Source organism: Eucalyptus grandis, chromosome 7 (assembly GCF_016545825.1).
Source record: "Eucalyptus grandis isolate ANBG69807.140 chromosome 7, ASM1654582v1, whole genome shotgun sequence".
Taxonomy (NCBI): Eukaryota; Viridiplantae; Streptophyta; class Magnoliopsida; order Myrtales; family Myrtaceae; genus Eucalyptus; species Eucalyptus grandis.
Window position 1 is genome coordinate 21,819,320 of NC_052618.1, and position 60,113 is coordinate 21,879,432.

General features: G+C 38.2%; 4 protein-coding genes across 5 annotated transcripts; 3 read left to right on the forward strand and 1 right to left on the reverse strand.

The window, feature by feature from the left end:
• Window positions 1-2,545: 2,545 nt before the first annotated feature.
• On the reverse strand, window positions 2,546-9,360 carry LOC104453007 (general transcription and DNA repair factor IIH subunit TFB4). 2 transcript variants are annotated; one of them, XM_018859621.2, is made up of 12 exons: window positions 9,248-9,360; window positions 9,078-9,166; window positions 8,715-8,985; window positions 8,377-8,423; window positions 6,973-7,010; window positions 6,843-6,888; window positions 6,202-6,255; window positions 5,981-6,049; window positions 4,799-4,875; window positions 3,870-3,965; window positions 3,260-3,380; window positions 2,546-2,996 (listed from the first exon to the last, which is right to left on the reverse strand). In XM_018859621.2, the coding sequence occupies exons 1-11, from the start codon at window positions 9,276-9,278 to the stop codon at window positions 3,308-3,310; spliced, it is 891 nt and encodes a 296-aa protein (XP_018715166.2). In that variant the 5' UTR covers window positions 9,279-9,360; the 3' UTR covers window positions 2,546-2,996; window positions 3,260-3,307. The 2 variants fall into 2 exon arrangements, with proteins under 2 accessions (XP_018715166.2, XP_010065813.2); XM_010067511.3 differs by having other exon boundaries at window positions 2,546-3,000.
• Window positions 9,361-21,489: 12,129 nt separating this feature from the next.
• On the forward strand, window positions 21,490-25,788 carry LOC104453008 (serine carboxypeptidase-like 18). The gene is made up of 14 exons (XM_010067512.3): window positions 21,490-21,772; window positions 23,038-23,174; window positions 23,284-23,360; window positions 23,488-23,610; window positions 23,690-23,792; window positions 23,910-23,947; window positions 24,052-24,153; window positions 24,249-24,329; window positions 24,468-24,647; window positions 24,745-24,816; window positions 24,912-25,030; window positions 25,139-25,252; window positions 25,368-25,422; window positions 25,518-25,788. The coding sequence occupies exons 1-14, from the start codon at window positions 21,609-21,611 to the stop codon at window positions 25,599-25,601; spliced, it is 1,449 nt and encodes a 482-aa protein (XP_010065814.2). The 5' UTR covers window positions 21,490-21,608; the 3' UTR covers window positions 25,602-25,788.
• Window positions 25,789-32,828: 7,040 nt separating this feature from the next.
• LOC104453015 (serine carboxypeptidase-like 18) lies at window positions 32,829-38,622 on the forward strand. The gene is made up of 14 exons (XM_039316514.1): window positions 32,829-33,039; window positions 34,874-35,010; window positions 35,100-35,176; window positions 35,304-35,426; window positions 35,513-35,615; window positions 35,740-35,777; window positions 35,882-35,983; window positions 36,082-36,162; window positions 36,301-36,480; window positions 36,637-36,708; window positions 36,804-36,922; window positions 37,040-37,153; window positions 38,157-38,211; window positions 38,306-38,622. The coding sequence occupies exons 1-14, from the start codon at window positions 32,876-32,878 to the stop codon at window positions 38,387-38,389; spliced, it is 1,449 nt and encodes a 482-aa protein (XP_039172448.1). The 5' UTR covers window positions 32,829-32,875; the 3' UTR covers window positions 38,390-38,622.
• Window positions 38,623-40,688: 2,066 nt separating this feature from the next.
• LOC104453014 (serine carboxypeptidase-like 18) lies at window positions 40,689-45,219 on the forward strand. Its single transcript, XM_010067516.3, is given in 16 exon segments — window positions 40,689-40,843; window positions 42,426-42,487; window positions 42,490-42,561; window positions 42,680-42,756; window positions 42,885-43,007; window positions 43,108-43,210; window positions 43,342-43,379; window positions 43,485-43,586; window positions 43,684-43,764; window positions 43,902-44,009; window positions 44,012-44,080; window positions 44,179-44,250; window positions 44,347-44,465; window positions 44,583-44,696; window positions 44,815-44,869; window positions 44,965-45,219. Coding segments are annotated over 16 exon segments (1,392 nt in total). The 5' UTR covers window positions 40,689-40,730; the 3' UTR covers window positions 45,049-45,219.
• Window positions 45,220-60,113: the final 14,894 nt, after the last annotated feature.

A 60,113-nucleotide genomic window follows, 5' to 3' on the forward strand; every position in this document is an offset into this window, starting at 1 on the left:
CAAATAGATCAGAAAAATTGTCCGAAATGTCTTGAACTTATTGCATTTTTACCAATTCAATAATATATATTTCAATTTTCTAATTGAGTATTATACTTTTGACAATTTATCAATAAAGTTAATTCTATCAATTTCAGTTGGCAATCGCTAACATGGATATTGCTCGTGCTACATAGGTCGACCAGCGGTCACATGGATAATTTTTATAATTTTCTTAAAAATTTCTAAATTTTTATTATTCTCTCTCTTTTTTTTTCTTTTCTTTCCCTTCCTTCCAATCTAGAGCTGACAAGAGTTGGTCAATGACCCTTGTCAGGCTTGGAAGAAAAAAAACAAAAAAAAAAAAAAAAAGTTACAAAAATTATCGACATCAGTGTTGACTATATGATGTGACATTATTGACTGGTTAAAATTAGTTGAATGTTTACTTGTCGGCTCGATACGGGGTTCCTAGATCACAAAAAAAAAAAAAAAAATGATAAAGCATTATATTGTTTATGACTCAATTGGTACACATTTAGTATACATGCAGCACTATTGGTAAAGGGATTAGGGGTGGGGCTAGAGTATGAAGTTTGGAGTTTAATATTCGAGTATCGCATACACATGTACATAGAAGAGAGGATTGAGACAAAATAAAAAGATAAAACTAAAAATTGAGGACACAATGTAATATATTTAGAATTTTTGGATAATTTTCCCCGAATAACCCTAGGATGTTTTGCCCGGATCTCAATACCAATCATCACCAACCCATCATTTTCTCCCACGCATTACCAGACATGAAAACGCCCACAGTTTCAGGCTTCAGCCTGTTTCCACCAAACCTCTCTCTGTCTCCCAAAATATTCTTCTTGTAACCTACAAAGCTTCTTCTCTCTCTCTCTCTCCCTCCTGTGTGCGTACTTTCTTCTCCATCTAGAAATGGCACCGACTGCTGCAATGCTGATACTCCCCTACCAAGAGAGAACCACTTCGCCATCACCATCCCCTCCACCTCTCTCCCAAACTCCATCGCCACTCCATGTCAAGTTCTCAGCCACGTTGAAACGTTTCTTGCAAGACCATCCCTCCATGAGAGCCAAAGCACCAATGGACCGGACGACGGAGGATGCATGCATGTCTCGCCGGGCTTCTCCTCCGCCGCTGCCGCCGCCGTCGGAAAGGGAGCTCGAAGAAGCTTTCCAGCTCAGCTGCTGCTAGGGTCTCCTCACCCAAGTCTAGTCTTTCCAATGTTTTCCTGCTTGATATGTGAATCTGAATTTTAGCTATGAAGGTGTACATTCATCTACGGTCGATCTCCTATCATTCTTGTTCAAGAAAACCCAAGTCTAGTCTTTCCAATGTTTTGCTGCTTGATATGTGAATCTGAATTTTAGCTATGAAGGTGTACATTCATCTACGGTCAATCTCCTATCATTCTTGTTCAAGAAAACCCAATGATGTCTTCTCTTTTTTACCTCTCTAAAGCTCTTATATATGCACCAGTTGACTTAGAGGTGATCCGTATCTTGTATGGTGGCGTAGGACATTTCTGTAGTTCCTTTTCCCTCCTGTGGAGTCGAATTGGATCTGTGTACAAATTTCCTGATGAGTCACGTCGGCACCATATGTGAACAATCCAGCACCACTTGAATCATATTTTGCTCCTTTGTCTGTCGGTTTAAGAAATATTCATAAGTATTTTTAAAAATTTTATTTTATGTTTCGAAGAATTGATGCTCTGTGCAGACTCTAGGCCAGATGGGTTGTGGTGAATATCTTTTTTAACATCATTATTATTGTGGCTGCTGCTGCTGCTAAAGTGTGAATTCATTCAGCAATGATAAAGGTTCCTCTTGTTAAATCATGCAGCACTTTCATGTCGAGATCAGAAGCCCTTCTACGGCATGTAAATGCACAGGCACCAACTTTGACAAGATTGAAAGGACTGACTCGACATCCTATGACTTAGTTAATCTTTTATTTTTTCTAACTGTGACTTTCTGTTTAGTCTTTATGGACGTCTGGAAATTGAAAATTAGAAAACTATTTTTTGTCACTCAGATTACACGGATAATCACTTTGCCCTATGTACTTTTGGTACTTGCATTTGCCCTTAATCCTTACCTCTAAATTGTTCTTTCTTGGCTAAGAGTACATTCGGTCCTTAAAGCACAAGGCATTGGAAAGGACGGCAAAGATGCTCGAGGAACATATCATTATGATAGTGGCGGATACCGTGACATGCAAAACTCCAAGAGCTAACTCATACAAAAGACAAATTCCAGAGAGTAACATAAGCCTAAAAAAGTACCCATTTGTATGCTGGCTTTACCTTTCAGTTGCATCCAACTGATTTTCGTGTTTTTATCGGCCACATTCTGTTGCTGCTGCCACACAAGGATACGTACTCGTGCCCAAGATGCAGCACCTCAAGAAAGAGGTTGTTCTAGTGTTCATGATGGTACATATAGAGACAGTCATGGCACTACGCACTTTCAATCCCGACATCACCTAAAAGCACGTGGCGGGTGAAAGATGCATATGACTCGAATGCTCCATATGAATAAGCAGCCAGAATTTCACAGAGGTTAAATTTCCAAAAGAACACACGAAGTCTGAGCTTTTTCAGAGACAAACTCCACATGAAGAGGGAGGGTACTTTAGCTTTTTGTCTAATCTCAAATCTCAAGCGTTCAGAGCTAAATACTATTCGGATACAAATAATCCCGAACCTTAGCATTTACTGTTCTATAGTACAGTACAAAACTTCAGTTCCACAAGACTTGAGGGGAGGGACTACAGAACCTCCATTGCTCCAACACTTGTTAAGCGAGAAAGACTTGGAAGGTGCAAAATCCTCCGTTCGCTGAAATTAGTCATTGCTCCATGTAAAAGGTTAGCAGGGGAAGTCCCTAATTACCAGGCATGTCACTGCAGATGAAGCTCACATTGCTCTTTAAGTCATAATCAGACTACTTTTCATCGGCAAGCCTCCAAATGCGAATATGAGCCTAACTGCAGCAAGGACAAAGCAAAATCATAGATTTATAAGCTGGTTTGACAAAAACTTGGTTGGCCTGTTGCGCATGCCTTCTAGTAAGGTCACAAATTGTATGTCCTAGTCCTAGGCAAGTGTGAAACCAATACCCAATATTTCAAATGCTTAACAAGTATGCACCCGCATGTACCATTTTCGTGTGAAAAAAACAAACCATGTGTGTTTTGTGTGTGTGATCCGTGGCAAGTTTATAGTCATGAATTACAGAATTCTCACCAAACAGGGACTTTGTTGAAGAAACCACAAACACAGAGGCTGTGTGGCTTATGTATCTCCCGCCTTTCTTTTCTTGTTAGGTTCTGAGGCAGCCTCTGAGTGGGGCTGACCAAAAACAGATCTACATAAAAAGAAAAAATCAAGTAAATTGACCAAAAAAGACAATCTGCACAGCCAAACTGTGAGAACGTTCATCAACTCTTGCTAGTGCCAGAAAGAAAACACCATGTCCCATCCATGTCCTTTCATGGGAGAACAATGGGTCCATTCATACTGGGGCCATTCATACTCAGGATTTGGTCAATCAGAGTCTTTGCACCACCATAAGTAAATGTTATTATTATCCAAGTTTCAGAAAACTATGTAAAAAATTAATATGTGAGTTCACGTGCCAATATTGATACATGGTGAAAGTTTCAGATGTTTGGGGTCAAAAATGCGTCTGTCACAAAATTTCAGTTAAGAAAAATGTAAAAAGTAAAAGTCTATCCAGACATGCCCTTGTCCATTTTGGTCAACTAGAAATACTTGAGAAACAGAAACAAAGAGCTATAGTATAAAAAAGAGGCAAATTATCATGGAAATGCAATTGACAGATCAAATCACTCACCCACAGGTTGAACATTTCTTGTGGTGCTTGCAGAATATAGACAAGCATACAGAACAGATGTAGCCCATGTCAATAGTTTTTTTGTGACAAAAGCACCTGCACATTTCCAAGTTCCATTAGATGCACCAAGACTTCAAAATAAGAGTTCTATGGCACAACTTGTTCATCCCTCCCAAAAGATGAGTTAATCAGAGATTTTCTAAAGGATAGAAGTTTGTAAGCTGTTTGTCACAGTTCATGGGATTGCATGAGTACAAACAAAAATGTAGGTTAGCAGAATCCGGAGATCAAACTAATATGCCTTATGCTCATTGTCAAGCATTCCCAGGAACCATAATTAGACAGATGATAAATGCCATAAAAGTAGCTGGCACCACCAAAGTCACCCTTGTCCAGACACAATAAACTAGCAACATGATGTCCCTTTGTACAATACAACAAGAAGTTCCAGCAGAACATGAACTAATATTGAGCAAGAGAAAGTGAGAAGAAAAGGTAAACTGTAGAATCTTATCCTCTCTTACTATATGCAGATCAAATTACTGAAAAATTAAGCCCTTTCACTCTTGCGAACCCATTTAAAAATGTGGCACATGCTCAAAGAAAGCAATTCCTTTTTCCCCAGTCCACCTTCCACTGAGAGCAAATGAGAACCATGAAGCTGGAAGTTTAATATGTTTTCTCTATGGTTAATTTTCCATTTTGACCAAACATGGTGGAAGTATGACCACCAAAAGCAATAGATCCAATGCCCACATCATATTCATTTGAGTCAATGAGAGAATTAAACATGAGTTAAGGAACATCTATTCTTAAGGCAGAATCAGAAGAAAAAGGAGATGAAAATTAAAAGGAGATGAAAATTTAGAGGAAGAGAACAAGAAAAAAAAAAGCAGACGGAGCACACAATCCAGAGAAAGCCGACGTACGATGCGCGAAAATCTACACCAACGGACTTAGGCAATTGCAAGAATCCACGAGAATGCAAATCAGTGCCAAAAACTGTCTGCAAGATCCAGTAAGATTGCATTAATGCAGGGAGGGGAGCCTGTTGATGAAGTAAATAGATACCAACAAAAAACCACAATATTGAAATAAAAGAACATGCTAATGTTTTGTGCATCAAAGATTTGTCCCCCTTTTACAGATGAGAGAATGCATTCACTACTGAAATGTTAATGTTCAATTCTTTTTCTGATTTTTGGTTTGATCAGTGCTTTCTCAAACTGTTGGGCTCTTCTTTGACAAATGGCTCGTGCTCGACTTTTTGGGTCACTGAGATTAAATCAGGATGTCATCTAATCTTGAAATTATTAAGCCTCTCTAGTCGATCTTATAAAAACAGGAAGGAGATTGACTAGAACAAAAGAAAAAGATAGGACAGATGAATCTCTAACTCAATTAACTTCCTAATCATAGGCATGGAAGATCAATTTCGTGAAGCCATACACCAGTCGCAATCTCAATCTCGAACATGAAGGAAAAACAGTTGTAGCCAGGGTCCATGTTCAAATTTAATCACGGCGACTTCAGCATAAAAAACACCAATGTCTCAAAATTGGCCTCGCAGAAGTAGAAATTTCAATTGAGACCATGAGAAAGGAAACATAAAATTAACAGATAACTCTTTTTTTAAACCGACAAAAGGAAAACCTATACTAACAACAGTTACTTAAGCATCATATCTTAATTCTGGTCCTGTTGTAACATGAATTTTTTCACCGATTAGAAAGAACAAATTAAGAGCTTTTAATGTCCCACTGCAGATGAACAAGGTGCATATTTAGAACTTCATCGTGCGCCAGTCAGCAGAGCAAAATTAACTCTAAAGTAAATTAAACATAGGAGTACCATATAAAGGCATTAGCTTATAACTTCATTAAAGATTACTTTGAATATGAAATTTCAATATGATCACATGCAAGGGGCGACCAAATAGATGGATTCATAAAAATACAAGCACTTCATTGAAACTTTTTCCTTTTCCAACGAGTTGCTTCAGCTCAATTATTACAAACCTTTACAGCCAACTTAAGTTACAGAGCAAAACGAATACCCCAAACTAACAACTTGATGTTGCTTCCTTGATAAGAAATATACTTATCTCATACCGATAAATACTGAAATGTTCCCTCCAATAGTTGTGGCTTCAGATATACACCACCAGTAATATAGGAAGCCTGATCAAGTGAAACCAACATCAACAGGACATAGTGCAGACAGAAGCCCAACATCAGCAAAACAAACAATATATCACTCTTTGACCTCAAAGTTAAAAGATGCTAGACTGAGCAGAAAAGGATCTGGATTTCATTTTTAAGAAAAAATGTACCTGCTGGAGAAAGGCAGAATTTTGAGCTCCGATGAAACAGGAATCAATAGGGACCTGCAGAAACAAAGTTTCACAAGATTATACCCACCCTATAACCAGACCAACTTGCATATGAAAAATTAAAATTGACATCGACACCAAAGCACGAGGGAGTTAGACATGGAAACAATCGTCAGCAAAAAGAGTTGCCATAAAATTCGTGATGGTGGCTTTAAAGCAGAGTAGAACTAGACGAGAACTATATCAAATTTAGATGGAAAGTAAGAGGAGTATATTTGTACTAAACCCTATGCCTCAAAGGCCAGCTGTAACTCTAATACTACAAAGTTCTGAAATCAGAATCAAGGACAACCCAATATATAGGAAGTTGTCCCTACAAAAATGAATCTTGTACAGTTAAAGTAATATTGAAAATAATTTCAGGGTCATGACCTCAAACTGAGTATCTGCCATTTAAAGGCCGTTTATCTGCTATAGGGACCGATCAAAAAATCGGTAGCAATTATTGGCATTTGCAGAGTGACATGTGGCAAGAAAATAACGACACTGCCATGATGTAGTTTATTTGTTTCCTTTTGTGAAGAGTAGATCAGTCATCATTTAGTTATTTTGCACGAGATAGAAAGTAAATAAATACATACCATCGAACGCTGAGCAGAGAATATTGCATTCATGATGGCAACATATCTGAAAGGTAGAGAAGGTCTTTGAGTAACTTTTCCACAACAAAGATACACAAAAATGAAATGGAAAAGCAAACTGAGCACATACTGTTCAGGCCCATCCTGAGATCCATGCAAGCATAAAATCTGCAACCAGAAAAATCAATATCACTAGAAATAAACCTGGTCAAAGAACATAAAGCCACTAGATGACAGGTGTGGAAAAGAGAAACAATGCAAAATGTGAAGTCCAAAAATTTTAAATGTACCCAGGGAGAAATCCTATACCTCTGTGCCATTGACGTGGTATAAGCGTTTGAATTCAAAATTTACAAGAAAGGCATATTGATATATCCACTTGATGCAATATCTTCTCTGATAATCCATGGCCAATGTGCTCAACAAGTGAGCCTTTAAATATAGCGAAGTCCCCATTTGTATATTAGAAAATTGCACAGACTCAAGTTCAGCAAATTCACTCTATTCCTGAGCACCACAATGATGGGAAATCATAGTGATAGGATGAAGGAACAACTAAATTTGAACCGTCTATAGTTTTGTCTTCTTTTTATGAAGGATTAGTCAGCTCTTTGCTACTAAAAAATTACTTCCCCTTACCCACGTGATGATTATGCATATTAAATTCAGAACATCTCAGTAGGAGAAATAACAAGATCCTTATCTATCAAAAGGATAGCCGTCTCAAACCTATGTCATCATCTTAGTGTCTGTCAAATTAAACCACAAAATAAAGATACTCATAAGGCTGGGTTACTATCATCAGTAATTCTGTTGTAACTTTCTCAATGTCATAAAATGTAATAAGCTCATAGGTTGACATTGCATAATAGAACAGAAAAGGTATTGACAAACCAAAACCAACATCACCTCCGTAAAAGCAGAGAACTTCCCTTTGGTCAGGTATATATTAACATTACAAAATCATCACATGCTACTCCTTTTCTAATGCAAGAAGGACAAATTTACAAAATATCGGGGATCAAGTCGGAACCCCGCAAATAATAGATATCGGCATCTTTTGTATTGGTTCAGGTACTATCTAATTTACATTTAAAGAAAAGATTCAATACTTAAATTCACAATCAAAACTGGACCTCTCAAGGATCTGACTGTGGCAGCATCAGTAAATATCTCCAGAAAACTTTTTGCCACTGTTCAATTTTATTGCTTGCATGGGAATAACTGGACATTTCTATCATCCAAACCTAAGAACAGTTAGCCAACTTATACACCTGCAATATCTGCAACATCTAAAGGAAGTATGAACTCCTAAATTCTATCAAACCAAGCTATCATAAGCAATCTACTTTCAGTTGTAATGATAATACTTATATTGCCTTACCATCACATTCCTAAGATAGATCCACTTCAGGAACTCAATGCATGGAACCACGAGAGCTTAGAATCTTGCTATAATGAAACTTCAAAATCCAGTTATAAACTCAATTGATGCATTGTAGACGAAAGTAACTTCAGGATGTATAATACTTACTCGAGGATGTGGATGTCGCGGTCCTGAACGAAAAACCCTCTGAATGTCTATCGGTCAAATCAAATCAAACACATTTTCCAGAAGTCCCATAAATATTTCACGCTATTTGTTAAACAATTTGCTAATTTGTGAATGATCCCAAAGCCAACTACAGTCCCTATCGGTATAAAAACTACGACATCAATATGAAAAAGTACCATTTTTTCCACCGATTGCAATTTTCAGAAAAGAAAATTCAACCTTTTAGCACTACAAAAGATAACACTCATTTCATTTCCATGACATCGTGAGGATCACACTACCCACGACTCTCAAGCAATCACATTTGCAAAGGATACAGCAAAGCGCCATGGACAGCGACCCGGACAGCAGCGAAGACGCTATCGACCCTTCCGGCTCTTTCTTCAACAACTTCTCATCCCGACCCACGAATTCCTCCAACTTCTCCAGAAGATCCACGGACAGGGCCGACAACTTCCCCGTCCCGGCCGACCGGCTCGCCGGCGAGGAAGAATCATACACGTAGTCGCAGCAGTTGTGCCCGGTAGCTATCACCACGATCTGGTTCAGCTGGTTGAGCAGCAGGACCGAATTCAGGAACGAAATCACCTACACAAAGTTCCCCAAAAGAGACAAATGGGTAAGCTCCAAAAACGAAATCAAAGTCACGGAGAAGGAGGAGGGGATCGAGGGTAGGCTACGTGAGAGATGAACTTGGAGAAGGGGAGGGAGGAAGCGCTCCAGAAGAAAGGGTTCGCGTCCAGCAACACCACGAGGAGGCTGACGTCATCTGCGGCAAACCCAGATGATCAGAGAGAAAAGGGTCCGGAAAACAAGCGTCAGCAGGAGGTATCGGTGGAGAGAGAGGAACCTGCGTATAGCTTGGAAGGAGCAGACGCCATGGGAGTGAGCTTGCTCCGCTCTGTAATTGAACGATGCAGCGGGACGATGGTCGGTGTACATGACCTGGGTTTCGGGTCTTTGGATCTTATTTATAATATTTATCACTTTGCATGATATTAATTACAATTAAAGTAGACCTATCAAATGGATGATAATATAAATTGTCGGACTCAAATTTGACCAATTAATCCGTTTATGACCAATTTGTTAATAATATAAATTTATTGACCCATATAGATCGGACCGAGCCCATATTTCTAGAATATTTTTATATTTAACTAAATCTAGAAAAACTTTGTTTCTTGTGATTTAAAAAAAAATATATATTGTTAAAACACTTTCCATACAAATAAATTTAATGGATAAATTTTATAATTTTTTTAAAATTGAGACTTAATTTATTTCACGAAAAATATGGTATTTTTGAAAATTATAAAGATAAATTAGTAAATATTTTCTGCTTAGCATGGAAAATTTGATTTGATTTTCCAAGCACTCCTTTTAAGTATTTTTATTTTTCTAAAAAATATAATTTTTTTTTCCTCTTTCACCTAATAACCAATCACGACCACAATGATTGGCAATAGGCGAGCTCTAGCCTTTCTATAGGCTGGCAAGGCTTAAGCTTGCCTAATTCTAGCAAGCTAAGCCTCACTAGCCTCAAGCGAGGTTTCATTTCACTAGATCCAATAAAATCAAGCTTACCCTAACATTGGCAAGCTCAGCCTCACCAAATTGGGCAAGCTTGAGCTTGCTCAAGGCTAGCGAGGCAATGGCCTTGTCCTATCAGCAAGATTGAGGCTCGCTAGTGTAATTGGCAACTTAACGAGGGTTGCAAACCTTGCCCACCATTGACTAGGGCTTTGTGACCCTTGCTTGATGGCCGGTGAGGGCCGCTGAATTTCGTAGAGAAAAAAAGAGCAAAACAAAAAAAAAAAATAAAAAGAAAAAAATAAAACATTATTAAAAATCGAAAATTTTAAAAATATAAAAATTATATTGATCAAGAGGATGATATCTCATTAATTGATTAACTCGACTAATAACCTTTATAAATTAAATGGGTTTTAAGATAAACTCATTTACAATCCATGTATTATTAGGCTTACATACAACCCAAAATCCATTAATAATCCATTTATACAAACTTAACTAACCCATATATGAGCCACCTCATCATAAATGGGTTTTCAACCTATTCTGAACCTCTAATTTAAAGTAGAGCGACATGGCGTGCTATCGTTTATCATAATTAGGAGAGAAAGGGTGCTTGTAAATCCATAATAAATTTATTTGAATAAATTGAGTAAAGGAAAAGAAGAAAAATTAAATTTCTTTTAAAAATTTTGACAATTTACTTCATTTTCCTTATTCATCATTCATTTTCCTCTCTTATCCCTTATTTTTTTTAAGGGATAAGTACAATAAAAATCCTAAAACTTGTTATGAAAGTGCAATTAAATTCTAAAATTTGCAAAAAATATAATAAAGTCATAAATTTTGTTAAATTGTTTCATTCGAGTCATAAAATTAACACTATCAAATTTACTATTAGAAAATGCTGACATGGCATGGACATTGCATTTTTTAGTTGTTTCTCTCTCCTATGTGACGAATAGTTAAAAAAAAAAAAAATCCACGCATGCAAAACGACGTCTCCTTTCTTCGTCACCATCATGTTTTTCCCTCCCCCTCCCTCTCTTTCCTTCCCCTTTTTCAAGTGTCCCCTTCCTAGGCGTCTCTTTTCTTTTTCATTCTCTAAATCATGAGCCCCAAAATACCGAGCAATCATATGTCTTCTTCTTCTTCTTCCCAAATTCGTCTGAACCCAAAGCCCAAACTTGTTATTGTCTCATTCCCTTTGAACAAAATTGACGCTTGATCTCCCTTTGAACCCTAAGCCCCAAATCAAATTCGTCTAAACCCTAAGCCCCATATCCTTACAACCACCCACAATTATACTTTTAAAAAAATGGATAAGTGCAATAAAGTTCTAAAACTTGTCACGAAAGTGTAATTGAATCCTAAAACTTGCAAAAAGTACAATCAAGTTGAACTTTAACTTGGGAGAGGACCCAAATTGCAAGAGAACTCCAAATTGTCGAATTTGATTTAGGGCTTATGGTTCAAACGAATTTGATTTGGGGCTTAGGGTTCAAAGGGAGATTGAGCGTCAATTTCATTCAAAGGGAACAAGACGATAACGAGTTTGGGCTTTGGGTTCAAACGAATTTGGGAAGAAGAAGACATGTGATTGTCCAGTATTTTGGGGTTCATGATTCAGAGCATGAAGAAGGAAAAGAGATGCCTGGGAAGGGACACTCGAGAAGAGGGAAAGGAAAGAGAGGGAGGGGGGAAGGAAGAACATGATGGTGAAGAAGAAATGAGGACGCCAACTAACATCAGCATGTGTGGAATTTTATTTTATTTTTTTAACTATTTGCCACGTTGGAGAGAGTAGCGACTAAAAATGCCACATCTCGCACCACATTAGTATTTTCCGTTAATAAATTTGTTTGTGTTAACTTTATGACTCGATTGAAACAATTTGATAAGTTTTAGAACTTGATTGTACTTTTTGCTAAGTTTTAAGATTCAATTTTACTTTCATGATCTTTACCAATTTTTTTTTTTTTTACTTTCATGATAAATTTTAGGATTTTTATTACATTTATCCATTTTTTAAAAAATGTAATTGTGGGCGGCTATAAGGATATGGTCCTCAAAATTTCCTCTTTCAATTTAGTTTTATTATCTACTTTTTCTCCTTCATTTATTATTTTTTCTCAAAATAAAATAAATTGTAAAATGCATATTTACATAAAAAAAAAACCTAACTAATATGATTAGTGATAATTTTTTAGTTAAAGAGACCAATTCAATCAATGCACTTGGAGAATGGAAGAGAAAAACATCTCAGAAGAAAGGTTCGTGTCCGGTAATTTGTGGATGAAATTATCAGATATGAACCCTGGGTGCAAACTAGTAGTAGCAAACTAGCAGTAGCAATTGATTATATCCTTCGCAAATTAATTATAATATTTGTAAGGTCATCTTCTTCTTTTGAAAGTGAGCAACAATTAATTATAGCTGATATTATAATATTTATTGTTTTGTGTGAATTCTCACTCGTTTTGATATGTATTTAAAAGTGTGCAGCCTCATCACTACTCATAATGAATGAGACGAATGGCAACTGATAATTAAATTTATTTGGATATATCGAGAAAAAGGAAAAGACAAATAAAATTCTAAATTTCCCTCCTACTCCTTAAAAAAATTTGACTATTTAGTTCCCTTTCTTTCCCTCCCTTCCCCTCTTTCCGAAACAAAGAATAAATGGACTACTGAAAATGTCAACTTGTCCAATATCTAGAGCACTAAAAGTGATGCCAAGAGATACCAATCGGTCAATCAAAAGTTAACATGTGTAGCATAAAGAAAGCACCACTTGTCATATATGTATGGTTATCCATTCTAAGTTTCAATCAGGATAGATCTTGACAATCGTGCAATCCTTCAAATTACTTTTTCGATGATGTTTAGGGCGCGTTGGATAACGTTTTGTTATAGGAACAATTTTTGAACATAATTAATATTTTTTTTTTTGTTCCAAGGAACAATTTCTAATTATAATAACGCGTTTAATAAAGCGAAAAATTTCTACTCCAACAATAAAACATATTTGATAAAATTGTATAATTTTTTTTTTTTTTTTAATCTTTAAATCTTTATTATTTTTTTCTTTTTTTTTTTCTTTTTTCTTTTTTGTCACCGGAGCCTCACCAGAGGCTTGCTCTCACCAAGCCACCGACGAGGCTTGGCCTCTCCCATTTCTTTGAGACCGAGCCTCAAGGCTCCAATGAGCTTGTCGGAGGCTAGCCTAGCCCCAACGAGATTGCCATTGGCCGGGCGAGCCTCACCAAGCCACCGGCAAGGCTCGGCCTTGCCCGGGTGGCGCGAGGTCGGCCTCGCCTTGGCCTAGTGAGGCCCGGCCTTGTGCTGGCTAGGGAGGCCAAGCCTTGCTGTGGTCGTGTGAGGCTCGGCCTCGGCTGGTGGCCCCGCCCATCAGTCAAGAAGAAGAAGAAGAAGAAGAAGAAAAATGAGAAGAAAAAAAAGTGTTTCTTGGAAGTTTTTTCCACTTCTTATTTCTGTTTCAAATCTGTTCCCGGGAACAAAAGTGTAAACAAACGCATTTGCTGTTCTTTTTTTTAGAGGAACAAAAGAACAAAAATTGTATTCCGGGAAATAGAGACAAAAATTTGCCAAACAAGGCCTTAGTGTCTACTTTTGTTTTTTCTTCATTCATCCCTTGTTTTTAGGAAAGAAAACAACTCATCAAATTGCGTATTTACAAGGAAAAACCCGACCAACATGACTGATGACAAAATGTTTCAATTGAAGAGACCAAAATATAACAACGGCAAGAGCGGATGATCTAGTAACGGGACCAATTGCTTGGTTCTTGTTCTCTATGTTCGTGAAAGTCGCCGTATCCATCATTCGTCGATATGTTCCCTTCACCAAAAAGACAGGCAGCACTAAAGTTTCTTGCTGGGCTAATCGCTGCATTACCATACCAGTGGTCCTAGATAAAACTACAGCAGGAGCATGCCGCTCCCTACTTGCATCATTTGGAATAGCTCAAATACAAAATCAGCATGTCATGCAAAACGAGTAACCACCTATTTCGGTCGCTTATATGGACAATAGGCACCGAGCTACTTTTTATCTAAACACAAATTTAGAGATGAAAGAGCTAATTTGCTGGTTGGCTTAGCATGTGTTTGTTGGGTGGTTTTGGGCCAAGTATAATTACCGACGACAGGTATATCCGGTGTGAGATTATTTCAATTACTCTACAATTGAACGTTTAGATTTCTAATCGGGATAGGCATAATAAAACATGAAATTCAGAGATTTTACTATGTTTTATCAACTATTAGTTAAATCGCAGTAATAAAAATAATATATTCATATTATATTATATTATGTACATTATTTGGTATATAAAGACATGTTAGTGTAAATAAATCTAAAAGTTCATAAATAGAGATGGTAAAATCTCTTATGACAATCTAGCCTACATTATTTTTATTTTCTTTTTTGTTTTTTCTCTTTTTTTAATTATTTTCTTCTTTGGTTCTTTTTTCCCCTTCATCATTCTCCAACAAAATTTTATTGAATAGTATACTATACTAAGATACCTAAAATACTAAAATACCTAAAATATGTAATAATAATAAATATATATTTATATTTATATTTTGAATTTATATTATAAGATATAATTAATTTCGAATATATAATAAAAATAAATTAAATTAAAAACTAAATTGTTACTTTTTGTTATTTTGAATTTATTATATTGGAATTCAAAGGTTATTTATATTGAAATATAATTTTAATTTTATTAATCTAAGAAATTTGTTATTTGAGAAAAATAAATTTTCTTTTGATGAATCTTAAAAATTCTATTTACCTTTATCTCACCTTTCCTATTTGATAATTTTTTTGGGTAAAATATCCCTAAAAGTCACCAAACGTAGAATATGCTAAATTTTATTTTCACTGCCAAATGCAGTCTTATTGTTTAAGGAACATGAAACAATTAAAATTAAGAAATCAACTGCCCAATTTTTATTTAAGAAATTGCACTTGATAAAATTCCCTGGTTGTCATTGAAGTGCAATTACCAACTCCATGTGAGATAAATATTATTCCATAACAATTTGGGCCTCCGGTTCTGGGCTTTTTGTTAAAGCCCAAAGTCCAATTGTGATCCCGAGCCCAATCCGGCCTTACTTTAACGCCGGCTGCCTCGGCCTTGCTCGCAGCTCGCCGACGAGTAAAGCGGTTGAAGATTGGCCCCGGACGACAACGAGCGACGCTCCGACGGAGGAAGACGACGGCGACGACACGTTCTGCGGAATCTGCCTGTGACGGAGAAGGAATGAGCCATCGGAGGCGAAAACTCGGCTCACAAGATGAATGGTTTCTGCTGCTCTGCGATCTCCGCGACCCGGCTGCTCATTGTTGTTGTGTGAGCTTAAGTGTCACTGCATATTCCAAGGGCATTGGTTTTGCCATGACCGTGCTGTTCCGAGGGATGAGCATGCCGAAACTGTCCTAGGAGAGAGAGCCGCAAATCGGGCATGCATCGAAGCCACATCGACCGAGCCGCGAGTTTCCATCCAGGATTGTTGCAAGAGATAGCAGTGCCTCCGACGTCGGGGGCGGCCCGCAACCGGTGTAAATAGAAGTTGCGATGGTGAATGTGCAGCAGCTTTGCAGCACAAGGTCAGTCACGTTGCTGAAAATCGTCTAGGCATGAGTCCCCCAGGCATCGGAAGGCAGAACCTGGAAGACATCCGGGATTACTCAAATAAATCTGCCGGACCGTCGTCGCCGTGCTGCGTTACTCATCGAGAAGACGATTGCTGAGTCCTTCTGCGGCATCTTCTGCCGCTTCGGCGTCGGGATCTCGTAATCCTTCTTCTGCCATACTTGGGGGCAAGCATTGCTTGTCCGATCTCCTCTTGTCGAGCTCAGTTCGAAGCTGCTTAGCCGCCGTAAACAGCTATGCTCGTCAAGCGACCTTCTGCTTATTCATGGATTGCAGTCAGTGAATAGATATGATAACACCGACATCTCTAAGGGCGTAATCTTGATTGAGTTTCTTCGGCATAACATAGTTGCACACAGCTTAATTTTCAGGATGTATTTAGTTTTTACTAGTGATATATTCATTCGTCTCAAGTTTTTTGATTGGCATGTCTCGAGAAAAATTATTTAATCAGTCCTAAATTTTTCAATTTTTATTCAATTTTAATTATAAACTTTTGTGTGTAATTTCAATGTGGTCTTTCCAACTAATTTTTGTTGGAAATGACGGACGTGACAGTCCAATCATTACTGCATAGAAATTTCAAGAGATGATTTAGGATTGAACTTAGCAAATTTGACAAATTTAGGAATAAATTAACATTTATACAATAGGTCTATAACTAATCGGGGCAAATTTCCCCGTGTATCTTGGACTTATGTGCATGTGGACCCTAACAATTCATTGATCATATTTGTGCGTCAACGTTAAATCTGCCAAGAGAAACTTAGGAATAATTTCAAGAGGACATGCCTAACTAAACTGATCCTGAAGCGGACACGAACAGAGTAAAGAAAGGAGGACACCCACTTCCATCGCATGCTATATAGCTGGGTGACTTGACTTTGAGTTGACATTGGACATTGGACATTGGGTTTGTCTTTTTCCTTTTTTTCCTTGGACAGGACGTTCCCAAAAGAAGAAGAAGATGAATGGAGCACATGGTTGTTTATGTGGACAGAAAGTTAGGTGTGGGGTCAGTTGGTCTCTATCTCACCTTCAACGTCAATCATTCCTTTTCAGCGTTCAACTGCTTGTGGGCATATCTGTTTACTTTTCTTTGACATTTTTTTTTTTGGTGCCGGAGGAATCATCTCAACTGGTAGCTGAATTGTAAATCCCCAGGTGTTACGTAAAGGGAGGACCCATCATCCCCGGCAGCACACTTAAGTCACTAAGTAACTCCGCTAGAACTTTCGCTTCGCGAAGGTTTCGAACTCCTCACATTCCTCGCAAAGGTTTATTGAAGCCAACCCAGCGGAGCCACCACAGTCGGTGGTTTTTCTTTGACATTATTTGTTTCCAAACAATGATTGATTTATAAAATATATGTATTTTTAAATAATCACTTTATCAATCCATAAAAATATTTTAGATATAAATTGTTGTCAATAGTGAATGATTTTTATTGACCAATTATTTTAAGTAATACAAGCAATCTTTTTTAGAAAAACGATTTCCAAATCATTCACTTTTTCTGTGAAATAAATAGAGCCTAATTATTTATATTTATAATTTCATGTTCTTTTAATTTCATGCTAAGAACCTCAGTTTTTTTTTTTTTTTTTTTGTTACAGTCGGTAGCCGGCGGATAAATCCTGGAGCGACGCTAGCGGAGGATCCACCACACTGACGTCGTGCTTAAAACCCCGTGCATCCAGCGGGATTCGAACTCCCCACCTCCTCGTAAAGGATCAGTAGAGCCTTATCCAACTGAGCCACCTCAGGCGGTGGTTAAGTCCCTCATTCACAGTTGTTTTGATCACGCCTTTTAATTTCTTGTCCACAAGCTATCTCAATTTTTGCAATCAAGTCCTTCCGTTAGTGTAGAGAAGGGTCCGGACATTTTAGCATTTGAAGGGCCGCCACTGGATTGTGCAGTCACGTCTTATTCACTCAAGTGTCTTAATCTTTATTGCGTGGTTTATTTTTCTCCCACTAGTTTTGAGTGCTTTCCCTTTCCCTGGTGGTCAAACTTGGGTCTGGTTCAAAATCCTAGAGAGAGAGAGAACTCAATTTCAGCACGGCATTCATCCATGTCCTTTTGATTGTCTTATCTTGTCATGGCGATGTGAAATCCTGTGGAGACCGGCTCTTCCACAGGCGAGAAGGCTGGAGGAGTCACCGGCGGTTCAATTCGCCAGCTGAACCTAACCTTCGGATCTTGGACGGGGAGGAGGAGGAGGAGGAGACACGTTTTGTTTGGTGCAGCTATCAAATTTATGATTTTATAATATGGCAGTCGCCTTGTTTTATCACATGGTTCGCATGGCTAATATCATATATACGTGGAAACATTAGCTCTAAACACTTCTAAGAGGTCATTTTCTAACTCGGAATTTCGTACTCAATTGCCCAAATTTCAAAATCTTCAATCACTTATCAACCTACCTAAAGTTTTTTAGCTCAAGTATTGAATTTTCTACGTTGAATCATTGGTTAGCTTAATTTATTTTGTGACCGAGAACTTTAAAGTGCATTGTACTTATCTTGGCTTTTAGGTTTCTTTTCTTCTTCTTCTTCTTTTTTTTTTTTGAAAAATAAATGATTTTGAAAATATTTTTCTAAAATCAATTGTTTGTATCGGTTGACGTAATTAGTTAATGAGAAAACTTTATATTATCTATAACAATTTATGTCTCAAAATTTTATAGATAATGATAATATTTTTTCATTTGTTCATTTGCATACTCAATAAAATGATCGTTTTTAGTTGTTTTTTCTAATTACTCATTTGCCGTGAAACACACGGAGCCTTAATTTTTGCCCATTAGTTAGTATTATTGTTGTTTGAAAATTAACGATTGTCTAACATTATAATTCACGGGTTCTCCTCTTCGTCTCTTCATGTTTTCTCTATATTGGTCATCGCTTCAAGGCTTGAATCGTTGTTCAGTTGGTATTTTGAAACTTTCAAAACATAACATGTATCATAAAAACTACAAAAAAAAAAAAAAAAAAAACTATGTAATGTGAAAAAGTAATGGATCTCGAATCGTGATCAAGAAAGTTATAAAAAAAATCATAAATCTAATGTACTCATGTCAATTCAGTGCTAATTTTTTTAATTTGATCAATTTAATCTTAAACATTTTGTCAATTTGCCAATTAAGTCATTTCAGCCGGTTTTAGTTAGAAATCGCTAACATAGACAATTTTGGTAATCTTTAAATTCTTTTTGAATTTTCCTTTTTCTTTTCTTTTCTCATTGTGCCAGCGAGGGTCACTATCGACCACATTGGCCTTGTACAAGGCCATCAACGTCTCGCCACGAAGGCCTTGAACGAGGCCATCGTAGCACGTGATTCATCCAAGTTCTCTTGATTCTCTTTTATTGTGATGGAGATATGAAATCCTGTGGAAAACACCTCTTCCGCCGGCGGTTCAATCCGCTAGGTGAACCTAACCTTCGGATTCTTGAACGGAGGAGGAGACAAGTTTTGTTTGGTATAACTATAGAAATTATGATTTTATATTAAATTCTATTTTATCGTATGGTTCTCATGGCTAATTCTTTAATGAAGACCAAATCCAAACATACATTCCAAGCATGAGGTGTATTGCTCTAAGAGGTCATATTCAACTTGAAATTTCCTATTAATTGTCCCGATGCAAAACCTTTGAAAAAAATTACCAATTCAGTTCTCGAATGGATGAATGCCATTTCAATTATAAAATTTCCAATTTTGTTAATATAATCCTAAACTTTCATGCAAAATTTCAATAGTCTTTTCAGCCAATTGCCACTGAAAGATCATTGACGTGGCAATATCCTAGTTTTAGGGTGACCGGCAATGACTAGATGTCACATTGGCGATATCCGGCATCAACTGACCGGAAGAATTACATTGGAATTTTGGGGAAAAAATTAGGACTATATTGACAAATTTAAAAAGTTTAAGACTGAATTGACATTCGTATAATAAATTTATGGCTAAATTGTTAATTATCCCATAAATCTTCAATCACTTGTCAACTTAGCTAAACTAAATCACTAACTTTGTAGGGCATTTTTTCTAAAAAGGATGTATTGATTAATTTAATTTTTTTTGGACCGAGAGCTTTAAATTGTCTAGTACTTATCTTGTCCTTTATTCTTATCCATTACTTAGTTTATTGCGGTTTACAGATTTAGCAATCTACATTGGAATTAAAATATTATTACCAAACGGTTGCGTCCATTAGCTTCATTTTCCTAAAGAATGAAAATAAAGAGAGCACCATTAATGTTACTTAATCCTTTTTCTCCTCTTCATCTTCTCCATGCTTTCTCTATATTGGCCATCTCTTCAAGGCTACAGTCATCCTCATCGGAGCTAATCGCATCGAATCACGAAGTCCATCAAGCAAATCATTTGTTTTTAAGACGGTATCATCGATTTGCCTTACTCGGAAATTTAATCTCTTTCCTAAATTCCAATGGCAAACTTAGCTTTGTCGTGGAAAAAATGAAACTCATTCAACCATGTGAAATTGTGATTGTCGAATTGAGATAAGAATATGGTCAAGTCGAAATATCGAGCTTATGGATGAAAAAATTGAAAGTGGATCCGAATTGCATGACTAAATTAGACTGAAAGTCACCCTCACTTTTCCACGTTTAAATTGGCGGTGCACGAGGTGGAACGTTAGGTACGGAGATTGTCGGATTTCCATGGCCTGCACGTGTTATAATATTATATTGTACTCTTCCAATGGGCCCCACATCGTGTTGTTATTACATTCCGAGGGGGGGAAAATAAACAAAAAATTAGAAAAAAATTAATTAAAAGAAGCAAAAAAATTTAAGGAAAAGGACCCCACGCTAGCCGAAGCGGCGGAACGGATGCAACACAAAGTCAAAAGACCGGTAGGAAAGGCAATTGAAATTTTGTTCTCTTGGCTCAAGACCTGAATTCGAAGCATCGCACCTCTTGCTTCTCTTGGAGCACCTCGAGGAGCAGGGAATTAGATCCTCTAGCAAATTAGTCTTATCGGCTTAGGACAGGCCATTGTTGCACCTAGGGGTGTCAGTAACCGAACCGAAAACCGAAAATCGAACCGAAAAATTCGGTTTTTTTTTCGATTTTCATTCGATTTTCATTAAAACCGAAATTTTTTTGGTTTGGTTCGGTTTTATCGGTTAACCGAATCGAACCGAATCAACAAATAAAAGTGGAGAAATAAAATGAGTTCAGTTCAAAAAAAAAAAAGAAAATCAAAAATCAAAAGTTTAAAACTAAAAACCCAAAAAACCGAACCGAACCATTGGAAGACTTTTCTAACGGTTCGGTTCGGTTCGAGTGGGAGATCAATCAATTGATCAGAGAGACCGGACACTCTGTAATTAGTGAAAATGCGCGTAAAATTAACTTGGGCTCACTGTAAACATTGCAAAAACTAAAGTTATTAGATAAATGCGTTGTTTAATATTTAAATATTTTAACACTTCATTCGAAATTGGATTTTAACTTAAGTATAGAGCGTCAAAGATGAGCCTTAAAAATTTGAATTTCAGGATCTTTTGATAGCATGAAAAAAAATTGCCAAAAATTTGATTATTTTAAAATTTTAGTTATTAGATGAAGATACGATTTAATATTTAAATATTTTAACAGTTCTCGTGTACCGTGAGCATGCAAGTAAAGCTCCACATACATTGGATGACATTGTTATAAACTGAACCATAAGCTTTAGATTTTGAACATTCATGCCGGAGAGATATAGAGAGTTGAAAGGGAGTTAGACCAACTCGCCTCACAGGCTAACACCTAACTTTCTCCAGCAAAACCCACGGACAAGCGCATTAATCTCCCTATCCACGCGCTCCATTTAAGATTTCCTCTCTGTCCTACTTCAACACTAGGTTCAACTTCCCCACTCTATCCCCTTCTATTGCGGGGCATGGCAAGAAAGTGAAAGCACAGAGAGAGAGAGAGAGAGAGGAGGAGGAGGGAGGGAGAGAATGGCTGTGCAAAAGGCAATGTTGAATTCAACAAGCAAAGGCATTGAGAAGAAATGGGTGTGCATTTTGCTTGTGCTGGCGTCTGCCTCGGCTGCTTCATCTCAGTACATTGTGGAGACACTCCCCGGGTTTTCTGGAACACTACCTTTCACGCTGGAAACCGGGTCAGTTTGGATTCTTTCACGTCATCTCTCTCTCTCTCTCTCTCTCTCTCTCTCGATCGACAGTGATTTGAACTGGAGTTGCTTCATAAGTTGCGATCCGCGACACTTTGTATTGGACTGCAACAATAATGAGCCGACTTAGGGCAGTCTGTGGCCGGAGGTGTGGTATCACGGTGGCGCCATACATAGAATATGTGATTGCTTTTTCACCAATAGTTTCTTTGATATTAGCATTTGGTGATGCATGATGGTGCTAAGATTGCAGAATTTTTTAAAAAATGAAGACACACCGGCTAAAGGGAACTTTGCAGTTTAGTCCCTACAATTTATGACTTATCTCAACTGGGTCCTAGAGTTTCTGATTGCATCTATATAAGTCCTTCCACAGTCCTGTTCGGCAGAGTCCTTTCTAATCTTGGAATTTAAACTGATAGAAGATTTTGAGAACAATTCTGACCTTGCAGCAAAATAACTGCCAAAATTGCGTACTTTTCTTTTGAAGGGTGATGGTTCGACAGATAAAATCGACAGGATTAAAGTGAGACAAGTAACAATGTCTAAGAACAAAATGTGTAAAATAACTCTGATGATGTTGGGTACCCAGTAAAGTTATTGATAGTTAGCCTGCACAAATAATCACTTATTAGATGAATTGATTCGTTGTTGAATCACAACCCATTCGATTTTCTAGTGCGTATATGCTAACGTTGGAAATGTTTTGCATAAGAGTTCTTCCTTCAAACAAGTAAAATTATGTTCTTTAGAGGATGAGAATGCCCACCTAAATTCCTGGTGTACACGAGCAGATAAGTCTTAACTCACTTTGATGTACTTACTGACATACATCGGCTGCACCAGAATTTTCTCTACCCACTATGCTTTAGCCATCAGGTTCTCCTAACTTTCCATAACAACAACACTCAAAAGTCACTACGAAATGACCAATCTTTCAAAGAATTCTGCTGACCTATGTTTGGCTCCTCCCAACAATATTGGAATGCTAGCATGAACTCTCTAACAATGGCTTGTATCAGTCCAAGCAAACTCGACTCCACTTGCTTTTGCAATCTCTTTCTCTGTTTCTGTACCTTTCCGGCTCTGCATTTGCTAGCTGGATTGCTAAGGAATTACTGGTTTATCCCGGTTTGGTTCTGCTAACTCTTTAAACAGGGTGAACTAGTGTTGCGACTGTACTTCTTATTTCAAAATGCAGGGATGGATTTGACTTCTTCAGCGATCTTAATAGGGTATGTTGGTTGATGCAGGTACATAACCGTTGGCGACGTTGAGTTCTTCTACTACTTCGTGCAGTCTACCGGGAATCCTGGAGTCGATCCTCTTCTGCTTTACATGAATGGAGGTCCTGGGTGTTCGGGTTTGAATGCCTTCTTGTTCCAGCTTGGTCAGTTTCTTATTCAACACAATCCCCCCCTATTATGTTATCACTTTCATTATGATGCTGCAATTGTGTCCAAGTAGGTGTTACCGTGTAGTATCTTGATGTCATGCAGGTCCACTTAAATTCAATATTACTGATTATACTGGGGGTTTGCCGACGTTAATTTACGAGCCAGATGCGTGGACTAAGGTAAATTGAGAAGTAACATATGTGCCCATGATTTTGGATTATTAAACAATATACTGAACCTCAATTTAATCGAAATCTCGTCCTCTTATTGACTTCGTACTGACTTTTCACCCCCCAAATCTATCAGACAGCCAACATTATATTCATAGATGCACCAGTTGGCGCGGGTTTCTCCTATGCAACGACGGCATCGGCATACGATTCGACAGACACATCCAATACTGCACAGATGCAGGCCTTCTTAAGAAATGTGAGTGAAATTCTTCACAGATCATGGTGGTTGTCTCATGCGGGTTTGAAACGAATGCTAATTTGTGTATGCGATGCAGTGGTTGGCAGAACATCCGAGTTTCCAAACCAATCCAGTGTTTGTTGGTAGCGATTCTTATGCCGGTGTATATACTCCCATGCTTGCTACAGCGATTCTACAAGGTATCAAATCTATTCTATTAACCTGATTGAATGGGATAAAAATGCACGTTGACTTCTTTCCACAACTATTGATGGCTATGAAGTTTACATTTTCGCTTCTTGTTCCAAAATCTGCAGGGAATGAAGCTGGATTTGAACCATATGTCCACCTTAAGGTGTGAAAAAGCTTGCTCCTCATCCTAATTTTTCCTTCTTGAGTTTGACATAAGCTGTACCTTGGGTTAATATACTGATCCTCTCTTTGTTGAATCATTTTCAGGGGATGATATTATCATGTCCCCACACGTTCACCGATCTTGAAACGAACTCAAAAATTCCATTTGCTCATAGGTTGGCCCTCGTCTCAGATGCACTTTATGAGGTAAATGAATGAAAAATCATGTGTGGACTTATTGATGCGAGACTAGTTGAGCATTTGTGATTCCTGGGTATGACAAAATCTTATCCCTTTATCAGTCTTTAGAAGAAAATTGCGGTGGGAATTTTGTGGATTCAACGAACACGACCTGCACAGAGGATCTGGCAGCGTACGATGAGGTTAGAAAATGTGCATCCTTGATGGATACTTATGAAGTAGACTTGTTCTTTTTCCTCACCAAAACTCTTGTTTGGTTTGAGATTTATTGGACATAAAGTTTGAGCAGAGATGTTTGGTTCTTTCTGTCTTATTTCCAGCTAATCGAATTGATCAGCAAGCAAAATGTTCTTGAACCTGATTGTGCTTTCCTCTCACCAAAATCGAATAAAGCTTTCAAATCAGCAATATCAAACCAAGAGAAGCACAGGAGGTCCATCCAAGAGTTCACCAAGGATTATCTTGTGTCACTGCCGAGACCTCGCGATCTTTGGTGCAAGGTCTCTCTCTCTCCCTCTCTCTCTCTCTCTCCTCTCTCTGTCTCTGTCTCTGTCTCTCTCTAAATCTGTTTTCTAATTCTTTCATTGAATGTTACAGAATTTCGACTATCTACTTGTCGATATATGGGGTAATTATCCAGGCGTACAAGATGCTCTTGGTGTTCGACAAGTATGTACATGTTTTGCCATGAGTCTCTCATCCAAATTTGTTCGCTCTTGAGAAAACTAGCCAGATAGTCTTATCTTTATCGTGTCAATTTGTAGGGAACCGTCAGCGAATTTTTCAGGTGTAACATTTCCTTATCCTACACCGTAGATGTCGACAATGTGCTTGATTATCATAAGAATCTCACCAGTCTGGGCATGCAAGTTCTAGTTTTCAGGTAAAATCTGATAAAACCCATGTTGACAATATTTTAGGGCAGATGTGAAATTCAGCAAAAAGAAAGAATACTTCGTCCGACCGGTGATGAATAGCTCTTTCTTTGCAGTGGTGATCATGACATGGTTATTCCACATAACGGTATTGAAACCTGGATAAAGTGGCTTGATTTGACGACGGATGTAGATTGGAGACCATGGTTTGTAGATGGCCAAGTTGCAGGGTAAGCTCATGAAGAGTTTGGTCTATCACTAGCTTTCGGTTGAAGTTATTCTTCATTCTCCCTCTCGTTTGACCTTGATGATTTAAGAGCTTCCAAATTCACCATGTTTTAACAGGTACACGGAGAAGTATACAGATGGCGGATATCGATTGACTTATGCGACAATTAAGGTAAGAACTCCGACTTCAGTGCCGTCTCTTCCTTCTCTTCGAGTTGTTTTTGGTGTGGTAATACTTTTGTTCTTCTGTTAACGCCTTTAACACAGGGATCGGGCCACTCGCCTCCAGAGTACAAACGCAGAGAATGTTACAAGATGTTTGAGAGATGGATTCATTACTATCCTTTGTAGATCCACACGTTTAAGAGTGTGTGCTAGGATAAATTCAGTCGCTAAATTATGAAAAAGTGTATTCACGAGTCATTTAGCCTCGTTGTGATTGATGTAATCGGAAGAACATCCATTGAGTTACCAAAATAAGCGACATATATTAGGCCAGGTTTGGAAGGTCCATTGAGCAACGGTTACTACCTTTCAAGCTCGGGTCCTAAGTCCGTGTCGGAAATCGATTACTTCATTTTGCGTTCAAGAGCACTTAGAATGTGACCGATGATATGATGATATGACGATCTACGTAAAATGACCTAGTAGACATGTACTTAAACATAAAATCTGCAGTTTCCGTATCAACTGAAGAAGAAGGAATGCGCAATTATATGTTTGTAGAACTAAGGCCAGGAGTCATCACTTAAAGTCATTTCACATCGATGTCTTTCTTTCAAGATGAAAGAGAGATTTCTTTTTGGTTGCCCTAAAGTTGAAGGCAGAGCCACAATGAGACTGAACCACCCTCCTTGATGAAGTTGTAGCCATTGGACAGTACCCGCTACCTAAAACCAAGAAACCTGCCCAATTAGCGCATAGATTTCCCCGTACCTCAGTCTAAGAAACTGATCTCACATCATCTGCTTCCTAAGGCGTGATTGAGAGAACGCCCTCGCCTGGGGCAAAGCAGGGGAATCGATGAAAGAGAGCAAAGCCAGCAGTACCTCATTAGAAACAAAACATAATACTGTTTGATAAACTACAGATGCACATCACACATGAAAATAGAGCCAAAAGTTGACATGCCTTTTGGGTAACAATTCCCACACTAATCCAGAAAATGCACAGCAAGGCAAAAGGAGGATCGAGAGAGACCCAGCAATAGATTTATCCATCCCTACACACTAATCAAGAACATGCACAACGATTTGCTTACCATCTACACAAACTATTGACAACATAATAGACAATCTTACATGTTTGCCCATCAAAACTGATGGCAGACTGCACTCTGTTTTGCCGCCCAACTTCCCACGCATTGACCACCACCAGTCCTATGCCCTGTCATACTGCAAAGAAAGCATGTGTTCTCCAGGACTTCGAAGTCAATCCTCTGCGTTAAATCCTCGAACCTCACCCCAGAGGCTTTGTGAGGTCAACTTCCATGCACTCTCAAAAAGGGCCTAAAGCACAAAAAAATCTGTTTCTTAATTGTTTATTAAGCCAATCTTATTTGATGCAGGGTGTGTTTCTCGGGTTTATGTATCGTGCCACGTAATTTTTGTGGCTTGTGGTGATGCAACCTTCAGTAGCAGCATGCCTTCAGCTAAAATTGAACCCTCCTATCACCAGCAAGGATGGCCCAGTAGACATGCCCTCATGCATCCAAAAGATCGGGAGGGAGAGCCAGGGGTGAGGTAACTTGCTTCATCTCTACCAGTCACCCATCACCGCCCTATTCCTTCGACATAAGTGCATGAACTGCACTTGCAGATGGAATCTCAGAAATGTAATATTATCATCAAATACAGCTGTAAAAAGCCACAACTGTTGGAGACATTGATCTTGTTGCAAATATGCGAGCAATTCTGTGTTGGTGCAGATTCTTCATCAGCATCGAAAGAACATTCATTCGTCTGTGCGCAACTTTTCGAGCAAAAATCATATTCCCCTTTCCAAATTTGAATGCACCTGTGGATATATATACAGGGGATATTATAAATACATCTGTGATGCAAAACATTCTTTGGGTTTGTGCTCTGCAGGTGAGTGACCAGCAGCCCGCTGTAAAAGGGCAACGGATATTCCTTACCTTAAAAGGAGGAATAAGTCTATTGATATCCGCTACTTGAATACTTCCGTGTGCACTCATTAAAACATGATATATAAGAAGCCTGTAGGAGCTTTGGATTGAAAAAGGAGGAAAAAGGGGAAATTACTAAAGACTTCCCTTAAACTTCGTGGACAATATATTTTTGCCCCTATACTTCGATTGTTACACATTACCCTCTAAAGTTTCATTTTGTTATATATGTTATGTTCCGTTCATTTTATGGAAAATAATTTTCGGAAAAACTTTTTTAAATTTTCCAATATTCATTTCACAAAAAATGATTTGATTGGGTAAAATACTTTCCATCAGTGGGAAAAAAATCTTCTAAAAGGGAAAATGTTTTCCACTTTTTAAATAGGGGAAAACATTTTCCATATCTTCTTTCACCTCAATTTCTTTCATCAAACACATTTTCCTTTAATGCCTTTTCTTTTCTTTTTATATATCTAAAAAAACGAGTTTTAAATTATTTTTTCTTTTTCTTTTTTTCCCTTCTTCTTCCTTGGCCTTGGTCGATTGCTACCCATCATGATGGCCGGTGATCAACCTTAGGCGAGCTCCAACCTTGCCATTGGCTGTTGAAGCTTGGGCTCACTTGACTCTAGTGAAGTCGAGCCTTGCCACTACGGCAAGGCTCGCTTTGTCCATTCTAGTGAAGCCGAGCTTGCCGGCCTTGGGCGAGCTTAGGCCTTGTGCGATCCGGCGAGGCTTAACTTCGCCGAAGTCTAGTGAGCTTGAGCCTCACCGGCTTGTGACGAGATTGCAATTCGCCAAATTGCGATGGTCACCATGGTCGACTAGCTAAGACCAAGGAAGAAGAAGGAAAAAAAGAAAAGAAAAGGAAAAAGTAAAAAAATTTGAAAATCAATTTAAAAAAAAATAATTTTTTTGAAAAGGAATCCATGGAGGAAAAGATGCTCCTTCTTGAACAGCGAAAAATAGTATATTTATTTTTAAATTTCACCCAAACATCGGAAAATATGATTATTTTCCTAAAAATGACTTTTTGGAAAATAATTTTTGGAAATGCCATATTTTTCATGAAACGAATGGATTAGTCTTTCCTTATTCTTTCCAAGCATGGACAATGCACGTGATTTGTAAGGGTTATAATGTATTTTCATATCATTTTTCGAAGGAAATCTCTCTTTTACCTTTAATTTCTATATAAAAACGAAAAAGTTAAGAAAGTAGAGAAAACTAAATTAACACGACATTAATATTAGAAAAATAAATATCAATAATAATATGACCTAATAAATACATGATGAATATATTAATAGAACTAAGCAACATATTGTAATAAAAAGCACAGTTGATTAAAAAGGAAAAACAACCTCAATAAGAGAAATATCAAATTAAAAAAAATCAACAATGATTATGCATATTTAAATAGTCAATTAATGCAAAAATGCTTCATCAATAAAAAATATTTAAAAAGATTGAAAAAATTACCAAAGAAGTCATAAACTCATTGCAATTATGCCAATTCAATCCTAAACTTTTCTTTTGCTAATTGAGTCTTAAATATTTTGTATTTGTTCCAATTCAGTTTATCCGACCAATTTTAATTAGAACATTAACATGGATGTTAGGCATCCTATGTGGCGCGGCCGATCGATATAGATAATTTTTAATAATATTTTAATTTTGTGAGTTTATTTATTTATATATTTTTTTTTTTTTTTTTTTTTTTTGGATAAGTGCATTGAAAATCCTAAAACTTGTCAACAAAGTTCAATTTAGTACAATTAAGTCCTAAAACTTGTTACAAAAGTATAATCGAGTCCTAATTAAGTAAAAAAACTTGTCAAATATATCAAATCAAGTCATTCTTTTGATAGCACTTTTTAAAAATTTTAGGGCTCGATTATACTTTCATGACAAGTTTTAGAATTTGATTGTACTTTTTGAAAGTTTTAAGACTTAATTATGTTTTTGTTACAAGTTTTAGAACTTAATTGCATTTTTTTTTTTAAATTTTAAGACTCGAGTGCACTTTTTGTGACAAGTTTTAAGATATCTAATGCACTTATTCACTTTTTTTTTTTTTCCCTTACCTTCTTCCTCTAGTTGATCGTTGGACTTTGGCAATCAACCAAAGGCAAGGGTTAGCAAGGTTAACCTCATCAGCCTTTAGTGAAGCTTGCTCGCCCTTGACAAGGCAAATTTCACTGTCGTTGGGCGAGGCTAGTCTCGCCATGATTGGGCAAGGCTCAATATCACTAGTGGCCAATGAGGTCAACCTCACCTAGTGATGGTGAGGGCTTGACCTCGCTAAATCCGACAAGGTCGAGTCTCGCCTAGTCATTGGCAAGGGCACTTAGTTATGCTCTACCTTGCCAGATCAAGTGAGTCTTGCTTTACTAGGGTTAGGTAAGGCTTGCCCTGGCTTGTGGCCAATGGGGGTGAGCTTCACTAGTGGCTAGTAAGGTAGACCTTACCAACTCTCGCCTCTGGCCAATCATCGAGGCATAAGGACTAGGAAAAAAAAAAAAGAGAAAGAAAAGAAAAGAAAAGAAAATTTTAAAAAAATAAATAACATTAAAAATTGTTCACATTATCTTTAGTTGTGCCACGTAGGATGATCGACGTCCAAGTCAGCAATTTTTGATTAAAATTGGCCAAATGAATTGAATTAACACAAATGCAAAAGGTTTATAACTCAATTGATCAAGAAAAAATGTTTATGATTGAATTGACACAACATTAGGTTTAAAATTTTTTTGGTAATTTTTCCAAAAAGATCACTCGAGATTCCGATTAATAATTTTTTTTTTTTTGTGAGTTGGGGACATCATCTCTTCTTATAATTTTTCCAAATAATCTAGTTAATCATATCCACTTTTAACATTGATTATCCCTTTAAAAATGCATATCGTAACCAACTATGAAATGAGGAGGCAACTGATCATGAAGCAGATACTACATGTACTAGAGGCACTTATCATATATGCCAAAAGAGACCTTACCCTTTGCGTTATCTCTCTTCATATATCATGTTGTTAGAATTTAATGGTTCTCTAACCTAGAATGCAAAGGTTATCACCGAACGGCTGCTCCATGGTCGTGTGCATTGTTTCCTTTATTAGTTCTCTTACCTTTGTTTTTCTCCTCCTCTTCGTCTTCTTCATGCTTTCTCTATATTGGTTATCCCTTCAAGGCTTGAGTTCATCCTGCATTTGGTATTTTGAAACTATCAAATTATGACAGGGAAGAGTACAAAAAAGTCCTAAACTTATGATATTGATACTAATTTAGTCTTAAACATTTTAATTTGATTCATTTAGTCCTAAATCTTTTTACATTGATATAAATTCAGTCTATTTGACCAATTTTTTAGGTCAACACTGATGTGGACGTCAGTTGGCTAGTGAATGCTGATGTGGCATTTCTTAAATCATTTTATATTTTTTTTTTGAAATCTTTTTATTAATTTTTTTCTTTTTCTTTTTCCTTTTCTTTCTCCTCTTTTTCCTCCTTTGGCTTCTTCTTGTAGTGGCCGATGAGGCTCTAGCGATGGCTGTGGCCCTTGCCTAGCCTTGCCCAGTGGCCAACAAGGCTTTGGCCATTGTGCAAGCCTCTAGCCATTGCTGGGAGAAGAAGGCCAAAAGGAAGAAGAGGGAAAACAAAAGGAAAAGAAAAAATAAAAAGAAAAAGAAAGATATTTAAAAAAAATTCAAAAAATATAGAATTAATTAAAAATTGCCATGTTAGCATTCACCAGTCAGTCGATCAACATCTACGTTAGTACCAAACTGCTAAAATTAATTGGGTGGACTGAATTGATATCGATATGAAAATATTTATGATTAAATTGGTCAAAATGTTTATGAATGAGTTAATACCAACGCCATAGGTTTATAATTTTTTTTTTTTTGGGTACTTTTCTCAATTATGACAAGTAATAGATGTCGAATTGTGACTTGATGCTTTTATTATTGAATTGTTAGCTTTTAGTGGTGAATCCATAAAATCACTTGTTATTCAGCATTACCAACATTAACCAAATGGGTAGTGTTGCTATGGGAAAGAAAAGATGTTGGTATATGTTAGAGTTAAAGCTTAAATTAAATTAATCAAAAATCGATAAGATATAAACTGATCGTGATTTTAAGGGCTTGTTAGTTTTGGCTTTAGCAAAGTAATTTTTGGCCCTGCATGGTAACACTTCTCATTTCTGTTCCTGGAACAGATTTTTTGTTTTTCTGTTCCAGGGAACAAAAAAAGAACATAAACGCGTTTAGTTGCGTTTCTGTTTTTTTTTTTTTGTTCCCGAACAAAATTGGAGCAAAAAAAGAAACACAAAAAGTTGCTTCTCGTTCCAGAAACAATTTTGAAGAAACGCTTCTTCTCTCTCTTCTCTTTTCTTCTTCTTTTCTTCTTCTTTTTTTCTTCTTTTTTTCTTTGGCCGGTCGCCAGCCTCGGCCATGGCCAGCGACCGGCCGTCGATGATGCGGGTGCATCCAACGTAGCTCCATCGACCAACTCAGAACCGTTCTTGAATCACTCACCCCATCACGCATCAGTCGAGGGCCGGCGACGCCGTCGAGGGTTGGCGACCTCGCCGGCCCTTGGTGAGGCCGAGCCTCGCCCAACCACGGCGAGGCTTGGCCTCGCCATGGCTGGGCGAGGCTGCCGGCCCCATCGGCCGGTCGCCGGAGGCCGGTGACCGGCTGAAAAAAGAAAAAATAAAAAGAAAGGAAAAAATGAAAAATAAAATAAAAATGTTTAAAAAATTAAAAGAAACAAAAAAGAATAAAATTTACCAAACGTGTTTCTATTAATTTTTATTCTCGGAACAAACATTACCAAAACGCGTTCTTTTGTTCAAAAATTGTTCCCCGGGAACAGAAACACTTTTTTTATTTACATTCCCCAACAAAAAAGAACGAAACGTTACCATTCGCACCCTTTGTTGCTCCTAGAGAATTTTCAAATGAAAAGTGATACGCTTCAAGGTTGCGAAAAATTGGGAGAAAAAATTCTGGATGACTTTATGTATATTGAATTTGTGTGTTTTATATGATTTCTAGCGCAAAACTCATACCAGAACTCAAATTCCAACTCCTACGAGAAAAGAAGAGATAAAAAAAGATGAAAGTGACTTCAAATATATCCAAATGAGGCGAATATCGGACTCGATATGTGTGTGAGCGTCAAACGATAAGACTCCTTTTAGCATCTGTCAACATGGGAACTGACACTTTGGCAAATTCACTCTCTTATTTCCACGTTTGAGTTTGCAGCGCATCGGATGGAATGTTAGATTTGGAGAGTTGGGTGACAATAGCTGTCATAGCCAGCAGGGTCATATAACTCCTCCAGTGGTCCCCTCAAGTTAGTTGTTACATTTATTATGTGGCTTGGGGAGGATCATCGGCAACAAAGTGAAAGCAGAAACTAGAAGAAAAGAAACTAGAGAGAGAGAGAGAGAGAGAGAGAGAGAGAGAGAGAGAGAGAGAGGATGGCAAGGCAAAAGGCAATGTTGAATTCAAGAAGCCAAGGCATTGAGAAGAAATGGGTGTGCATTCTGCTCGTGCTGGTGTCTGCCTCAGTTGCCTCATCTCAGTACATTGTGGAGACGCTTCCTGGTTTTCCTGGGAGACTTCCTTTTAAGCTCGAAACCGGGTCAGTTCGGATTCTTTCATGTCATTTCTCTCCTCTCTCTCTCTTTGACAGTGATTTGAACTAGATTTCTTCATGCATTGCAATTTCCGACACTTTTTATTGCGATGAAAACAACCTGTGTACAACGGTCCACGAACAGAGGGCATGGTGCCCCAGTGACACCATGGGAGTATGTGATTGATTTCTGATATGTACATACTCATCTTTTCAAAGGTGATGGTTCAATAGTTGCTGTCAGGATTAAATGTTGCATATTCTCACAAGCTCATCTATTTTTGCCATTATATTGGAGTTCTGACTTCCTGGTATTTGGTAGGTAAAGCAATTCTGAGTTCTGATAAGCACTTATCTTTTCTCCTCTTTTTATTTCCATCTTTTTCTTCTATTTTGCCAAAATTCGCTGATAAGAACATACTTACCCCTGACACTTTGGCTTCCATTCATTCGCTTATCCCTCATTAGTTACTTTAACCTAGAGGTGTTAAATGGGTTGTGCAACCCATTTATGGACCCATTTAAGCATAAATGGGTCGTTAATGGGTCAGGCCTTGAGAAATAAGGTACCCTGATGGGTTTTAAAAATAAAAGAACTAAAATAAATGGGTCTTAAATGGGTACCCATTTAAGACCTATTTACAAACCCATTAAAGTCTAAAGATGGGTTGTGCAACTATTTATTTTTCTTTTCTTTTTATATTTTTCTTTCTTCTTTTTTCTTTCCTCTTCCTCCGGTCGCCGGCATGGCAATGGCCGGCGACCGGCCAAGCGAGCCTTGAGGTTGCCGATCGGCGGAGGCCCGCCGCCGGGCGAGCTCGAGGTCGCTAGATCCGGCGAGCTCGAGCTCGCCCGACGCCGGCGAGCTCGAGTCTCGAGATCCTTAGGGCGGATCGCCGCGAGGCGAGGCGCAAGCCTCGCCCGGCGAGACTCGAGCTTGCCGCATCGGGCGAGCTCGAGCTCGCCAGATCTGGCGAGCCTCGAGCTCGCCGCGTCGGCGAGCTAGGCGAGCTCGAGGCTTGCCTGTGGCCGGCCGCCGGCTGTCGTCGTGGCCGTGGCGGCTGGCCAAAGAAAAGAAGAAGAAGAAGAAGAAGAAAGAAGAAAGAAAAAGAAAAAAAAAAAGAAAAAGAAAAGTTATATTTAAAAAATAAAATAATTAAAATTCGATTTTTAAATTAATTATTTTAAAAATTATAAAAATTGCCCATTAAATTTGTGTTGTATAAAATTATTTTAGTAATACCATTTTTTTAAATATATATCTATATATATAATAAATTAAGTTTAATTAAATGGGTCGGGTATGGGTTAGATATGGGTCGGGTTGGGTATGTGTCAAAATTTTTGCATTGCAATAAACGGGTCATAAACGGGTTAAATGGGTCGATTTGGGTCGGACCATTTATGACCCGACCCAAACCCGACCCACCCACCCGTTTAACGGGTCTACTTTAACCAAACTGACAAAGAAATAATATCTTTAGCTAGATTTTTTTTTTTTTTTTTTTTGGAAATACATTATACTCCTATTATCAAATTCTAAAGCTACCTTCATAATTAGTGTCAACAAGCGTGCTTCAAGCTACTAAGTTCATCTATAGTTACATTGTATGGGGAATCAAAGGGATGGATTTGATTTATTACATGGGTGTAATGTGACTGTACTACAAGTAAAATTGGTCCTGAAATGCAGGGATGCATTTGACATTTTATGTGATGTTATGGATTTGATTTATTACATGGGTGTAATGTGACTGTACTACAAGTAAAATTGGTCCTGAAATGCAGGGATGCATTTGACATTTTATGTGATGTTAATTGGGTATTTTGGTAGATGCAGGTACATAAGCGTTGGCGAGGTCGAGTTCTTCTACTACTTTGTGCAGTCTACCGGAAATCCTGGAGCTGATCCTCTTCTTTTTTTCATGAATGGAGGTCCCGGGTGTTCGGGTTTGAATGCCTTCTTGTTCCAGATCGGTCAGTTTCTTCTTCATTTTTCCTCCTATTATGTTACCACTATTCAAGTAGGTGTTAACATGTAGTATTTTGATGTCTGCAATATGCAGGTCCGCTTAAATTCAATATTACCGATTACACTGGGGGTTTGCCGTCGTTAATCTACGAGCCAGATGCGTGGACTAAGGTAATGCGAGAAGTAATATATTTGCCCTTGATTTCTGATTATTTAACAAATTGCTGAACCTCAATTTAATCGAAATATTGTCCTCTTATTGACTTCATACTGACTTTTCAACCCGCAAAATTATTAGACAGCCAACATTATATTCATAGATGCACCAGTCGGCGCGGGTTTCTCTTATGCGACGACAGCGTCGGCGTACAATTCCACAGACACATTGAATACTGCACAGATGCAGACCTTCTTAAGAAATGTGAGTGGAATTCTTCGCAGACCACGGTGGTTATATCAGAAAAAAAAAGGGTGGGAAATGAATGTTTATTTATATATGCAATGCAGTGGTTGGTGGCTCATCCAAATTTCGAAACCAATCCGGTATTTATTGGTAGCGATTCTTATGCTGGTATATACAATCCCATGCTTGCAACGGCAATTCTACAAGGTAAGAAATTCTTTTTTATAAACCTGAATGAATGGGATAAGCATGCATGTTATCGCCCTTCCCCATTTATTGATAAATTATCAAGTACACATTTTTTTTCTCTTTTCTTGTTGTAATTATGTAGGGAATAAAGCTGGACTTAAACCATACGTCCACCTTAAGGTATGCAAAAGCTTGCTCTTCATCTTAATTTTTCCTTCTTAAATTTGACATAAACTGCATCTTATGTTAATGTACTGTTCTTCTCTATGTCGAATCATTTTCAGGGAATGATACTATCATGTCCCAAGACGGACAGCCATCTTGAAGCAAACTCAAAAATTCCATTTGCTTATAGGTTGGCCCTTATTTCAGATGCACTTTATCAGGTGATTGAATAACCAATCATGTGTGAACTCATTGACAGAAGAGTAGTTGAGCATTTGTAAGTACTGGGTATGATCAATTTTTTATCTTTCATTATTAGGCTTTAGAAATGGATTGTGGTGGGGAATTTGTGGATTCGACAAATGCGAACTGCACAGAGGATCTAGCAGCGTATGACGAGGTTAGAGAATGTGCTATTTGAAGGGTTACTTTTGAAGCGGACCTGTTCTTTTTTCTAACCAAGCTCCTTTTTGGTTTGAGATTTTGTTGAACATAAAGTTTGAGTAGAGATGATTGGTTCTTTCTTTCTTATTTCCAGCTAGTTGAATTAATCAACAAAAAAAATGTTCTTGACCCTGATTGTGCTCACCTTTCACCAAAATCGAAAGAAGCTTTCAAATTAGCTATATCAAACCAAGAAAAGCACAGTAGGTCCCTCCAAGAGTTCACCAAGGATTATCTTGTGTCGCTGCCGAGGCCTCACGATCTTTGGTGCAGGGTCTCTCTCTCTCTCTCTCTCTCTCTCTCTCTCTCTCTCTCTCTCTCTCTCTCTCTCTCTCTCTCTCTCTCTCTCTCTCTCTCTCTCTCTCTATCTATCTATCTATCTATCTATCTATCTAAGTATGTTCTCTAATTATTTCATTGAATGTGACAGAATATTGAATATCTACTTGTCGTTATATGGGGCAATTATCCAGGCGTGCAAGATGCTCTTCATGTTCGACCAGTATGTACATGATTTGCCATGAATTCCTCTTTCAAATTTGTTTCCCTCAGGAGAAAACTAACCAAATAGTTGTATGTTATCATGTCCATTTGCAGGGAACTGTTAGCGAATTTTTCAGGTGTAATATCTCCTTGGCCTACACTGAAGATGTCGACAATGTTCTCGATTATCATAAGAATCTCACTAGTCTGGGCATGCAAGTTCTAGTTTTCAGGTACAAACTACTAAAACCAATAATTATAATCTTGTCGGAACATTTTGGCGAATGTGAAATTCAACAGAAAGAAAATTTACTTCACTAGAGTAGTGATGAGTAACTGGTTCTTTGCAGTGGTGATCATGACTTTGTTATTCCGCATAACGGTATCGAGGAGTGGATAAAGTGGCTTGATTTGACTGTGGATATAGATTGGAGACCATGGTTTGTAGATGGTCAAGTTGCAGGGTAAGCTTACAAAGAACTTGGTCGAGAAAATTGTTCAAAAAGTCCTAAATCTATTGCATGGCAATTAATCCAATTCTAAGCCTTTTAATTGTTCTAACTCTATCTTAAACCTATTGTACGGTAGCTAATTTAGTCCTTAAATTTCAAATTGTAATTCTAAACATTTTAATGATTTGTAAATTTAATTCTAAATCTTTTAGCAAATTGTCAATATAATCTTTTCGTCTAATTTTGGTCCAAAATAGTTGACATGGCAGCCCAATCAACCCCCGCTATCCTACAAGGTATAGTTGGTGTAGACATAAATAATTATTTAATTTTCAATTTTTTTCATATTCATTATAATTTTTTTTTTCATTTTTTTTTCTTTTCTAGCTCAAGGGCCAACCTTTGAACAATGGTTGGCGACACCTGCCCCCTGGCAAGGCCTCACTATGGCTGGTGAGGGCTCATGAGCCCTCGTTGTGGCTATAGCAAGGGCTTGGGTGAGGGCTTGTGATGCCCTTGTTGACCATAGAGAGGGCTCGCTCATGCACACAAGGGCTTGGGATGCCCTTGTTGACCATAGAGACTGTGACAGCAATGGTTTTGTGGCCCTTGCCTACGCTAGCATATTAAAGAAAAAAATTAAAAAAAATAAATAAAATGAAAAATAAATAAAATTTTTTTAAATAAAAAAATTATTAATGTCAACTCGATCGCACGTCATAGAGCGGTTGGCACTGATTAGATCAACACATCAGCAATTTCCTACCTAAATTAGCTAGAAGGACTGCATTAACAATTCATTAAAGGCTTTAAGATTAAATTGACTAATTGTCAATAGATTTAGGTTTGAACTGATACAATTAAAAGGTTTACAACATAATTGGTTGTGTTTATGACATTTTCCGGTCTCTTGAAAACTTTCTGTTGAAAACTTTCTGTTGAACTTACTTTTCAATTCTACCTTCATTTTGTCCTCGACAATTTAAGAGCTTCCGATTTCACCATGTTTTAATAGGTACACGAGGAAGTATACAGACAGCGGATATCGATTGACTTATGCAACAATAAAGGTAAGAACTTAAGACTTCAATGCCGCCTCTTCCTTCTCTGCGTGGTCTTTGGTGTCATAATACTCTCGTCCCTCTCTTAACGCCATTGATACAGGGAGCTGGTCACTCGCCTCCAGAATACAAACGCAGAGAATGTTACGAGATGTTTCATAGATGGATTCACTACTATCCTCTGTAGATCCAGACGTTTAAGTGTGGCTCCAAGATTCATTACTATCCTCTGCTGCTTTATTGAAACAGGGATGTGGTGTCTGGCCGCTAGCGTGTAGAATGTTATGTTGTGAGATGTTTCCTGGAGGGATTTATTTCAGTCTGCTGTAGATCCACGGGTTTAAAAGTTGGTTATGGAATAAACTCGTTGTCCCTCGACTATCAGCAAAACCTAAATAAACAAGTTATTTAGTCTTGTCATAATTGATGTGATCATACAGCAGATCCTGCGGCTCCCACGAAATTCAACGGCGGTAATTACCAGGGTTCTGGCAAGAATTTCCCCTTACAACACACCAGAAAGAAACTGTACGTGAGAGGAGAACGTTGATAAACCACAGTTGATATGCATGACACGTCAAAAACCAGAAAATAGCTAACTTGCCTTTCACGAGTTTACTTGGATTGCGGACAGCAAAAACATGGGGAGATATTTTGCCTAAGAGTGTTGATGAAATACCATTCAAGTGTGGATCAATGAGTGAATTGATAAAGGTTGTGAAGGGTCCTATGTTGATTCTTGGATAGGAAACATAAATGACCAGAAAATGAAAGTACTGAGACTGAGGTTGATTGTGTCCAGCCATATAAAAGATACTAGAATGTAAAGGTAAACCGAAAGTAAATTGAACAGTTGGATTATTTGATTGATTAGCGGTACCTTCTATTAATTGGAACATTTATAGCCACTATCCACCTTTAATATCAATTTCAGAAAAATCAAACATCTCCTGCCTAACTTCTACAATCTAGCAGTTCTTATCAATGGTTACCTAGAAATAAATGGCTCCATTACTTTGAAGGTTGTGCTCCTTCTCTTCTCCACAATTGCCACTATCAGTTGCTTATGGACTTCTCACTCTACTACTTGACAGTTGCACTGGGTTTACTCTTTTACAGATGCCCCTTTGACGGTTGAATACCAAATCATCGGAACCGACATTTAGACAATTTTTTGGATTTCATTCCATTGGCAGGTACATCAAACGTGATCTTTTCTGATAGGAAAATTTCCAATGTTGTTCTGAAGATGATAAGATAAACAAACGATACTAATGTGTGTTTTCATGGAATAGACAGGGTCATAGATTCATAAACCGATATATAGACGGTGTCCTAACCAAGTAGACTAATATGAGGAGTGGTGTGCAATTATCAAGGGATTGCGATTTGTAGTTGATTTGGCTAGTCAAGATGTTCGAATCAGCTACACATGAAAATTTTTCCTTCTCTCTTCTTCCCTCTTTTTCTTCTCTTCACGGACGAACATACTCTCTTCTCCTTTTTCTCTTTTCTTGTTCGGTCCACCGCGGCCCACGCTCACGCACAAATTTGATAAAGGGAGAATAAAATGGGCTGTGCTTTAAGAACATGGGCTGAGCTGACCCATATATTACATTTCTAGCTTCGCTGCCGATGCCTTTCGCTTTTGCCCATGCTTCGATCCAGTCCTCTTGAAGAATGTGACCGCAGGAACATCTGATAGCTGGTCTCATGGCTTTGAATAGATTATGACGAGCTTTTGCCCTGCCACCTTTGAAAGTAATATGTCAAAGTAAAGTTGAGATTGCAGCAAGGAGACTATGGGAGTTCTCTGAGGAACTTGTTACTAATCCAATATACACGAGGCAAAATAATCTAGAATTCCTGTCGAAATTCGTTATACAAAATTCTGGGGCAGGTTGCATAACAGGTTGGATTAAAGAAATTCGCAATCTCGCCTAAGGCAATACTCAATGCAGACACGCTATTCTCGAAAAGCAATGTTAATGATTTCTAAATGTGGAAAATGCAAACGCAAAGCCATGCAATATGGATTTTTCTTTAACAGATTCAAATAACCATTTTATGTGAAGTGCAAGACATACTTTTGGGTGAAAAAATTTAGGTATCATGAGGGTGTTCAAATGAATTGAAAGTTAGGTGTGGGATCAGTTGGTCTCTTAACTCACCTTCAACACCAACCATCTCTTTTTACCATTCTTCTGTCTGATTGGATGTCAAGTCATTTAATAGGGGTCCATATTTATATGACGTCTGGAAAACTGACATTAAGTCGCTTGGGTGCAACCACATTAGACCCCACAATCAATGGTACAGAGGGTCATAGCGCAAAATGTAAAATCTTCAATCACCTATCAATCTACCTAAAAGTCAATGGCTAGCTCTGCTCCACATAACAGTAACGAGAGGGAAGAGGGGGGGTGTCATTGGCACCAAAGTGGAAGCAGAAACGCCCGCGCGCGAGAGAGAGAGAGGCAAGGCAAAAGGCAATGTCAAATTCAAGAAGAAGCCAAAGTATTGAGAGGATGTGGGTCCCTATTTTGGCCGTGCTATTGTCTGCCTCAGCTGCTTCACCTCAATACATAGTGCAGACACTTCCTGGGTATCCTGGTAGACTTCCTTTTAAGCTCGAAACCGGGTCAGTTTGGATTCTTTCATGCCATCTCTCTTCCCCTTCCCTGCCGCAGCGGGTTGCAAAAGAAAAAAAAAAAGAAAAAGAAGCCATCCTTCACTTAATGCAATTTTGCAACAATTCTTATTTGACCACGACGGAAATGAGCCACTTTACAACAGCCCACAAACGGAGGGCACGGTGTCCCTGTGGCACCATAGATGACATAGGTGATTGATTTCTGATAAGTTGATGCTCTTTTCATGGGTATCGGTTGGGAGAATTACCAAAAAGTTATAAACCTATTGTAATTGTGTCAATTCAGTCATAATTTTTTTTTTTTGCCAATTTAGTCCTAAATCTTTTACAATTGTGCTTTAGTTTATCCAGGCCAAAATTGGCCGGTCAGACTAACATGGACACCGTTGTTCGATGAAAGCGACATGGCAATTTTTTTTCCCTACCTTCTCTTTCCTCTGGCCGGTGAGGCCGGCAAGGTCAGCCTCACCAAATTTGGCGGGGCCTCGCCTAGCGACGGCGAGGCCAGCCTTGCCATTGGCCGGAGGCCGATCGCCAGCCCTCACCTGGGCGAGCGCCGACCAGTCAGAGGAAGGAGAAGGTAGAAAAAAATCCAAAAATTCAAAAATAAAAATAAAAATTATTTAAAAATTGCCATGTTAGCTTTCACTTAGGACGGTTAGCCTCCACGTCGTGAGGTGCCGATCGGTCAATTTTGGGCGGATGGCAAAATTGCAAAAGGTTTAGGATTAAATTGGCCAAAAAAAAAAAGAATTAGGCCTGAATTTGGACAATTGCAATAGGTTTAAGACTTTTTTAGTAATTTCCCCCTATAGATGCAACGAGAATGGTTGAGGGAGAACTTTTCAATTGATTACTTAAGTATTATAACTTCTAAATCACCACAGGCGACAGAAATCCAATACGACATGACATTTGTGTGAATTTTTTAAAAGTCATTGCGCTCAATTAATGCATTCAAGTAATCGATTGAAAAGTTGTGACACGCACTTAAAGGGATAATTGTCCAAAAATTCCTTAACCTATTGCGTGACAGTCATTTCATAAATAAACCTTTCAATTATACTAATTTAGTTCTAAACCTTTTGATGATTTGTTAATTTAGTTCTAAAACTTTATTTTTATGTCAATATAGTCTTAAACTTTTTGAAGATTTGGTAACTTAGTCATACACCTGTTATTTGGATATTTAGCTAGAACGACTACACTAGCAAATCGTCAAAATGTTTAAGATTAAATTGGCAAATCATAAAAAAAAAAAAAAAATTGAGGCTAAATTGTTAAAATTAAAAGGTTTAGAATTTAACTGGTTTATGTACAATAAATTTAAAATGTTTTGGACAACTTTCTTGCAATCAAATAAGTGCCATAGAAAAGCTATGGCATTTATGGCGTTTGTATTCCGATTAAATGGTGTATATTATATTGGACTTATGACTTGAGGAATTGCCGAGTTATACTGGTTTGCTTCCTTTCACTCTTGAAACTGGGTGATTATTAATGTGACTACAAACAAGTGATTTTGGTTTCGAAATGCAGGGATCTTAATTGGGTATCTTGGTTGATGCAGGTACATAAGTGTTGGTGAGGTCGAGTTCTTCTATTACTTTGTGCAATCTACTGGGAATCCTGAGCTGACCCTCTTCTACTTTTCATGAATGGAGGTCCTGGGTGTTCAGGGTTGAATGCCTTCTTGTACCAGATTGGTCAGTTTCTTCTTCTTCTTCTTCATTATTCCTCCTATTGTATTGTCATTATTTCGTTACGACGCTGCCAATATCTTCAATTGTGAGTATACAGTATTTTGATGTAAGCGATATGCAGGTCCACTTAAATTCAATATTACTGATTACATTGGGGGTCTCCCATCATTACTCTATGAGCCAAATGCCTGGACTAAGGTAAAGTGAGAAGTCATAAATTTGCCCTTGACTTTGGATAATTTAACAGATTACTGAACTTTGATTCCATTTAAATATTGTTGTTCTATTTGTGTTCTTACTGACTTTTTTACACCTAAAATAACCAGACAGCCAATATTATATTCATAGACGCACCGGTAGGAGCGGGTTTCTCCTATGCGATGACTACATCAGCATACAATACCTCAGACTTATTGAATGTTGCACAAATGCAAACCTTCTTAAGAAATGTAAGTGAAAATTTTTAATGGATCGCGATGGTTGTATCATTATATTAAAAAAAAAAAAATTTGGGTATAAAATGAATGCTAATTTATATATGTGATTCAGTGGTTGGCGGCTCATCCAAGTTTCGAGACCAATCCAGTGTTTGTTGGTAGTGATTCTTATGCTGGTATATATCCTCCCATGGTTGCTACAGCAATTCTACGAGGTAATGAATTCTTTTCTATAAACCCGATTGAATGGAATTAACATAGACATTTTCGCCTTTCCACATCTATTGATGGACTTTGAAGGAAACATTTTTTTTTTTTTTTCACTTTCTTTGTTAAAAATTTGCAGGGAATGAAGCTGGACTTAAACCATATGTTCATCTTAAGGTATGAAAAAGCTCGCTCCTCATCTTATTTTTTCCCTTTTTAAATTTGACTTAAACTGTATCTTATGTTAATGTACTGTTCTTCTCTTTGCCGAATCATTTTCAGGGAATAATACTATCATGTCCTCACACGGACACCAATCTCGAAGCAAACGCAAGAATTCCGTTTGCTCATAGGTTGGCCCTCATTTCAAATGCACTTTATCAGGTAACTGAATAACAAATCATGTGTGAACTCATTGACACAACACCAGTTGAGCATGTGTGAGTCATGGGTATGATCAAATTATGTCCTTCATTATCAGGCTTTAGAAAAAGATTGTGGTGGGAATTTTGTGGATTCGACAAACGCGAACTGCAGTGAGGATTTGACAGCGTACAATGAGGTTAGAGAATGTGCATTCTTAATGGATACATATGAAGTAGACGAGTTATTCTTTTCTCTCCAACTCTTGTCTGGTTTGAAATTTATTTATCATACAGTCTGAGCGGCGATGTTTTGTTTGTTCTGTCTTATTTCCAGCTAATTGAATTGATCAGCGAAACAAATGTTCTTGACCCTGTTTGCACTTTCATTTCACCAAAATCGAAAGAAGCTTTCAAAATAGCAATATCAAACCAAGAGAAGCACGGAGGTCCCTCCAAGATATCACCAAGGATCATCTCATTTCATTACCGAGACTTCGCGATCATCAGTGCTCGGTCTCTCTCTCTCTCTCTCTCTCTCTCTCTCTCTCTCTCTCTCGCTCTCTCGCTCTCTCTCTCAATCTGTTTTCCAATTCTTCCTTTGAATGTAACAGTATTTCGAATATCTACTCTCCGATATATGGGGTAATTATCCAGGCGTACAAGAAGCTCTTCACGTGCGACCGGTATGTACAAAATTTGCCTATGAACTTCTCGCTCAAATTTATTCCCTCTCGAGAGAACTAACCAAATAGTTGTATTTTACCGTGTCAAATTTCTAGGGAACCGTCAGCGAATTTTTCAGGTGTAATATTTCCTTAGCCTACACCGAGGATGTCACCAGTGTTCTCGATTATCATAAGAATCTCACCAATCTGGGCATGCAAGTTCTAGTTTTCGGGTAAAACTTACTCAAACCAATGATTACAATGTTGTAGGAACATTTTGGCGAATGTGAAATTCAACAAAGAGAAAAATTACTCCAATCTAGCAGTGATGAGTAACTTGTTCTCTGCAGGGGTGATCATGACATGTTTATACCGCATAACGGCCTTGAAGAGTGGATAAAATGGCTTGATCTGACGGTTGATATAGATTGGCGACCGTGGTTTTTAGATGGCCAAGTTGCGGGGTAAGCTCAGAAAGTGTTCCGTCTAATGCAAGCTTTTCAGTTGAACTTCCTTTTCCATTGTCCCTTTCTTTTCGTCCTTGATAATATTAGAGCTTCCAATTCCACCATATTTTAATAGGTACACGAGGAACTACGAACACAGCGGATATCGATTGACTTATGCAACAATAAAGGTAAGAACTCAGACTGCAATATCGCCTCTTCCTTCTCCTTGAGTAGTCTTTGGCATCATAGTACTCTTGTCCCTAACTTAACGTCATTAATACAGGGAGCTGGTCACTCGCCTACAGAATCCAAACGCAGAGAATGTTACAAGATGTTTAACAGATGGATTCATTATCATCCTCTGTAGATCTACGCGTTTAAGAGTGGGTGCTAGAATAAAATTCTGTTCCTAAATTATGAGGAAAACTTTATTCACCAGTTATGGCCAATCAATGTCGAAATGACCTAGTAGACATGTATTGGAACATAAAGTATGCAGTTTCTGTATCAACTGAAGGAACATGCAATTATTTGTATTTAGAACTTAAACCAGCGGTCATCGCTCGGACACTGATGTCTTTCTTTTAACATGAAAATGGATTTCATTTTGGTTGCCTTAAAGTTGAAGGCAGAGCCACAGTCCGATTGACACCCCCCGGCCTGGCCGGGGCGCCCTTTTCCGATGAAGTTTTAGCACCCGGATTTGTACGCATCTCAGGAGAAAAATTGACCACACAAAATCCGCTTGCTAAGGCGTGATTGAGCGGGGCAAACCAGGCTGGTCGATGAGAGAGAACAAACCTAGCAGCAGCTCACTAGAAACAGAACGCGACATTGTTTGATAAACCCGAGTACATGCACATCACACATCAAACTGCAGCCAAAAGTTAACAAGCCTTTTGGATAAGAATTCCTATACAAATTATAAAAACCCAGCCGAAGCTTCCATCTCTACACTAATTCGAGTGCACAACGATTTCCTTCCCTTCTCCATGAACTATTGACATCATCATAGACACTTGTAAGGAATCATGTTTAATTATAAAAAAAAACGATTGTGGACTGCACTCTGTTTCCTTGCCCAACTTCACACAATTCCATCAGGACCACAGCCAAAGATTGTCATCTAGGCTATTGACACCAAAATTTTGACGATTCATTTAGTCATCCATTGTATAGAGAATTAGGTTCAACCCTCACCAATAAACAAAAACATTGATAATTTGCATTTGCATATTAGGAGCTTGTCATAAGCCCATATAAACTACATTATAATTGCACTGATTTAAGTAGGGAAAGCTCTTGCTTAATTGAATTATCTAGACCAAGTCCATGGGTGTGACATCCTGATTTTTAGGTTCTGATTTCGATTGGATAAGTCGGGCATTTCATCAACATGACTATAGTGTTGTTTTTCTCTAAGTGCGTGTTTGAAATGAATGGGTTGAAAGCCATTTGATATTTTTCCCAAATTTTTCTAAAAGTGGATCGATTGAGTTAGAAACAGAGCATCTGGTGTAAAACATTAATTTCATATCGACAGGACCCAAGCAGAAAATGTGATCTTCATCACTTTTAAAGAACACTTCTTAAGCTTTCTAATGACACCTGAATTGTTCAAATTGAAGGTCGTTTAGTCCTTTGATTGATTGCAAATATAATCAAACTGAATTTCATTAATAACTGAATAAGTGACCCTACCTTGGTTCACTTTCCTTTGCTTGGTTGTCTGTGAGACTTGGTCAAATGACCTGAATGCGTGCCTTACTTAATGCATATACATGTCTTTGTTAGATGAATCAGTAGGTTCGGTGTATAATCGATTGGGCATCCTATTGGATTTAATTAGAGTTGTGTTAGGTTAATTGACATCGATCATCATTTTGCCAATACAAATGATGGCCGATTATCATTAACATTAGTCATTAGGGGTCGGGATAGTCGAAATGCTTGAACTCCAAAGGCCACCCTGAGGCTATTTTTGTTTGATGATTTGAATCTTGTTTAGTTCACTGAATTGATGCTTGAGTGCGTGTTTGAAATGAATGGGTTGAATATAAAAGGGACTCCCACGAGGCTGTCAATGGAGGACACGGTGGCCGCAAGTCTGAGTTGGAGGCCAAGGCCGATGTCCAATCTGGTCTCATTTTCTACCTCAATTGATGCCTGAACATGTATCTGGTTTTTCATTCGGATTTGTAATAAACACTCGATGAATCATGAGTTTTCCTTATCGCACTTAGATTATCTAGTCTCTTTGTTTCATTTAGTGTTTATCTGAAGCCCGCTTTTCAATTCATTGTTTGTTTGATTGCTTTTCTTAGCATAAACTTGGAATTAGATTAGACTTTAATATCAAACCTACCTACAAGCATGTTGCATAGTCACTTAGTGCATTTTAGATTCCTTTGCCACGAAAATCGTATGCATGACCACTTAGATAACATCCTGAAAAATTAGGTATTGAAAGGGCACTAATATAAATGTTAGCATAATCTAAGTTCCCAGATCCGAAACTCTAGTCCATGGAAATCGAGTTAACCCTCTTGCTTCTCGATTAGGTGTAGCTAACCCCTGATATGAGGCTAGTGGCAACTCCTAGAAAATATTTAGGATGTTTAATGAATTTAAAACCAATCTCCTATCACGTGAATAAAGGGCTTGGGAGAGCCCATGTTCTGATTGATGTACCTTTTGGATGAACTTAAAAAGATGATTTGTTTGAGCAGTCTTTATGTGATTTGCCATTGGGAACGTGCTTAAACAATTACCTCTAAACTTATTTGTCGAGGGCTGTCCCTCATTGGATTGGGTCATGACAAATACGAATTGCAATCTCTCGCAAAATCAGTAATCATATCTACGTGCCGTCGGATATGATTGTTGATTTATTTCCAAATTTTAATAGATATGGATGATATTTGGGGTAGAGAATGCTATCTTTTGTTTGATTTTGATTTTTTTTTTATCATATCTAAAGTTATAAAAAAAGAAAAAAGAAAAAAAAAAGAAAAGAAAAAGAGGTAGATAGAATTAGAATATATAGCAGAAAGGATTAGGGTAGATTTTAATAGATAACATTACATTTTTTAAGTTAGATTGCATATTTAATTTGATTCTAAATAATCTTCTTTGAAATCAATTAAAATAAATTTGGATGGTTTTCTCTAGATAGATGGGATTCTAACTTAGGGTATATCCAGTTAAGATAATATTCCAATTTAAATTAGGATTTGGCTTAATTTAAATCCCAAAACGAGTTGGACAATATCTTAGTCTAGATAGCCAATTTTCACTATTTCTAATTTCGAATTTCATAAAAAAAAATAACAAAAACATCATTCTTGAATAAATTAGACTATTTCTAAGATAGACTACATGTTTAAGTTAGTATTTAATTAATTTCGAATTTAATGAAAAATACAAATAATGTCATGTGCACGCCACAAACAATTAGATTCACACCATCTATCAATTGTATGCTAGGTTCATTTGATTAAATTACATGTCATGTAGAGTAATTTAATTAGAATTGCATATCATATTAGAGTAGTGGCATATTAATTTTGTCCATCATCAAAAATTAGTTTTTAGGTCATTTAATTATATAGCACGCCACCTAAGAAATTGCACATCAAGATTCACATACTTAGGGAAGTTGCGTGCCATACCACAATAGTATATATGATTATCGTTAGAATTTGGACACTTAGATAAGTTATATGTTGCATGTCATACTAGATTAATAGCATGTATTGCATATAACTTAATTTTCATTAAATAATTAAAAAAAACTCTAAAAACATTTGAGTGGAATTGTGTATCAATTAGAAATCATGTTTAGGTTGAAAGTGTGATTTTGTAATTAATCTTGTAGATGCTACGTTATTTTAAGGTAAGTAAATTCTCTCCTTACCCTTGCAATTTATTCATCGCTTTAATTATTGAGTGTTTCATTGATGGTTATACACTCGCATGATCACCTCACATGTTGGTGGATAGATTAAGATGAATTCAAGCCACTTGTGAACATTTTTGAAATAAAAGAAAATGTATCGAAAGGGCATTAGAGTATCTAATATAATCAAATCCCAAAATCCACAATCTTTGGCACGTAGAAGTAAAAGTAATCTCCTAATACCTTACTTGGATTTCTAATCAATCCACCAAGAAATAGGTTAATGGCGATTCCAAATGAAATCAATTTGCATGTTTAAGAACTTGAACCCTAAGTCGACTTGGTGTGGATCTAGGAAAGCTTGAGCTAAGTCTAAGTTTAGTAATCCATTAACCAAACTCTTAAATGGTTTCACCGCTTGAGTTAAAGGTTGACTTAAGGACTCTCAAGACATTTTTCTATCATTACCAATTCTCTTGGTAAGTCACATGCCTTGCCTCATTGTAAGAAGATAATCACCAACCGAGCTTCAAAATAAATTTTAACGCTCAACTTAGCTAGAACAAAAGATGTAAGTGTCTAGTGATAGTGAAAAGAATGCTCTTCTTCACTTTGGGATGTTTCGAGCTTTTTGTGAGGATCCACTTGAAGTTACCAAAAAAAGCTGGTATAGGTGAATGAATAAAATCTTTCTAAGTCTTTTTCTCCAAAATGTTTTCATCCACAACTTCCTAAACTTGTCTTAGTGTGAGGTGGTTGTTGTCAAGGGATTATGGAAATTCTCCTTATTCAAGCTCAAAATAATTAGTAAGGGGACGCATTTGAGCATTTGGGAAAAAGAGAATGAAATGCATTCCATCATCTTGATCCATGTATTAGGCGCGAATAACTCCTCTGTCATGAGACATGGTTTTAGTTTTTCTTCACTCAGCTTGTGACATCCTCATTTTGACCGGATTTTCAGAATGGAATTATTTTGGCAAGTGATCATCGGATAAGTTACCTTGAGCATCAATAAACCATGAAGGCATCAAAAAAGGCCACTTTGGGTGAAAACTCGATTTTTCATATGCAAGACTTAAAAGTTCGGAAAGGAAGAAACGGGCCACGAGTGATGACCCGAGTGGACCCAAGCCCAAGTGGGCGGCCCAAGGCCACACGACCAAGGGGTGGGCGGCCAAAAGAGGCTCATGGGCCCTTCAAGCCCATCAAACTATCATTTCTCAAATTTTGGCATTTAATGCACCTAAGTACATGAATCGTGCATGAATATTGTGAGATCTTGGTGAATTGACCGAAATGCCCTCTCATTTGATTAAGGACAAAATGACAAAATTGAAAATTGGCAAGAGAGGGGTAGCACGTCCATGGGGCGGCAATTTGAAGGAGTTGAAGCCCAAATTAGCTAGTCTATTTTAAGCCTACACACTCAAGTGTCTAAATCCCCTCATTAATGCAAGGGACATATAAAGATGGGATGTTTCTCTCCCTCCTTCTTCCCCCAAACAACCAGCCACCTTCTTCGTCCTTACCCTCACATTTTCTCTCATTTCCCTCATTTGCAACTCTCAAATACACTCTCTCTCCCCTCACCACCAACTGAACACTACCCCCATTATTGGCACTTTTGCAAGCTTGTTCTTTCACTTTTCCTCTTGTTTTCCCTCACTGGCGAACACCCATCAAACCCCCGACACTCGGCCACCCTTCGCGCCGCTGGACCGCTTCTCAAGCCGACCGACCAACCCTCCTCAATAGCTGTTTGGTGCTGTGTAGCCCTCACCAGTGCTCCCTCTCACTCATCCCGGAGGCCGTACCGACATCAAGCCGCCGCTGAACTGCCGCCGTGCCACCATTGGACCACCGTCCAGCCACTGTCCAGCTTCCTCGCGCCTGTAAATGCATGACCAGCAGCCCTCAGCTGCTGTCGCCTTGCTGCTCCTCCTCGACGCTTATGGAAGCTCGGACGTGGGCGTAAGTGGCTTTCTAGGCCTTGATTAGGATTATCGTTGCACTTTAGGAGTAGTTTAGGACTTGATTATGGTTAAATAGTGATTTATTAGTGCGATATGTGAATGTTACATGTGATAAGTGATCGTTGAATTAAGATAGGCTATCGAACACTTAGCGATAAATTATTGAGTTTCAAAGTGATAGGTTATCAGACTTTAGGTGATAAGTTATTAGGTTCTTGATGATAAATTATCACGTTTAGGGCGATAGGTTATTGGACTTTTGGCGATAGGTTATTAGACTTTAGGTGATAAGTTATCAGGTTCTTTATGATAAGTTATCACTTTTAGGGCGATAGGTTATGGGACTTTTGGTGATAGGTTATCGGATTTTAGATAATAAGTTATCGGGTTCTTGACGATAGGTTATCATGTTTAGGGCAATAAGCTATCGGGTTGTGCTAAGTAAAGTTGATTTGTTGTTATATTATGCCATAATAGGATGATAGACTATTATATGATATATGTGTTATATGGGATACATATTATATGTTACTCATGTTATATGGGTTGAGTGGTAAGCCAAATGTGTTATAGGTATTATGTGTTGTACGTATTTGAATTGTCACGTGTATTATACGTATTATGTGAGTTATATGTGTTATACAAGTTATATTAATTGAAAGATGAGTTATGTGATGGGTTATGATGGCACGTGGTAAATGACTTTAATCTATTTTGATAAAGTAGTTTATAAGGCATGGATGAATTAAATGGTGCAATTATATATGATATAATATGACGCACATGTGTGACATGATGGCATTGGATAAGTGATGTGGCATATCGCATGGGTATTACATGGATTAACAAGAAAGATATGAAAAGAATTGTGTGATGGTATGCATGTGTGATCACTTAAGACTTTGATGCGTTTTACGAGGGGTGTGAACCTGTGTTGATGTGTTTTACATGGGACGATACCCGATTAAGTTCGGATACCCCCAAGTCAACGAGATGTCATCATGGATGGATTTCGGAACGAATCTCCTTATAGGAATGACCGTCTTGATGCGTTCACATGGGACAATGTTGTGCTCAATGGGGTAAGACGATGCCCCGGTTAAGGCGAATGACCGCGAACCTTGGAGTTGGCCTTGTGTCCTGAGTGGCCGTAATAATTTAAAATATTTATATGGAAAGTGCATGAAATTCGGGATAAGTACACTAATGGTGCCATAAGTTGTGTACGGCGCTCACTTTGGTGCCAAAAGTTTCCGTCGGATCACTTAAGTGCCAAATCGGAGGAAAAACGATCACTTTGGTGCCACCGGCGAGAAATTCAGCCAAAATAAATACGTGGCCTTTATATTTAAAAAAAAAAATCAACGTGGCTTAAGATTGTCCACGGTGGATAGCATAAAACGACGCCGTTGTCCTTTCTTCATAAGAAATGACGTCGTTTCTTGCCATCCATCGTGGATTCACATAGAAATGACGCCGCCTTGCTCCATAGTAAAAAACGACGTCGTTGCGAGAGGGAGTAAAATAGGGTTCGTATACGGTTCTCCTGACGCCGTCCGTAGCTTGCTCACCCACCGTCGTTTCACCCACCGTTCGCTCGCCGCCGTCGCTCGCCCACCGTCGCTCAGCCATCGCTGTAGTTGCACCATCGTTCACGATCGTTCAGGTTTGTCATGTTCTCACGTGGATCAATTTTGCGAAAAATTTAGGGTTCCGAATGGCAAGTTAGGGCACGGAGGGCAAATTGAGGGCTTGGCTCAGGGGGAAAGTAGTGGGAAAAGTGGTGGGGATGTCACTTTTATGGGGATGGAATAGAAAAATTGATTCTTCCATCGTTCGTTCGCTTTCTGTTGTGGGGACCGAATAGAAAAACAGGGTGCTGAGGGCTTGACTCGGATGGAAACAGTGGTGGGACCGAATTTGTTTATTTAATTAATTGGACTGCTTTTGTTGGGGGACCGAATGTGAATGTGATGAAATTGAAAAATGGGTGGTGGGGACCTCACTTTGTTTATTTAATTCGGTTTCTTTTGTTTCTGTAAATGCACCGAATTGGGGGAGATTTTAGTCGCATTTGTTCCTTGACAACAAAACGACGAGAACCTGCATGTAAAGTTGCCGATTCTGTCATGTGTTTCCAACAAAACAACAATAACTCTTTTTCTTTTTTTCCATTGGGTGCAGCATCGACATGGACGCAAATTAGGTAGGAGTCATTGTTTGCTATGGTGGAGAGTTTGTTATTGGCACTGAAGATTGGGAATATAGTGGTGGAAATGAAGGTACTATTTATGTCAATGTTTGGAAGCCATCATATATTGATTTTATGAGGGATTTGGTATATTTTTTACGATGCAAAGTGCAAAAACTACATTACTGTGTTCCTGGGAAAGAATTGAAGGATGGGTTGAGATTTTTTAATGACGATAATGGTATTAATGATATAATTTACCATTATCTTCACGGTGAAGAAGTTAAAGTATATGTTGAGTATTATAGTGAGGATGAGGATGAGGATGATGATGAGCAGACCACCCTTTGAAGGAGGAGAAGTGGGGGATCCTGTTCAAGCAAGTAATCAGGTTGGGGATGAGTTTAGGTTAGATGGAGGGCAAAATGATAGGGAGATAAGTCATATTGATAGAAATGAACAAAGAGGGAGATGTCCTGAAATCTTGGATGAAGACTTCATTGGATTAGAATGGGAAATTGCTTTATCTAGTGAATCGGAAGATGAATGTTTGGTTGTAGTAAATTTCCCAAGTGACGAAGATGATGATGAACTCGCTTGATCAAGACAAAAGCAAAGGGAATTTCTGAGAAAAAAACTTGTAGCTTCGGCAAGAAGGCCCGAGTCAATAAATAGAAGTGAAGATGAAGAAAGCTATGGCAATGAAGTTGCTGGTTCTGAAAATGAGCTTGACAATGATGATGAAGAACTTGCTCCTCGAAGAAAAAGTAAGTACCCTTGTTATGATCCGTGTTGATAAACTGTTTTGTCGGTGGGCATGATATTTGATGATGCCAAACAGTTCAAGGAAGTTGTTGTAAAGAACTCAATTGGTGAACAAAGGAGGAGCGTTAAATTCATTAGAAACACGAAGGAGTTTGTGAGAGCTAAGTGCTCACAAGCTAATTGTTCGTGGAACTCTATGCTTGCGCTTAGTAAGAATGGGTCATTCCGTATTAGGTCCTTTCGGGAGGAGCATACTTGTCAATTATCTTTAACAATAATAAAAGGGTAACAAGTGTGTGGTTATCAAAGCATTTTTCAATACTATCAAAGAATTGCCCGAGATCAAGAGTCCTCAATTTCAACGGTTAGTGAAAGAGCAAGTGGGGGTTAATGTGTCGAGGAATCAATGTAAGAGAGCGAAGATGAGGGTGATGAAGATATTGATGGGTGGGGTATAAGGAAGAATATGCGCGTGTATGGGATTATCCGAGGTGAATGTATGTTTCAAAACCCATCTAGTAGGGTATATGTAGAGGTTGTGGAGAGGCCACTCCACGATCTTTGGGCCTAGATTTGATAGATTTTATGTCCGTTTTGATGCATGCAAACGAGGCTTCTTGGCTGGTTGTAGAAGAGTTATAAGTTGGATGGATGCTTTCTAAAGGGTTTATGCAAGGGGGAGTTGTTGGCTCTTTGTGGGGAGAGATGCCAATAATCAAATATTCCCGATAGCTTGGGCGGTGGTAAAAGATAGAGAACAAGGATATTTGGTCCCGGTTCCTAAAATTTAATGGCTGACCTTGAGATAACCGATAGGGGAGGATGGGCATTCATGAGCGACCAACAAAAGGTAATTTCATTGTCAATTATAATATACTCCCTTTTAAAATTTTTCACTTGCATATTTTTCTTGACTTGTATTTATTGGTTTGAATTTTTGTAGGGACTTATTCTGCATTGGCTGAATTGATGCCACATGCTGAGCATAGAATGTGCGCAAGGCACATATATGCAAACTGGTCAAGGAACTTCAAAGGAGATAAGCTGCAGAAGCAGTTCTGGCAGATAGCAAAGAGTACGAATATGGCTGATTTCAGATTAGCCAAACAAGGATTGTTGCAGTTGACAAAGGACGGTTTTGATGCACTCTTCCATACGAAGCTAAGCCTTTGGTCTCGAGCCTTCTTCAGCGAAGAGTTCAAATGCGATATCATTGATAACAACCTTAGTGAAACTTTCAATGGTAGAATTTTAGAGGCCAGTGCAAACCAATCATCGCATGCTTGATGATATTCGAGTTATAGTTATGACTAGACCGCATAGGCAAAGAGATGAGGCTACAAAATGGAGTAGAGACTGTGGCCCTAGGATTGTGAAGAGATTGGATGCAAATATTGCTGCTAGTAGGTTACGCCATCCGGTTTGGAATGGAGATAATGGATATGAGATTATTCAAAATCGGGATAAGTATGTTGTCAACCTTTGGATAGAAGAAAGTGTTCATGCCGAGCCCGGCAGGCGAATGGAATTCCCTTTTTGTGTCCATGCCATTTGTGCTATTCATATGAAGCAAGAAAACCCATATGATTACCTACATGATTGGTACAAAAAAAGCTCATACCTTGCTTCATACCAATTCATGATGTGACCCTATCGAAGCAGCAAATTTTGGGAGCCAACAAATCATGAAAGTCCTCTACCTTTACCACTTTGAAGAAGCAAATATGAAGGCCAAAAAAAGAGACGAAGAATGCAGCAGGAAGAGGCATCAAGTCAAAGGATGAGTAGGATGGATCAAAGATGAAATGCTCCTATTGCAGAAGGAAGGGCACAATAAGAAAGGTTGTGAGCTGAAAAAGCAAAAGCATCTTGACAAGATGTAATGGCTGATTCGGTGCCGGGACGGGACCTACTGAAGAAACTCTTGTTGGGCCTATTGAAGGGAGGACGGAGGCCCTGCTGTAATTCCTCTTGAAGGGCAAACGAAAGCCATGTTGTAAGGTAAGTATCCTCTTGGTCTTAGTAACTTTACACAGTTCTTATTCGATAGTACCGTTGGTCATAATCCTAATATAGTATATTGTTGTAAGGCCTACTAAAGGGCCAAAAAAAGGCCCTGTTGTAGGCTTAAGTGCAGGGATAGGGATTGGAATGGGCAGGACAGCAACAACAACAACTGAGTCCACTGTTGAGCAAACAAGAAAAAAATATCCTGTAAGTTGTACATCGCTGTGTTTGGTCTTTTATAGGCTAAAATTTACATTTGTTATGTGTTTCTCGGGTTAGAAGACGAGCAAGTTTGCACAAGTTGCGAGAGGTTGCTACAAGGATTATTGCTGCTGAAAATGATGCACCACAACGAACAAGAGGGGCTCTTGGGAAAAGATTAAGGCAATATGGTTATGGGATTTACACGAGATGAACGTACTTGGAATGACCATTTTGAATGTAAGATTTATAGGCCTCATGCATTTAATTTGTTGTATTTCAATTCATTTGGTTGACAATATCACTATGTTTTTGTAGCCTGGGAGAACTTGAAGGTACTTCTCTCTCAAGGTGGGCCAACTCAAGAATCAAGGGCGCGGCCAAAGAAGAGTGCTCCAAAGAAGAAGACATCGGGTACAGCTGCGAAACAACCATCCAAAAAGAACCCGGCACCAGTTCCATCTCAACCAACGATTGGGAGCAGTAGTGATGATAGCTGGACCAACACATGACACGTGGTAGAACAAAAATAGCCGCCGTCAAAACAACGACAAGGAAAAGGAGGTGATAGAAAGCCCAACTAAGAACACTGCACAACCCGGTTCGAAAGAGTGCTCGAATTATGAATCAATTCAAAGCTCCAAGAGGAAAATGAGATCAAGGTGTTGTCAATATTGACTGATGGGAGGGAGGGTGCTGGACATGGTCTCTTTTTATGTGATGCTGGACATGATTTTTTTCATGTGATGTTGGACATGGTCTTTTTCTTGTTTTCTTCTTTTTTTAGGAGTGTGCTGGATTGATGGTAGTTGTTGTATCCAATGCCATTGTTTTTTAAGAGAGTGTTGAACTCTCGATGCTTGGGAGTGAAGTTAGACATGCTTTTCTTTTTCTTTTGTAAACAATCAATCAATGTTAATGGCAAGTACCTTGGAATGACTATTCATTTTCCCTTGTGTTGGTTTCGGCTAGAATGCTAGCAAGTCAGTTATGCTACTGCTGCTGTATATTTTATTTTTGTTGTTACTGCAATGTTGCTGTTGCTGCACTGTTGCTGTTGCTGCACTATTGCTGTCAGCATTGTTGGTTAAAGTTGTGAATTATAATGAATTTGTTGCTGTCAGCATTGCTGCTGCTTGTTATTGTGATACCTTGTTTGCTGATTATATGTGTTGCTACAAGAACACTTTGGGTGCTGGTACATCTTGTTGCATACAGGCTGGTGTAAGAAGATGCACCAGCAACTCAACTGGTGCAAAAGAACAAGGTGCAAGAACAAGGTGCATTTGGAATGTGACGTTTGGCACTAACATGTTCTTTTTAAAAAACTTGTGCAACGTAAAGTGATCACTTGTAATCGCGACTGTCACTTAAATGATCACTTTCATAAAAATTGGCACTTAAATGATCACTTTCATAAAAACTCGGTACTCAAGTGATCACTATTTACAACTTATGACACTTGAAATGGTCAATCGTGAATTTGCCACCATCCTTTAATTTCGGCCATGGTTTGCAGTTGCAACAAACCAACAAACCAGCGAACTATTACCAAATAAAAAATGCAGCAAACCATCATAAAATAAAACAATGCAGCAAACCATCATCAAATAAAAAAATGCAGCAAACCATTACCAAACAGAAAAATGCAGCAAACCATTACTAAAAGCTTTCAATGCAGCAAACCATTACCAAATAAAAAATGCAGCAAACCATTATATTTGAAGCAAAAACTAACCAAAAACAAACATTGACAATACACAACTAAACAACAAAACTTTTAAGTGCTCACAACTAATGCATTCCAAGTCCCAACCTTGCATTTCTACCCATAGATTACAACAACAAAACATTCTGCTCCATACAAAAATTGCAGCAAACCAAAAACACATTTTACTTATAAACAATCCAATACAAGTGCATATTCCACGTCTTCGACTATGGTAGACATACAAACTTCTTCTCATTACTCACTTTACATTTGAATAAACTACCCAAGAGAATAAGAACACAATCAACGCTCGATAAAAGTTTCTTTCGATTTTCAGCCTTGAAACCTCCCTCTTCAAATGGTCCACCAAGATGTTAAACCTTCATTTGAGCTTGCATTGAGTCGACATCCTCCAACTCGTCCATTAACATAGGTGGAGGTTGATTTCGGCCTTCAAGTAACTCCAATATCACCTCTCGTCGCTCGATCGGAGAATTTTCTATCAATCCATTTGAAATATTGGCACTTCGAGCCTTCTTTATATCTGCCACACCCATGGAATCTTCTCCTGGATTCAACCGAGTCCAAGATGTTCTTCTCGGACTCGGTAACCCTAATAACAGTAATACTCACCATCTAATTCACTTTTCTTATAGGAATGTGAGCCGCTGCTGAAGCTTTTTGTCCTCCATTTGCAAGCGAGCTGATAACTTTGGGAAAATCGAAGTATGTAGTCGAAATGATCGAATTGGGGATTTGGGTTTCAACTTCCGGTTCTAATCGAAATTGGGGATTTAGGGTTTCTTATTTGGGGAAAAACGTAAACGGCATCGTTTTGTTCTTTGTATGCTGATTGTATTCTCCGGCGATCCACGTCGGCGTCAAGAATTAATAAAAAACTGCCACGTCGGATTCCGGCCAACCAAATCGGCGATGGCACCAAAGTGATCATTTTTCAAAAAATTTTTGGCACTTAAGTGATCCGACGGAAACTTGGCACCAAAGTGAGCACCGTACACAACTTATAGCACCATTAGTGTACTTATCCCCATGAAATTCATGTGTTTAGGTTCATGTTATTACATGGCATGAGCACATGATTTAAATCATGATGCGCATTAATGTGTTTGGCTTAAGAGCATGGACTATATGATGGAATTTGCCTATGTGTTTTTAGTGATGGTCTTGAATAATAGATTCAGTTGCAATAGATGCTTCTTTTATCATAGGTGTTTCTCTTGTCGTGTGAATTCAATCCCGAGGAAATCTAGGTCCAAGCTGCTGGCCCTTTCGTATTTTAGGACACTTTTCTTTAACACAATAACGTAGGCTAATCTATTCCAGTCCTCCTGCTCATTTTTGCTGATTTGTAGCTTGTGGGATGCTTTGAATATGAGTTTCTAATATTATTTCATCACTTTCAGGTTCTGGGTTTATTTTTTTTCCATTAAAGATCTTCCAAAAGGGATTGTTTTCCCTTGCTTCTACCTTGCTCCATCTAAGAATTTCCCGCTTTGTTTTCTTCTAACCATAATTGTTCATAAGGGATAATCTTATGGTATGTAAAACAACACCCAATATGTCCACAGAATTAGCAAAAAGTGTGGGAGTCTTTCAAATTTAAAGTCCACCAAATTTTCTTATTATCCAAGTTAATAATGGTCCCAAACCTCAAGGGTTTAGATAAATCTAGATGCGCCCTTGCTTTGCCCACATTTGCACGACCAAGTCCTTTTAGTTCCAGCTTCATTTCCTACACTTTTCCTATTCTCGTGGCTATATCTGTGACTATTTCTTCGGTGATTGGACCTCTGGGCAGCCCCGGAATGTGTGCACAAAGTCACGATGTGTAAATACATAACAATGATCAGGGTGTATCAGGACCATATTGTTTAGAATTAAGAGATTGCTGGAGAAAGACTAAGGGCCTGAAGTTAATGCTCTATGTTTTCCACTACAAATGTGAAGGTAAAGGAGAACATCCTTGGTCCTATCGTATCACACGCGACCAATTTCAATTTCCACACCCATTTCATTGTAGTGAAGAAAACCGTCGATTCACATACAGCTTCATTATAAGGGTTAACTCACATTCCCTTTTCTTTTTTTCTTTTTTTTTCGCAAGAGCTTCCCTCCTAATGGGAACCACATCTTCCTCGAGACATAACTCCCCCAAACTCCTACAAAGGGCTGCCAACCTCCTTTCTTATTCTCTTCCTTCATTCATGGCTATGCCGTCAACAAATTCTCAGAAATACCTGGGTTTTGGTTGTTCCTTTGGGCCACCGAGATTCTTGAATCCAACATTTTCTAGGTGTCAGTGCCTTCGTCTTGTACGATGAGGGCTTTGGAGTTTGTAGCTTCTGGAAATCGAGAGTTCGTTGGGTAGATTTCTAGCAAATTATGCGGCCACTTTACCATGCTCAAAGAATGGACCTCCGAACTACAAAACTCTGGGATTGAGGAAACTTTGAACTAAAATCTGCGAGATTACATTATGCAATAATAGAATAGTGATTTCATTTTTGGGTTTCTAGGATTTTGTATCTAAGAGAAGTGGTTCTTCATTTTCGAAAGAGAAAGGTTTGGTTTACGTGTTATGGGTGTAAAGTGGGAGGAAGCGATGGGAATTGATTTACGGTTTGTTTGGGCGTACCATCACTATTGGTATAGGGGTTAGCTC

What these genes read in the sequence shown, in the direction of transcription:
- LOC104453007 (XM_018859621.2), bottom strand. Translation starts at nt 9,278, where the DNA reads ATGGCGTCTGCTCCTTCCAAGCTATACGCAG. An exon ending in TCTCTGCTCAGCGTTCGATG is followed by an intron (nt 6,256 to 6,842) that starts GTATGTATTTAT and finishes TTGTTTCTGCAG; the next exon opens with GTCCCTATTGATTCCTGTTT. An exon ending in GGTGTAGATTTTCGCGCATC is followed by an intron (nt 3,966 to 4,798) that starts GTACGTCGGCTT and finishes GGAAATGTGCAG; the next exon opens with GTGCTTTTGTCACAAAAAAA.
- LOC104453008 (XM_010067512.3), top strand. Translation starts at nt 21,609, where the DNA reads ATGGCTGTGCAAAAGGCAATGTTGAATTCAACAAGCAAAGGCATTGAG. An exon ending in TGCCTTCTTGTTCCAGCTTG is followed by an intron (nt 23,175 to 23,283) that starts GTCAGTTTCTTA and finishes GATGTCATGCAG; the next exon opens with GTCCACTTAAATTCAATATT. An exon ending in TCTCAGATGCACTTTATGAG is followed by an intron (nt 24,154 to 24,248) that starts GTAAATGAATGA and finishes TCCCTTTATCAG; the next exon opens with TCTTTAGAAGAAAATTGCGG.
- LOC104453015 (XM_039316514.1), top strand. Translation starts at nt 32,876, where the DNA reads ATGGCAAGGCAAAAGGCAATGTTGAATTCAAGAAGCCAAGGCATTGAG. An exon ending in TGCAGACCTTCTTAAGAAAT is followed by an intron (nt 35,427 to 35,512) that starts GTGAGTGGAATT and finishes TATGCAATGCAG; the next exon opens with TGGTTGGTGGCTCATCCAAA. An exon ending in ATCTAGCAGCGTATGACGAG is followed by an intron (nt 36,163 to 36,300) that starts GTTAGAGAATGT and finishes TCTTATTTCCAG; the next exon opens with CTAGTTGAATTAATCAACAA.